We start from the raw sequence: 72,089 nt of genomic DNA, 5'->3' as shown, positions 1-72,089 counted from the left end.
AGAGGATCTGCACGCGGGTTTCTGTGCCTCACACATAGGCGGCAGGTCCTTGGCTAGAAAAACTAGACGGCAGGGTTACTTTTGGCCCACTCTTGAGGCAGACGCCATGGATTTGGTGAAACGGTGTGACAAATGCCAAAAGTTCGCCCAGTTGATACATCGACCAGCAACTGACCTGACAGCCATCCATAGTCCGGTTTCGTTCGCAAACTGGGGCATGGACATTCTGGGTCCTTATGCGCCTGCATCAGGCAGTCGCCGCTATATTTTGGTGGCAGTGGATTACTTCACCAAATGGGTTGAAGCAGAGGCGGTCAAAGGCATAAAAACAAAGGACGTGATCTCCTTCATTTGGAGAAACGTCATCACCCGGTTTGGGGTTCCGATGTCTATGGTTTTTTACAACGGACCGCAATTTGAAACGCCTGTCCTCAAGAGCTGGTTGGGAGACCAAGGAATCTCCCATTGTTTTGCATCTGTTGGCCGTCCTCAGGCAAACGGGCAAGTTGAGGCTTTTAATAAGCTGATCTCAGACGGTATAAAGAAGAAGGTGGAAAGAGCCGGTGGACTGTGGCCAGAGGAATTACCTCATGTCCTTTGGGCCATCAGGACCACTAAAAAAGGGCCAACCGGTGAAACCCCATTTCTTATGACATACGGCACTGAGGCGGTGCTCCCCATTGAACATTATGAGCCAATACTTCGCATCATGCTATATGATGAGGAGGCCAACTGGGAAGCCATGCGGCTTGCACTGGATGCTCTCCCAGAGCGAAGGGGCAACGCAGCCTTGCGTCATGAGATTTACTGCCTGAGAATGACAAGAGCCTACAACAAGCGGGTTCACAAACGGCCCTTGAAAGTAGGAGATTTTGTGCTTCGCAAAATGGAAGCAACCGGTAGGGCCAATGAACAAGGCAAATTAACCCCAAATTGGGAGGGACCCTACCGGATCTTTGAAGAAGTGCGAGATGGCACATACCTCCTGGAAACCCCAGACGGTAGAAAGTTGCCTAGAACCTGGAATGTAGACAATCTTAAAAAGTACTACTTCTAGAAATTGTATAGCTTTTGTAGACTTCTGTATAATTAATGAGAAAGATTTACTACATATTATGCTTACATGCGCCATGTCTTGTGCTTAACACAAGCGGCCCTTTTAACCGAATTTCCATGCGCCATGTCTTGTGTTCAACACAAGCGGCCCTGAAAACTAACGAATCATCTGGTGACACCCATTCGGGTGAATTCATCAAAGAGAACATCTCCCATTCGGGTGGAAAATTGTTCTAGTGGTAAAAAATCAGGCGTTCCTACCCGCCTGAATGATCCATTGCACCAAAGAATCGTGGGCTAGCATTCCCAAACATGCAGCCGTCCCACTCTTTGGGCTAAGTACCACCAAAGGCTGATCTCAAAACAGACAGCCGGTACTTAAAGCGCCGCCTAATTGTCTAAGAGAAGGCAGATCAAGCATTTAGTTTAGGCCATAATCTATGAAGGGGTGTTCTTGCAAAAGCCCAACCGGCAAATGGACACCCAAAAGCCTCAGCCGGCAAATCAGTAAAACCGGCTGCTTTTCATTCTAACGATTAGCACTTAGCACTTAGCTAAATTGTTAACATTTGTGCTATGGCATATGGATAGCCGCCTGGCACCATCTCACCTATGCCAGCCTCCTATCCAGGGGCAATTACCCTAGCTCTAACCAGTCATGCGGAAACACACTTGCAAAAAGTAAGCAGTAAAAAGAAAAATTCATAATCATTCCAAACCGGCTCAGCCGGTGGAAATGTAGCAGAATAAACCGGCACAGCCGGTGAAAATATGAACTGTTTACAGAATAAACCGGCACAACCGGCGAAAATGTATCAATATTCAAAATAAAAAATAACAGTAGAGTAAGCCGACCCTTCCGGCGCTATTACAAAATAATGCACGGCACGCAGGCCGGGAGGTCATTGCTACTCTAGCTGCACTGTCACCCGGTCAGCCTCCGCCTAGTTCCCCTCCGGATGAGCTGGGTCGGTGGTGGGAACGGAGCCGGGAGCAACCTCATCCTCGACTACCGCCTCATGACCAGACGCCTCTGCCTGCATTTGCCGGAAATCGGCGTCCACCCATTGCTCATAGGGTCCAGGCCCCGTCTTGCCCTCCTCCTCAGCCAGAATGGCAAGATCTGCTTATTTGTAGGCGAGCTCCCAGACGTTGTAGTCTGCATCCGGGTGGATGATGGAGAACGCCTTCTTCATCCGGTTCTCGCAGTCCTGCTCATTCTCCTCAATGAGCCGGCTCTGATCAGCTTCAAGAGTGGCCTTGAAGTTGCGCTGTGCATCAGCAGCCTCCTTGACCAGGCGATCATTCTCCAATTGCAGCCGTTTGTTGTTCTTCTCCGCCTGGTCAAGCCGCTTGAGGGGCTCCTCATGCTTCTTGAGCTCATCCTCCGCATTGTCCAGGGCCGCCTGGAGGTTATCTATTTTGGTCTTGGACTCTTTGAGGGCATGTTGGAGGGACTTGACCTGATCCGCCTGTTGCATGATTATAGATTTAGTTTCTAAGTCATGCACAATCATTGAATAGTGGGAAACGCTATGTGCGTCATCTGCAGAACGTTTGGCTCTTCTTACCTCCTCCTGCTTGCGGATGTAGGCCTTCTTGAGCCCCTCCACGCAGAGCAATGCCTGCAACAACACAGCCGGTATTAGTAGAAAAACCGAATGCCCACACTACAAATTAAATGCCGGGTGGGTACTCTTTTAACTTACATCGGCCAGGTCGACCATTACACGGTCGACATTGAAGGTATTGATTCCAGGAATCGCCTCTTTCTCGTCCCGGGGGCGTACTAAGCAGCGTCCGACCAGCATGGAGAATTATCTGCACCAAAAACAGACGGTGAGAAAGCTGCATACGCTCCGCCTACGGACAGCCGGCTGATCGGAGAATCGCCCGGTTGAGACTGAGAATATGACTTAACCCGCATGGGTAGGTCAAGCAGCGTGTGGTTGAAGGGGTTTGTACCTTGTTGGGAAGCCCTTTGGCCCCCGGCAGCAGATGGACCGGTTGCGGTCCTTATTGGGGTGACCTCTTTCGAGGTCGTTTCAGCGTTAGACCCGCCTGGGGTCTTTATTGTTTTACCGCCGGTAGTAGCCTGGGCGGTGGATGCGGTTTTTTGCACCTTATGTGCAGGTTCCTCAACAGACGGCCGTTGCCGGATCTGTTTTTGCAGAGAGCGGTGGATAACACCCCCATCCTAAGACAAGGTCACAAACGGTCAGGTGAAGAAATGGCCAAAATGGCATCAAGGCAAACAAATAATGAAGGTCAGGCGGGCTAACCTTTTTAGCCGCCTGAGCGGCAAGTTTCTTCTCCAGATTCTCCTTTCGGATATCTGAAGCTTTCTTGGCGGGTGTCTTGGCGGTGGGCAGCATGGTTTTAGCTTCTTCTGCAAAACGCAAATACATCCGGTCAGAATCATGATAATTTCGCACATCGCAATCAAAAGAAAAAGGTTAGCCGGCATAAAATTAACCGGCTAGGGTTCGTAACCTACGTCTTTCAAACATGCTGCTAAGCCCGCAGGCGGACAAGAAGCACTCATCCTTTAAGAATTCGTGTTTAGGCACCCAGTTTTTGGGCACTCTTATTATCTCTCCGGTTGAGAGAGTGGAAAAGGTTAGTTCAAAAAATCCGGAGTCCAATATGGCCTCCCTGTCATGATCCGGCACTGGGGGCAGCCGGCACTTCCGCCCCAAAAGCTCTGGTTTTTGGTTGTAGGTCCGGAGCTCCCTGTTCTCCTCCTCAGTCAGAGCTTTGACTAGGTAGAACCGGTTCTTCCAGTCCGACCATTTAGACGGCTTATCTAGTGTCATCATATATTGAGGATAAGTCGTCAAGGTGTACCAGGCTCTCCAGCCGCCTGGGCTCCTGCTCAAATGATGCATTTGGGTAAACGCCTCCCAGCCGGGGTTGAGATCCTGCATCTCGCAGGCGGCGATGTACCCTAGAATGTTCACCCAAGAATTAGGGGTGAGTTGCCAAATGCCTAGGCCATATCCCCTAAGTATTGCCTTTATCGTGTTGTGAAGGGGGACACCGGCTAGGAAAGCCGCCTCATAGCACCCAAACCAACTGTTAGCGTTGGGTTGGTCATCTACCCATACAACCGTCCCGAACTCCACCGGTACGGACAGCTTGTACCCTCGTCCAAGCGGTCGCTTGGTAATGAAGTCTGTTAGAGAAGACCGCATGAGGGCCCGGTCCTTGAGAGAAACGGCGATCATGAGAGGGTCGTTTCTACTTTGCCACGAAGGCCTCTCCGCCTCCTCGCTATCTTCTGACATTGTCAAGTAGCTAGAGCTACTGCTTTCGATGCGACCGTCATCAGAGCCAGATGGGGAGTTGGGACCCTCATTGACGGATCCTTGCAGCTCAGCCTCCTGAGCAGGAGAAGTCTCCTCTTTGTAGGAGCCTAAAATACTATCGCTTGGGGTGGCGGGAGTGCCGCCGGATGGTTCTCTAGCCGCCTCGTCCGGGGCTCGTCTCTCAGGCGACAACTCATTTGAGTCTCCGCCTCTGTAATTGGGATCCATAGTTGTTCCCCTAATTCTGGCCATCGTGTCCTGCACAGACACGGAGTCGGTCGATACAGCCGTTGAAAAGGGGAAATTCCAAAGATCAGAGGCGGCAGATCCGGCTCTAGACTCAGCCGTACTAATTGACCGGCTGAGTTCACAACTATGTTCCAGGTATGGGTATAAAGGGTCCATCTACCTATGGGACTGATAAATAAAAATGCAAGCAAAAGACGCAAACGGAAATACATGGAAAAGCGAGAAGGAATAGAGACGGTACCTAGAGTAACGATGAATTTGCTGAAACCTCAAGAAATTTCTTGGGGATGCTTGCAAAGACACAGACGGTTTGAAGACCGGCTGGGTTCTCTTGGGTACCCTCACGAAAAACCTTTGCTCGCTCGCTACCTTACAGGCGGTCTGAAAACCGGTTGCTTTAAATTATCAGATTTCCGTCTGCTCTGAATTCTCAAGTACCGGATGCTCTCAAATGCCGGATGCTCTCAAAATTCAAGAAAATTCACGAAAAGTTTGTAAATGAGCTCTCGTGGGCGTCTCCCCCTATTTATAGGGGTTGCCTCAGAAGGTGAAGGGTCGCGACCTTTCCCCTTCTGCTTTTCCCTCTTCTTTCAGTTAGAATCTGAAGAGGTTTCAAAAAAAAAAAAAATATTTTGCATACGTCAGCGTTCTTCTCAGACGCCACATGGCACCTGCCACGTCAGCACCTGAGAGGGGAAAATGTTTGGGGTAAAAAATACCCCAGCCACGTGGCCCTATGGCTAAGCGCCACGTGGCACCCAGCCATTGGTCAGCAGGGCTCCAATCCCCTGCTGACACGTGTCCCATGAACCCTAAATGGGGAACCAAGTCTCCCCACTATAAATAGTGGGGGGATCCTCATTAATGGGTATTCATAAATACTTATACAAAACCCGAGCAATATTAATTGCGAAATTCTCCCACTACGCGAGAAGTATTTTCACTATTTTACGCACTATCTTCCTCCTGTACGTAACTGACTTGATCGTCGGAGGCGGAGCTCCAACCAACCGGAGTCTTCGTGGTTTTGCAGGTACAGGCGGCGAAGGGCACTCTCGGAATTGTAACTCTCCCGCAGGACACATCAAAAAACCTCGAAACAGGTATCATAAAATTCCTTTAACGTACATTTCGCATGCTATTTTACTATGATATCTGAATAAATTTCTTATTGGTATCATCATTACTTTCTTACATCATTGGCCATCTATTGTAATAATTCAGATATCTATACCACTTTTAGGGTATTTCATACACTATGGTATTTATATACTATTATGCTATTAGTGTTAACTACACTATCTTGCCATATATCATATCTACTAGACATATCTTTAATTTGGAACCGATCATACAACCTACACTTCAGGTGTAGTGATTCAAGTATAATTGGCAAGATGTTATCTCAATGTATACACATAATATGACCAAAATGTATCTTCAACGCTATGTAACATAAGTCATAACTAAATACAAATCAAATCATAAATGTGCAACATATCTTGATAATATATAGACAAAAGTTGGCATATAACTTTTCAAACTACCTTTATAGGGATCATCAATTATATATTTTCCGATTTTTTCCAACTTTTGCTAATTCTTCTCCCCCTAAATTGGTAAAATATCTCATTTATAAGGGCGTCTAATTCTATACCAACTTAGTATACAAATTTGCATTAAAATTCTTTTCATCGGGAGGATCACAATCAAAATAATTATCTCAAAAGATTTGTATTAAACAAGTTTTATCTCTTCTAGAGAACAATTTCAAATGAAGAATCATTTCTTCATTAACTTTACATTGCATGGGTATGTATTGTTACACTTTCCATAATATGTTCTCTTCTGGAAATCAATGTCAATGGGGAGACATGTGTTGTGCAGCTGTACGTTTTTCCTTCTTTTCCAATTTCTTATGTGCTGACATATAATAGCCCCAATCAAAAGAATTATTATACAAGCATATATCACTTGCTTGAAATTCTACTAGGTAGTGATCTTCGAGATCTTTAAGGATTTAAGTAGTGTATTTGGTGAGATTCTGGTCACCTAATAGTTGACAATAACATATTTGTTATTCTGGTGAACTTCTGGTCACCCATTACTCTTTCGTGAAAAAATCAAAACCTGTATTAACTCTTGACATTTTCATCATTACGAATTATTATAAATCACCATTCAATAATAGCTCAATCTCAATGTTATGTCTTGCCATTTAATTCATTTCATATATGTAACATTGAGAGAGCGTCAGCACATTATCAAATGAACTTCAAGTTTTTATGACGGGTAATTATTAAACCCGGATGGCCTAATTTAATTATCACGTCCAGTCACTTCTCTAAATTTGAACTATGGTCAGTATTCCAACACTAGTGATCACTTTATTAAAATTACTTTATGCATGGCCATGAATATGATGTAATATTAGAACACCAACATGTGTTTCTTTATATAATTGGCAAGACAATCAACTAATACTTGATCCAAAATTTTATACTCTGCTGGAGCTTTGACTATAATCTTGATACATGCTAAGCTTGTTGGACATTCTACACTCTTCTAGAGTACTCTATATAATCATGGTACATATCCATTTTACTAAATATAATCTCTTATAAAGATCTATCAAAATGTATCACTTCCTCAAATTTGCTATTGTCAATAATTGCTCTTTTCCTGTTTGAAGATTCTTATCTTTGGAATCTATTGGGCTCGACTACGGCTACCACGCTTCAGGCGTGCTTTAGGTTCATTAGCAACTAATGTTGTCCTTTTGGGACATCAATTTTAATTAGAGCATTTACAATTGGTATATAGTTAATGACATCTATTCATATCCATCTTCAGAATGGTATCATTTTAAAATATATTAATTAACATGTGGCCACTTTTATTAAATAAGACGTTGATATTTAAGTTAATATATGTACCAAACTGACCATCAATATATTGTATTATTTATGTGCAAGGATTACATAAAATAATGAAATAACTAACCTTTAAATCTCTTTCACCTTTAAGGCATAAATTCTTTTAGCAATGCATGTATCAAGCATAATAAAATTATTCTTATAAACTCTTAAAAGTAACTCTTGCCCAATTATATAATCTCTATAAGTATGGGAATAATAAATATATTTTTACAAGTAAGTTTCCCACAATGTCATCTATCTCTTGCTCAAATAAATATTGTGCAATCATGTTTAATTTGCAGATCGTATACTTTTGCATGAATTATATTCATCACGAAAACATGCATAAGCATGTATCATCTTAATCAAGAATCTAGTAATCTATGAATCATTAATACTCACCCAAAGTGTGGTATCTAAAATAACCACCAAATTAAAAGACATTATGTCAACTTTTCTAAACTTTTGTATTATTCTTAAGGGTTTTGGGCTTTATAAGTTCAAGAAACTTTAAGTATATGTGTGTGAGTACTCTTTATAAATCTAGGGAACTTTAGGTCCGCACATCATGTTTTTCTAATTCTTATTTAATGAAGCATAATTAAGAAAACATCATGCAAACATGTTGTTATCCTTTCAATCCCAATTTCTCATTTACTTCAGGGAGTGAGTAATTTAGTAATTTATGATTTACCAACTCACATTCACCAAGGGTTCGGTGTCGTCTAGAATACTATTCAAAGTCTAGCTTTTTATATGTTCTTTCTCATGGCGTTAAGAAGATAATAAACTTATAATAGTAGTCTTGATCATATGTAACAAATATTAGTCATGCTCATATGTATAGACTCTAATCTCATTTATAAAATCAAACCAAATGAATGTATGAGCATCAAACAAGTTATGGCGATAGCATTTAAATAACAAGTATTAGTCACTCCAAATATATCGGTCCAAACGAAAAGGTTAAACAGGTTTCATGCATGTCCTATATTTTGCAAAATTGCAACAAATATCTTTATCTATAGTTGGATATAATTTGAATATTAAAAGATGAAGAAAATATAGAAATGTTCCAATCCAAGACTATTATCACATGTCAGCTTGTATATGCTAGTATATAAAAGCGTATACATAGATCACAAGAATATATGAGAAGTAGTAAACGAACCTTTAACTACAATAACTATGGATCGGTGGATCCCAACTCACAAGGAAGCATCATGTTATATGGTGAGGGTTATAGTAGAGTACATACTATATATACTACCACACATAATACAAGAAGTAGATGTAGAATATCCTAGCTCTTCATATTACAATCATAATAATTATAATTATGGCGGCTAATTAGAAACAAAACCTAATGCAAAAACAGTTCCAATATCTAAAATGTAACAAATGTTGGGATAACGATAATCATCAAATAAATATTTATATTATCAATGTGATAAAAATATTGTAATCCAAATAAGTATCGATAAGCAAACAATTACCTTAATGGCGGATTGGGGAAACATAGGGTATAAGAGGGACTGAGGGAGACATAAGGTATACTTGTATCCTATATTAATTAGATATCATATTATTGTAGTTCACGTTCTAGGATTTATAAAAAGCTACATCGTAGATAAATCAGAATGTGAATATAGCTATCACTACTCAAAACAAAACTAGAATATAAAGTTTCAACATTAAAATATAATTAGACCAAAGCATATAAAGTCCCCCTTGGTAGAGAGTAGTACTCTGTATAACATGTAATTATTTGAGATTGTTGCAAAACAAAATACCTTTAACAACATATCACCATATATATATATATATATATATATATATATATATATATATATATATATATATATATATATATATATATATATATATATATATATATATGAATCATATGGGATGCAAAAGAATACTTGGATCATAATTGTTCTTATTCGAAGCAAGACATATATATATATATATATATATATATATATATATATATATATATATATATATAAATTTATTTTAATATTGCTCATCACAAGAAACACAATCACATAAAATTGAAGTAATAGATGCAGCAGTATATAATATCAAGTTAATAGCAAACTGTTGACGAATTATCGTGGAAACATAATAAACAAACAAAATAAACATCTTCATGCCTGGATGGAATATTAAAGGAGCTAGATAAAATTACCACAACATGAACATTGACAGTACTAATACTAAAAGGGTGGACTAATTATTCTCATTTCCAATTCAGAGCATGGAAACTTTAATGACTTCAAAAGAAGAATCATGAACTTAACGAACAAAACTTGCCAAACGAGTTATAAAAGTACTCTCTAATATGTTAGAAATTAAATCACATATCCATAAACGAGTAAACATAACTTAGCTGAAATAAGCATAAAATAATTTAGAGTATTCGAAGTCTAAACAACAAAACCTCTATCACAATCCCCTTGTATAACAAATCATACAATGCATCAAATTAAAGAAATCAAAATACATGTGCTCTTGAATAACCCAAAGAAATAAAGGCCCGTGAAAAGAAAAACCACCAACAATATCAATTAGAATTGGTGAGTATCGGAAGAGTACAAAGAAGAAGAAAAAAAAAAAACACTAAACCTAACTTTCCAAAACTCATTATAGCTACGTGACAACCACAAATAAATTACATCACCAATTTTAACAACATCAATCATATAAACAAAATAAATTTGCTCCAAATATATAAAAAAAAACATGCTAAAATCAACATACCATGAATCAAATATTTGAAATCAATAAATCGTCTCAGATTGTTACTGAATAAGCAAATAAAACGATAAATACTTATCTCAATGTTGCGTAGACCAAACTTGCCGCGTCATGGTGAATCTGACCTGACCTAAAAGACGATTCCTAGCTAGAGGTAGAGTTTGGTGTTGATAACGTGTTAAATATGGAAGAGAAATAAAGAGAGATAGGAGAGAAATTGGGGAGAGAATAAATTAGTCTATCTTATTCCATAGAGTGGGGGATATATATACATACAATATAACAAGAGTTTGCTTGGATCATAATAAACCTTAGATATAAAATATTTCGGAATGATAAAAGGAGGATAATAAATATCCACCCAATATTTTATAACAAAGTTGAGATTATTTTTACAATTTTTCTTTTTGGTTTCACCATTAGTAATATAGATTTTCGTATACTAGTAACAGTTTCACACGACGTGTTGATAACAAACTATCAAACAAAATTTATTAAGCTACAATTAAAAATTACTACTTCATCTTAACCTTCCTGCTTCCATTTTCGAGCTAGTGATTAGATATTAACAAACTGCAATCTTCAATATTAAACAAGCTAAAATCAATAACTAATTGATTTCGAAGTTGACTCAAAAGTTAAAAAATTTCTCCATCAAATTCTCACCATGAATCGAGGGTTTCTGCCACAAATCATATCCCTATTTTCAATCGTGTTGCTGATCAATGGATCTCTTAGCACGGCCGTGAATTCAGCTCTTTTTAAAATTGATCCTTCCAAAGTCAGGCAAATTTCTTGGAAACCCAGGTCTGTAATTTAAGCTATTTGTTGGGAAATAATTATAATTAGTGTTGAATTTGATTGACTAAATTGTGGGTTTATCGTTTTTGTTTGAATTAAGGGCATTTGTATATGAGAAATTTTTGACTGATGAAGAATGTGATCATTTGATATCAATTGTAAGTCTTAATCTGATTTATTTTAAAATAAAAAAAATCTATGAAGTGTACTGCAGTTTTGATTTTTTTTTTTTTTTAATTTTTTGATTTCGAATAGGCGAAAAAGGAACTGAAGAGGTCAGCTGTGGCAGATAATGAGTCTGGGGATAGCCAGTTTAGTGAGGTCAGGACAAGCTCCGGCGCCTTTATCAGCAATGCAAAGGTCTGATTTTACTCTCATTTTTCGGCATTTTTGGGGTGGTGTATTTTGTTGATTGATTTCGTTGTAATCTTAAACTTTTAATGATGATTTGTTTAGCTGATTCTGAACCTCATATGAAACTAAGATTGATTGTGCAGTAGATTACGTGATTAGCATTGAAATTTCGAATCCCGGGCAATATTTTGTTTGAAAAAACAAGTGATGATGAACACTGTCGATTAGTGGAGCATTTGTTTATTGGGTGTGTTAAATGAAGAATTAGTGTTACTATGTAAGAGGATAGGAAAAAGTAGAAATTGAGGACAATAGCTGAAGAATAAGGAAATGAACTGAATACTGCGATGAAAGTTGTGGGCATAGCCAAAAATTAGTTTGTAGAAAGATGTATTATTATTTGCATTTAAAACGAAAGGCATACATGCGTTGCAAATTGGTATATAGAAAAGAAATCACTTTTTAATAGGAATTAATATTTAACTGGAGATAGTTTTGAATCTTCGAAAGGTTAGTCTTGCATTGTGGTGGTAATTTGCATATATCCTTACCTTAGTCTTTCCGTTATTCATCTGTATTTTGCTCTATTTCATTTCAGGATGATATTGTAGAACATATAGAGCAAAAACTTGCAGTCTGGACATTCTTACCACAAGGTTTTCTTTCTCACTCTCTCTTTTACTATGTGTCGAATTGCATCAGGTTTTGCAATTACTTGTATCTGTAAATGAACCTAATAATTATGCTATAATCATTGAAGAGGGATATTTTTCTACTGATGTAATACTTATGTCAGTCACCTTCTAGCATCATGTTGTACCTGCTTTGTGGTGCCATTAGAGGTGCTTCCATTGCTCTACCATTGCACATATACCGTTGAAACTATTGATTGTGTAATAAGAAATATCTGGAAATATTTGGTTGCATGACATTCATCGTTTGTTGATTAGTTATCATATGATGATACTCCGTATATTGTCTTTGCCCTAGTCATTCAAAACTTCCTTCATTGCATCAATTTCACTAAAAAATTAATTTCAGAAATAATTGTAATGATATTAATGAGGATGTCTAAGACTATGCCAGTAAGCTCATTTATGGTATTAAATGTTTAAAGCACATTCATCTCTCCAGTCTTATATATTTAAAGCAGTATCAATGCTATTTTATCATTATTATCAGCTGCACTTTAGTTGAATTTCAGAATTCGAAATATATTTCATGCAAGATATTTTTCTGAAGAAAAGCAGTGTCTTTGTTCTATGAGAAATATTAGTATAATCAGTTGATTGAATTATGTTTTATGTTTGGAACTTGTTCCCTTGAACCTTTCACATGTTATTTTCTTTGTCATAAAGCTTGAATTAGGGTGCTGCCACTGAAAAAAAATTCTTTTATTTTTTATTTTTATTTTTTTATTTTATTTCATTTTTTAAAATATTGGGCCAGGGGGGGGGGAGAGGAAGGTTGGGGGGTGAATTAGAAGTAATTATCAGTAATCCCCCTTGCATTGACTAAAGCTTCATTTGTTTTGATTGAAAACATGTTCCGGGAAAGTTTATTTTTGTTTCCTTACAAGGGAAGTTATAGAGGAAGAGGAAAGTGGCACTAGAAGGGGAGAAGATGGATGAAAGTGCAAACTTGCATGGTTGCTGCATTGTGAGTGTTGTTGGCGAGGTGGGAAGCAGGGAGTGCTGCATGGGAGATAACGCTGTTGGCGAGTGGTGGGCTGTTGCATACTTGCGTGGTGTGTGTGAATTGCTGTGTGAGTTGAGGGAGGCAGGTACTGTGTGATTTGGGTGTGAGACGTGTGGTGTTGTGTGTTGGTGCTGCACTGCTTTTGTGGTTGGTATGGCTGGCTAGTAGCAAGGGCTGGGGCGAGACGTGCAGTGCTACGGCTGCTGGGCTTCTGTTGTGTGTGTGGACAGCAAGGACAGAGTGCAGAGGGCCTGTGCATTTGAGGGAGAAGCATGGGTATTGTTGGTACAGCGTTTTGTGGGGTGCTTTGGCCTGACTGGCAGAGGGGGGGGGGGGGAGTTCAAGGGCTGTGAGGTAAGTGAGTAAATTGAATCAGGGCAGTGTTGTGGGTTAGTGCAACAATGAGGTGGGGCAGCGCTGAGTTTGCTTGCTAGCTGCTGTTTGTGTGGTGAGTGGCGGCGAGAGAGATAGAGACAGGGGCTGTTGGGACGTAGCCTAACAGCAAGGGTTGGGTGGTATGTTGCTGCAGAAGGTGGAATGTGGGTAAAGTCTAGAAGTCTAGAAGGTGGAATGTGGGTAAAACCACCACCGACGAACCCTGTATCACCAGCCACAAACCCACAGACGAACACACCCACCACCGTGAACCCACAAACCCATGAACCCAAACCACCAACCACAAACCCAGAACCCATAGGCGAACACACCCACCACCGTGAACCCACAAACCGAAACCACCTAACCCACGGACCCACCTAGACCTACGAACCCAGACCCAAGAAACTGAGACCCTTGCACCAAGACCCAAACGAGACGCACTAACCCAGAACCCACAAACGCACTAACCCAGTATCCACAAACTTGGAACCCACACCCACGAAACCGAGACCATTTCACCATGTGTGAAATTGAGGGTCTTTTTGCTTCAATTCATGAGAAGTGGTTGAAAGAGGAGAGAGAAAGTTGATGGGGAAGAGGATGAAGATGGAGAAATTAGATTATGGAGGAGAGAAAGATGATGGGGAAGAGGAAGTAGATGCTGAAGGAAGAGAGAGAAAGATAATGGGGAAGATGAAGAGATGAATATGGAGAAATTGATGATTATTGAAAGATAAAATAAGTTTAATTAGATTAGGTTAATTTTTAATCAATTATGCTTTAAGTATGTTATTGTTGTTATAAAGTTTTAAGTAAAGGTAATTTTGTAATTTCATTTAAAAAAAATTACTAAAAATGGAAAGATTTGGGAATGTTGCAAATAATAGTTAGCACCCTTTTTTGGTAAATGTTGCAAATAATAGTTAACAGAGGTAGTAATAAGATAAGACTGAAAATCACTTAAACAACTTAATTAAGAAATTAAATATAAAATGACCTAAGGGAAATAAAGGCCCAAAAATTTAGTGGATAATTTACACTATTTCCTAATCACTAGCTATGTTTGACATAAATGTCTCTTATTAGAGAGGAGAGGAAATTAGGTGTGGTTGACATTGCAGACAAACTAAGGGAAAATCGTCTGCGTTGGTTTGGACATGTAAGACGGAGACTCGAGGGTGCACCGGTGCGAAGAGTGGAAGAGTGGGATCATGGATGTTAGGGGTGGTTCTGAGCATGTGTAGGGTGGTCGATCGCACAGGGCCCCTAAGTGAAAATATTATAAAAGGGCCCTAATATTTGAAATTTATTTATACAAAGTAAAGGGAAAACTTGTTAATCAATAATCTATTCTTCAATTTTATCATAAAATTTATAATTTAGTAAAATATTTTTCCTTACAGAAATGATTTTAGGACCAATTAAACAAAATTGCACCGGGCCATTTTCAGTGTTAGCATTTATAGCCCCGCCTCTGATGGATGGGTTAAACGAGGGAGAGGGAGACCAAAAATGACTTGGTTGGAAGGAGTTAGGAAGGATATGAAGTATATGGATTTGTATGAGCATGAGACATTTGATCGTAAGGGATGGAGGAGGAATATTTTGTAGATGACTATACGGAATAATCATTTTTGGTTCATATAGCCTACCCCACTTATGGGATTAAGGCTTTGATTGATTGATTAGAGAGGAGAGGAAATGGTTGTTAAGAGTAGGGAGGAAAAAATGTGGTTTTGCCTCCTTTCAAAAGAAAAAAGTAGTATATGATTTTGAGAGAACTATTTTCCACCTTTGGGAAGATTGTTTTCCACCTTTTTTATATATTGAACAATTGATAATGGTAATTCATTTTCCAAGATATTGTTTTCTAGTCAAAACAAATGGAGCCTAATATCAGGATAAGAAGTCACATTGGAAACTATTAAGTGGTTGATATATCGTTTCAAAGAACAAATTTTCATGTAGATCAGATTTGTACAAAGGATGGCGTAAGTCATCTTGTATTCTTTTAACGTCAGTCCCCCATCCACTATAAGTTAATGTATACACCTTCACTAGGATCACTCATGATACATAAAAGTCACATCTTCAGTCTTCATATAAAATGTCACCCAAGTCTCAACATGTTTTGGTATTGCCAAGGCATGCTTATTGGAATTAGATCTTATATATGGCGTCAGCTGTCTAACCAATTCTCAATTGTGCTTCATATCTAGGTTTCATAAGTTGAATTTAGTTACCTACTGAGACTTGATGATACAAAAAAATGTGATTGCATGTTTGCTTGAGTTATAAATCTTTTTCCAATTAAGGCTTCGTGTTTATCTGTCTGTGTCTTTGCATTAGATATAATAAATAAAAGCAACTAAAGTGCCTTTTTTTCCCCTTTCAAATTCTCAGAGAATGGCGAGGACATACAAGTTCTTAGATATGAGGAAGGACAGAAGTATGAGGCTCACTATGATTACTTTGTTGATAAAGTTAACATTGCTCGTGGTGGCCATCGTTATGCAACCGTTCTTATGTATCTATCAGATGTTATGAAAGGCGGTGAGACAGTGTTTCCAAACGCAGAGGTTAGTTGATCTTTATTTACTGTAATAAATGCACTACAAGCATTCTTGCAGGTTTTTAATGTCACATGCAATGTTTGAAGCCTTCTATTTGTGCTTATTTCTTACTGTAAAGTTTGTGCGCAGCATTTTCTTGTCTTGAGCAGTGTAAATTGTAGACTTGTAATAAAATTGACAAGCTCTGTTCAATGAGCCAGGGTCTGATTTTAAGAGATTATCTTTGGGCTGTAAATTATTGACTTAATATGTATTTAATTATAACTTTTTACTACTATGGACAGTTGTCAGAACGTCAAAAGGCAGCTATTGCAGCAAATGATGATTTGTCCGAGTGTGGAAAGAAAGGCATTGCAGGTATGCTCCTAACCATCTTACCAAGAATGTTATTTCTGGGATTATTCTTGCCCTTACATCTTATGGATATTTTTAAATTCAATCAGTGAAACCAAAGAAAGGGGATGCTCTTTTGTTCTTCAGTCTGTCTCCAAATGCTGTTCCTGACCAGATGAGTCTCCACGGAGGCTGTCCTGTGATTGAGGGTGAGAAATGGTCTGCCACCAAGTGGATTCACGTTGACAATTTTGACAAAATCCTCACAGATGGTTGTAGTGATCGCAATCAAAATTGTGAGAGGTGGGCTGCGCTTGGTGAGTGCACTAGGAACCCGGAATATATGGTGGGAACTGCTCAGCTTCCAGGTTACTGTCGGAGAAGTTGCAATGTCTGTTAGTTTGGCTGTTCTATAATATTGCAGATGAGGCTGATGTAAAGTTGCTGTTACATTCTTTATCCTCACTGAGTTATTACCTTTGTTCCATATTTTCCACGAAAGTTTTGGACATGCAATGACATCTTTGTGGGAAAAAAGTTATAGGTTGTACTGTAATTTACCCCTGTAATTTCTTTTCTAATATTTACACTGTAATATCTTTTTAAAAAAAAAAAATTAGCTTTATACATCCATAGCAGTTTCTTGTTGCTATTTCTGTTATGGACCCGTTTATAACTTCCTCTGGTGAGCTTGTTACACTCCATTCCAAACACAGTTTTAAGGACTTGTAAACTATTAATAGATCTCACAAATAGGGGACAAACTGAAGGCAACAACAAAAAGGGACATTGCTTCATTAAGGTTTCAAACAAGCCATGAGATCGTTGACTTTCTTATTGTCTTGATCGAATAATTTAGGATTAAGGGATGATGTTATGAACTTAACCGAGTTAGTGTACAACTGTTTTGGTTTCTACTAAATCTTACTTCCTCCATTTTTATTTAGTTGACAACGTTTGACTTTTACACTATTCACACACTACACTTTGACTCGCTTTTGTGATTTATAGATACGATAAAATATAGTCACGTGAGATCTTGTTTGAATCGTATCGATGCATATTATATTAATTTCCACTTTTTATAATTTTACAATGTTGATAATTAGAGATATTAATTGCTAAAAACATGCATTGGCAAGCGTGATAATAAAAAGGTGTCAACTAAAAAACAGAAAAAGTATATTGAAATCTGTACCGTTTGATATTAGAATAGAGTATACATACAATATTAAGTCCTAGAAATTATACTATGTTGTCTAAATTAATCACATAAAAAGGCTAAATTTTGGTATTTACTTGAAAATAAAATTGATCGACAGTTACATAGTTGGTTATCCATAATTCTTCTTAAATTATATGATTTCATACTTTTTGAGTACCAATGAGTACAAACATTACATGTTTCTCTTACAAATTATACAAATTCATTCACTGAATCATGATGTACTCTAGTCCATTTTCTTCTTTGTTTCGAAAAGCTTCCCACCACAGCAGATTGTTTCATATTACCAATTCGATTTGCAAATGAATCATAGTATGTCGTTTCATCAAAACTTTCCAACATCTATTACCATTTGTCCATCTATATCTTCACTGCCTGTTGCAAGGACTTTGATCACCTTAACTTGGAAGCTCGAGTTTATAGATGGATAAAAATCAGTCAACAATACAGCACCAAGGATCTCTCCCAAAAACATGCCCTACACCAAGATTACACAGAGGTACAGATGTAACCCTCATTCTCCCAAAAACAAAAAAAAAAGGCCAGTTTCTAAAATAACCGGTCTCTTATGTATGAACTAAAATTTGCCTAACATGAGCGGCTGAAAACACTAAATCAAAGAGACCAGTTATTTGTAACAATAGGTCTCTTTTATTTACCAGGTTTTTTTGCCTCTTTTTTAGTACCCATTTTTTTTTATCTCTTTTGTTTACACCATATATCAAACTGAAATTGTACTTCCTCCGTCCCAGAATAACCGAGGCATTGAACTTTTTTCACTATTCATATATTAATTTTAATTATAGTTTTTTATTAACATAATAACAACGTTATATTATCAAAAAAATATGTTGTTAGATAGGTATTGATATAAAGTTTCAAAATATAATCTTTTTTGTAAAAAAAAATTCGTCAATATTTACTTACATAAAAAATAAGGTCAAACTAGTGCATCGGCATGTGTGCAAAGTTTGACTGTGTCAGTTATTCTGAGACAGAGGGAGTAAAATTTACATATTTGTAATTCGTATATTTTTATAATAGACTTGTGATAACAATACTATGAGGTATTCTTCACTTTTTTTTTTTCCTTAGATCTTAATTATAAGAATTTGGTTCTTAAAAATTTGACTTTCATAAACAAATTTTATATGCTATGATGTTCATCATCAGCATAATTTTTAATTTTTTTCCTTAAAAAAAAAAAAAAAACTATCAAGATTCAATACTACTGATTGTAAATAATTTTATTTACAGTATACTTCACATACATTATTAACCACAATGTACAACGTAAAAAAAAAAAAAAAAAAAAAGGTGTGATTAATTATATGGATTACTAAATTAAATTATTACAAGTATGTTTTGGCAATATATATGTCTACTCCTTAACTTAATATATGATTCGTCTAACCATCATAACTTTAAATTATATTATTGGTTTTTATTTTATTTGCCTCAGTATACATTGTTATTATTGGAAATAAAAATTCAAAGTTTATATGGCAAATAAATAATACTCCATATATTGAAAGTATATTTTAATGGGCTTAATTTCCGTACCCCAATTACCTAATTGCTAGATCCGCTACTGGTTGAACATTTCAGTTCTAAGTAAAAATGAACATTTAATGGTGTTGTTTCTTCATAATTATTTTTGTAGGCTTCAAATACTAGCTCTGTTTCTAAATTTCGACTCACTTATAATTCATGTGGTCAAAATAAAATAACTTTAACCAAATATGATCTATACATAAGAAAAATTACCATGGGAGATCTTATTATATTCATCTTAGTTTATACAAATATCAACTTTTTTATAATTTTCACTTACACAGTTACACATAGCCAAAGATATAAATGGTCAAAGACGCACATTGCAAATCGCGCAAATGCAAAGTGAGTCGAACTTTCGGAAATGGAGGGAATGCTCTCTCTTTTTTTTTTTTTTTTTTTTTTTTTTTTTTTTTTTTTTTATGCGTCAATTTGATTGTCATACTTGCCAAGACATAATTTTGACCATTAATACCTTTACTTGTCTATTAATAAAAATTGTAACAAGATTATATTATGAAAATAGACATTATGACGAATCTAATGATATATTACATGATAACATTTATTTATTTTATATTAGTAAAAGACTAAATCAAACATGGTATGCGAATAGTACAAAAGTCAAAATGATGCATTTAAAAACAAAGGAGAGAGTAATACTTATTCGACAATTTTTATTTTCATGTTCAGCTGCTTCTCGAAAACTTTTTGTTTTGCAACTGCTTCTTCACCAGCTTTTCTTTTAATTTGGACTCAAGTGCTTCCTTTTCATGAGTTGCTTCTTTGGTAGGTCCCTTTTCACCCTTTCTCTTGAAGCACAATTCGTTTTAAATCAGAAAATAAACCGAAAAAATGTAGATAAAATTTTCAAATTGAGCCTAAAAAACCATAATTCAACTTAAACCCAATCCAAATGTAATTCCAATCCTTATAATCACATTACTAGGCCCCAATCTATTTCTTATCTCATCTAATAGCCCTAATTTTGCTTAATTGACTTAATTAACTATATAAATTTTACCTTAATTATCATGACACGTATAAAAACTGACAAGCCCATATAAGATTATGAGTTTATGACAAGTCGACAACTAACTTAACGCAGAAATTAACATATGCGCCAGCTACTAGCCGACCTATTTCCTTTGTTTTTGTCCTATAAATACTCCCTTCGTACCCCAACATTCAACACACAACGAATACAATATACTAAGCCCTAAACACCAAGGTTATTAACCTCAAACCCTCCTTAAAACTTCTTTTCAAGTCAATCAACTAAAGCCCAAGGCTACCCAGTCCAGCCAACAGACTAGTTTCTTTCTCTCTTCCTTGCTTGTAAAAATAATAAATAAATAAATAAATAAAAAGATTAATCGCGGACGTCTATACTTGAATTAGAAAGGATTTAATTTAAGAAAGAAAAATTGCGTAGGATTTCCAATTCATAATTACTTGGATCGTATTGTGAAAGTAAAGATCAAGGTTTAAGCCAAATCCTTATGAGTCTTATTCCAGAGCCATTGTACTACCATCCTTAAACGTTTAAAGGTCCATTGAAGGTTCAAATCACGTATTATACACCGATAAAAGATTTTAATTAACATTATTTTATAATATGGTTATATGTTTCATATGTTCTACAAGACTACAAGTATATGACAATTTAATTGTCTCACCTGGCTAACTTACTCATATAACATACAATAATTAACACAAGGAAAAGGAGATCTACTTGAGGAAAACAATTACAAAAATCCCTCAAATAATTTAATTCCTAGACCACAGGGATATGAGGTGGAAAGCGATACTATTACTCCACCACCTCAACCTCTAGACTCTTTTCTAAGTACCTTAAAAGTTGGATTCCCTTAAGTTAACCATCCGATTCTCGAGTTCAATATTTCAGATATGCTTCGCTCTTTATCCTCATACAGAGTATATCATCATTATCAAAGAGGAATGCTCCATCAATCAAGAGAATGGTGTCCGCTGAACATCGTTGAGCATACAATAAACAAAATCAACTCTTAAAATCTTATACAGATGCCAATAAAAATTTAGTGATGATTATACATACAAGCCATATAACTAGTCAGCTAAGTTGGCATTGGACTTGCTTTGCACTCAACATGACATTAGTTTATGAAGAAGCGCACACAAAGTGATTATCAGTCACTATATTTCCCCATTGTACATACTTGTGAGAACTCTCTGCTTCCCATTTGCATAGGATTGAGTATTCATGAGTCTGTTCCGTCATTTCGAACCTCTGCACTGAAAATGTTATCATAGTGAGGCAAAAACAAGGGAATTGGCATTTTCAAGTATAGTTTGGACTTCATCTCTCATGATTATCAATAGAGATGAGAATTTTCCAAACTGTACCTGGATTGGTTGGATTTCTTCCACCTTCAAGAAATGTTTGATCTACACGTCTCCATCTCTAGACATTGATGTCACCTCTTTTTCTCTCCTTCAAATCATTCTGTTCATCAGACATTAAACATGTATTTCATTTATTTTAATTTTCTGAATGACTGAAGCATACAATTATCATCAAATGTATCTAATATTACTGTAAGATAACACTGCAGTCAAGCTAGATTGAGGGTTTAGTGTATTAACCAGAGCCAGCTACGATTCAGAACTTGTTGAAACAGGATTGCCAAGATGCTACCCATGGATATATTAATGATGTTGACAGCATCATTGTTAAGCTGCAAAAACGTAAGTTCACAGGTATGAGATATTCAGAGTTAATATAATCAACAGCTGACTTCATCCCCTCCTGGCACAGGGCCAAATCGAATTTGTAACCCGTTGCAAGGCACTATAAAATCCGGAAGCATAAGAACTCAAGGAATAGCATAAAAAAATAATACATAGCCTGAGTTGAAAGCTTACCCATTGAAATCCTTCCTTCTCTTGAAACAAAGCACCAATTATACTTTCACCGAAATTAGCAATCTGAGAGGCTAATATGCAGATAACAGCTCCAGTTGAATTTATCTGCCTCCAAGAAAACAAGAGCATCAATCAACCAATTGAAAAGCTCAATCAAAATTTAAGTGATACTGATACATCTTATATATTTGCTCCATCCAATAAAATTCTTCACTTTTAGGAATAGAGATATTCAATATTAAATAAATTGGTAGTAAACAGAGAGGGGAAAAGGAAAAAGAAGTGTTGGAATGGAGAGAGTGATCTTTATGGGATGGGGAAAGAAATAGGTAGAATGATATTTTAAAGTTTTGCCTCGGAACTTAAGCAGAAGTTTATTTTGGGACAATGTAAAATGGTACGAGTGAATTCATAGATGGATAGAGGAAATCTTAAGTTAATTAGTAGCCAACAATTAGTTAGATAAGTAATGAAGTCATCAGAAACAATGAAATTTCAGAAGTCTGCTTTTGCAATATTACAAAAGTCAATGCCAATCATATTCTACCCCATGGTAAACACAATTAGTTCTCAATAGCTCCTTTCAATTTCTAGACTACATCCAAAACCACAAAAAAAATTAGTAAACACATGAATTCTCAAAGATATTGTGAGCTGAAACAAGTAATTTAATAATTATATAATGTCAAATTAATCCCACCCTCCCCCCCCCCCCCCACTTCAGTTTATTTTCATGCATGTCAACACAACTTTGACAATTAGCATCAGTAATAAACTATTAAGTTTTTTAAACAAAGTTTACTTTGAAGAAATGTATCGAGACGAGTCTATCTTTCATTACGTATAAATCACAAACATAATCAAAAGAGTGTGTGTGAATAGTGTCAAAATGAACCTGAGTAAAGCAGAGGTAGTACGTAATAACAAAATCAGTAATGACTGATCAGTAATATAAAATAAAACAAAGCGCTTCTGGACAATTGTGAAACTTCTGACATTCAAAAAACAAGGAAACACTCTCCCTACTTATTTGCCATCACCTCCAATTTGAATAGTTTTAGTTCATAAGCAAGGGTTCCATTTTAATGCATACACTTCTCATTCATGAAGCCACACCCAATACGAGTGCTCAAATTTGAAGCTCCCCACACAGCCCCTCTTAATTTCTGCAGGTCTCCTTCAATATGTTTTGACTTAATTCGTATGCAAGATTTCTAATACATCACTCAAAATAGAACCAGTTTTTCAAAGGTTTCCACACCTCTCCCTCTCTCTTCTACTAATCGTGTAGCACATGTAATTCCTAAATGCACAACAATCTCCAAGTTTCCAACTGGCTAGCTTGCAAACATAATAAACCAATTTATCCTTTGGTTACCCAAGACATGATATACTGATATTGAAATCAAGGAAAATAATATCTCAATCCAAGCGCAAATTTCCGAAAAGAAACTCCAATTTTTGCAATGTTCCATAAGCCATTGCTCTTGCTCTTAATGTCCCTTAATGTAAGAATTCACAATGATCATAAGCACTAGAGTTTAATTATATAATACACGCAAAAACCTCGAAAAGGTTCATCCAATTATACAACTCAGGAACTTTAAAGAGCATTCATGAAGTTAAATGCCATATTATTTTAACCACACAAGCCACTAATGCACATCTATGGTGCCATCACATTGAACAGGGTTAAGATATCTAAATTCACACTATCTACTTGTTTTCAGATATCCTTTCATTTAATGGTAATGATATGATTATGATTTATGAATGGGAGCCAAATGTAGAGATATCTGCAAATGGAGGGCTGGCTATAGCTACAACTGTACACAGGGGGGTCAAAAGTAGACAGCTTGAAATCTTCATATGAACCGAGCTATGCCCCAAAAATCAAACAGTTCCTCTTTTTCCAGGTGCACAACCAAGATGCAAAGAGAACCAAATTCCTCACTATTTTTTCTCTCTTTTTTTTTTTTTTTTTTTAACAAAATCTTAGTCTTTGTTTCCAAATTACAAAACATCATTGACCTAGCCTAGTAGAGCCCAAAAGGCCCAATCTAGAGAGAAGAGCAAATGGCTTAAAGAGAACATCCAAGTCAGATAACAGACAAAAACATGAGTAGATGTCAAAGCGCCAAACTCAACTATTTCAAGTTTAGTTTTGTGTATTTTGGTCCATAATGAACTAAGAAGTGCAAGTGTGAAGTGTGTATACGTTGAAACATCAAGAACCCAACATGAGCACATGAGGAAATAGGGAAGAGTCTGAGTTGTTGGGGGGGGTGGGGGGTGGGGGGGGAATGCCGGTTTTCCTCTTGCTCACAAAGGTGGCATGCCAGCATCTAGTCCCTAAGCTGAAAATTCTTCCCTTTAAATATCATCTGTAGGGATACTTTTCATCATCAGCATCTAGATAAAAGGCAAGCTCTTCAAGAAGTTTTCAATATGTGCAAGGCAATCAGAATACTTTTGCAGTTTCAAGCAATTAACAATACCTTCTAAGTGGCAAAATCACCATTATCACCATTCAACCAGATCAAAGCATCATCACCTACTACAGTTCTACCTTGATTGTTGAGCTCAGTTGCAACAAACAAAGATTAGCTACCCCATCCAAATCATTTGGCAAACGCGAAAAGGATGATTTCCAATACATGTAATCTTCATTCTATGAGAAAATAACTTGCAACATTGAAACCCATCCACCACTTTGTTCCTAAGTTGTGAAGGCCATCTACTTCAAGCCACACATAGTTGAGCCTGATCATCCCAGTTAATAGTATAAAGTAAATTATGTTTGAAAGAGCTTTTGGTTATACACATAAAGCTGTGGCCATCAACCCAGAGAAACATTTGTGATGTGGCGACAGTGTCCAATTACATAGCCAAATTCTTAGCAGCCGTGAAGAGTTAAAAAAACTCATCATAATCCCCTCCCCACTGGAATTCGTTGAGCATGGTGCTATCATGAATTTGATTTACTTTAGTCAAAGTCCTATCTATAGGAGAGAAGTTAAGGATAAAATTTTCTAGATCTTATATGGTGCACACATAATAGATTAAAAGTTAATGGGAAAATCTTGCCCTTGTGGAAACTTGCTATCCAGTAATCAAACACTCTGCAAAGATAACAATCCTTATGTAGGCAAGCCTTGTAAAAGCAAATTATCGTGTCATACTTTAAACACAGTTATCCAGAGTAAGCGTCCAGCTTTAAGTAGAAAGGAGAACCTGGCCAGTAAGACAACCAACAATGGCCAGCAAATTTGAAGCTAGAAGCCCAGCAATGGTTCCCTCAACACTTACAGCACCTTCTGTACCTCTAGGAACAACTTTGAATGTAGTGACCAGATACCTGCTCATATACACTGGGTAAGTATTTGGAAAACTTTAAACTCACACATTATGATTACATCAAATTGTAAAGGTAAACTTGTAAACAATTATATCCAAATGATGATAATATTATCCGGTGACTGGTATTACAAATCACTTTCATTAAAACTCCACATACAATTAAAACAGCTTACTGATTTCTGTTGAAATTATTTTGCTATATTTAATACTTATTTTTGTTTGAACTCTAATTTGCTAACATAAACTTATTGTATACCAATTTTGCAAGAGCTTAATCATCTATGGAGCAAGTTGAAAAGAACACACCTGTAAAACACCTAATATCCTAAGAATCAATAGTTAATATAAAAAGGATTAAGAACCCAAACAGATTTTCTGGCTAAAAGAAAGGGGAGAGAGAGAATAACATAAATATTTGATTTGCAATTGAATCTAAAAACAGCTAACCTCTTAACTAGAGATCATCTATAATTAAGTCTCTCTCCTTTTCTCTTTATTCCCATCTCTGACTTATGGGTCAGGAGAGAGCTAAAAACTTTGTTGATTCAGGTAAAATTATACGGTTATATAGCTCTTGATACTAAATATTTTCTTAAAATATTGGTACGAACTTAATGTACCTATAATCTAAAATTATGAACTCCACTTGATGACTTTAGACATTCTTATTTTATAATAAAAAAAATAATATAGGTCAATCAACGACATGGAGGAGTAACTGTGATCTACATTCTCTTCCACGTTTGTAATTCAAATGGTCATGTCATAAACCATAATGTTTAGTCTATAGCAATCGGTGTCAAATCAGCTTAGTGACCCAATGTGATACTGTCAGCAGCTGAGCACATTACGCCATTAAAGTATTTGACATAATTCTAACTTCAGTTCAATAACATGTTGTCACTAGATGACCTATATTCTGAAAAAAAGGTATGTTTTCTAGTAGTGAGGCTCAATATAATTTTGTTTACATGAGGATGAAGCATTGGATCGTAAGGGATGGAGGAGGAAGATTTATGTTGATGACTACACGGAATAATCAAATTTGGTTCATGTTAGCCGACCCCACTTATGGGATTAAGGCTTTGATTGATTGATTGATCGATCTAGGAATGCTTTGATTGATTGTTTTGCCGATCTTTTTAACGGTCTTTTTCATTCTAAACATCATGTAGCAGACCCCATTCATGGGATTAAGGCTTTGATTGATTGATTGATCTGGAAATGCTTTATCTTTTAGGATGTTTAGGTGGATATTTACTCTTTTATGCCCGAATCCAACTTGAAATTTCAGTGTTTATTTGTCTATTTTTTACAGAAAATGGAAATCATGCATGCATGACCTGGAATATTGACTATTTTTCTGTTACTATAGCTTAAAAAGAATTCAGTGTGTTTATTATCTTCCTACAATTGTGAGTATACGTATTTCTTTATTGACAAAGCCATGGTATTACATTCTGGAAAAACCAGGGGCATTTTAGATGTAGAATGTGAATCTCAAGCCATCAGAAAACATCTTATAAAACAGCACCAGCTTTCTAAAGCCATCAGACAACATCTTATAAATAAATACCAGCCTTCCAGCTGAAGCAAACCAAGTCTACACATAAACTGGTGTACACTCATTGAGTCAAATTAAAAAAATAAATAAATAAAAATAGAGTATTGATGTATACAGAATAAAATACTTACGTTGTTTTGCCATATGCCTTCCCTATCTCACTAGAGACAGTATCACTCAGCTTAGTGCAGAAGCTGGCAACAAAGCCAAGTTTCCAAAGCTGAGAAAGTTCCTTCCCTCCTATTCCATATATCGAAAGAATAGCACATATACAACCGGCTGCACTAGAACCAATTACACTACCTGGCCCTCTTCTTCCTTTCCTCTTTTCTGCAACCCCTTCAGCTTCCTTCTGTGCCATCTTGACCTTGGTTGCTAAAGTTCCCTAATACAGGTTAAATTATAAATCTCAAAATATGTGGGAAGGAAAGAATATAAGAAAATATATCCTTTCAATCAGAAATTAAGATAGCGAACATGACGCAGCAAAGCTCTTCAATTTATATCTTTTTCATCCTCCCTAATCCACACCCCCAGACAAAACTGCCCATTTCTTCCAAAGAACATTAGTCCATGACTATCATAGGTCCCACTATTTTCCAAAAACCATGAAGAATGTAAAAGGAAATTCCCGAAGCAAAAAAAAAACACGAATGAGAAAGAAATATAAATTGTGAAATGTCCCCCCCCCCCCACTCTCCAGTCTCCAGGGGACCTTACTTCATCTGTTTTCTTATAAACTATCAAGTTTTAGTGGAATTATTGACTAAATTGAATGCCACTATAAAAATCCACCATACAGCTAAACGATGCTTTATATTATACATGAGTCAAGGCCCCAGAAACAATGAAAGAATGATGCTAAAGTGAGAGGGAGGAGGAAAATTGGGAAAAATTAGGTTAAGAAAGTCCACCAATTAGTGTAACCCTAGAATTTCCAATGAAATTTACTGAAAGAAATTGCAGAAGGAGACAAACATGTCGAATTTTCATTCTATCCCACAACAAAGCTAATGAAGCTAATTATATATAAACTACTTGTGCACAGTACCAATGACCTAACAGCAGGATATGAAATTTGAGATGCTAATATACCCATAATAACTTTGCATAAAAGGGCAGACAACAAGAATTTGTAAGATATTGTAGCGAAACTCTTTGCAAAAACGCCTAGTATGGTACCACTGGTACAGCCTACATATTTAAGCACAATAGACTTCACCCCATAAATATTGATAAGTCCATCACAGTCTTCCATTGAAGGGTAAACAAAAAAATATGAAAGATCTTTAGAGCTTGTTTTCGATAAGTATAGACATATAGTATAGTTTGTGCAACCTTCCATCTATTAAAGACAAAAGTTAGACTTAACCCGAGTGAAAAAAGCATGGCCTTGATTAAGAATATCTGCCAAAGTACCTCTGAACACATTAGTTCCTCCATGGCCAACCAAATTTTAAATTTTGAACTCATTTGCATTTGCCTATACCCAAAAATCAGTGTCCTGATCAGCAATTACTTGTCTTAAAGTTGCATGTTGTCTTATTGTAGCTGCTAAGTATTAAACAAAAAGTTACATTAGACGCAATGAGGTTGTCGTATGTAAGAAGGGTGTGATCCTGACTTCTGATGTAAAGCAGCCACGAGAAACACTGCCAAAAAGCTGCTTGGGGAAAAAAAACAATGAATTTTGATAGGGAAAATCCAATGAATCCATCTGCATCTTCATTCATCAATTTGTTCACATGAGGATTTTAATCCACCAAATGAATGTTAGCTGCTAAATATCCATAGGTCATGATAGAGAATTATACGAATCTATTGTGGTTTGTAATTCTCTCAGAACACGTTCAGTATGGTTCATGAATTGATAGCTTCAAATCCATTTATATATGCAGCATTAGAAGCTTAATTACGCTATCTATAATCCAGGACAGGGTGGGACTACAGGTATTGCACAAAATCAAAGATATATTTATTTGACAGACAGACATCTGGAGACTCCAAATCCCAAAATCGAGTACAAATGACAATCCATATCCTTGTATACTGAAATCCTATAATTCTTCTTTGCTTGTAAGCACAAGCAGGCCTATTTCATTGATTTGTTCAGGATCAACAGGTTAGCATGCAGAATAACAAATGTTACCCATCAAAACTATCTACCTAGATAAGTTTACCAAATTTGATAGTTTTCAACTCTAAAGCGCCACAATCGAGTCGATCACAAACAAATGCTGGTGAAACACTAGACAACCCGAGTTCAATCCACGCCTCGCCTTGATAATTATATACGCATTTCATCCTAAATCTAGCAGTAACAGACATGCTATTCACAAATTTTTGCAGTAAATCAACAACCATCAATGATATCATATTGAAAAACTAAGAAGGCAATCAATGCAGAGACAACAAGATCTTCACTATATAACCCAAACACATAAATTACAGCAACACCCAAAACCTGAAAATCAATCAAAATAACAATCTAAAAATTGAACCCATGATTACAAAATCCAAAATTCGACCAATTAATTCAAAATTTCGAAATGGGATGATTAAAATAAAACAGAAGAAAAATCAAAACTTACAAAAACAAAGTAAGTGGCAACAAGAAGAAAACCAGGAGGACCAAAAGAGCGCCATGTAAGAGTACCCAACAAGAAAGCAGCAGCAATGCCGGAGAGAGATAGTCCTGAGACCAAAATCGGAGAACCCAGAACAAAGATGACTACATTGGAGAGTACGGCAGATTGCCAAGTGGCGGGGTTAGATTGAACGAGGTTGATTGCACCTGAGAGTGGAGCAACTAGGTCAGTTGGAGATGATTTTGCAGTCAGAAATTCAGACATTTTTGTGGGTTGTGATAATTTATGGTAGATTTGATGATTTTTGTTGGGTTTTTGAGTGGGATTTGGATGGGTTTTTGAGTGGGATTTGGATTGAAGGTGGAAAAGAAAGTGGATTTGTTTGGGTTGTTTGGGAAGTTTTTGGAAATGGAATTCGATAAAGAGGAGGTTGTGATCAATGCTAGTGTTAAAGCCATGATTGCGGGAGTTGTAGTTGACTTGCGCTCGTGTAGAATAGAATATTTGCAGTCCACGATGACAAGGTTTAAAATATTGGAAAAATTCATCGGAATAACCCTATCTTAGGCAGTTCGTTTTTAATAATTCTACCTTTGAGAAATTTTTTAATAATCCGATCTTTGGTCCCTGATCTTTTTTATTGGTCCCAACCGGTCATGTAACCTGTTATAACAGGTTAACATGTTACATGACACGTGGCGGCCAATGATTGGTCAACAAATTTTTTTTAAAAAAAAAGTTAAATTTATTTAAAAGAAAAATAAATAAAAAAAATTAATTACAAAACCACCTACCAGCCCAAGCCACCACCCTTCCCAGCCGGAAACCACCATCTCCTTCCCCTACCCGACCGAAAACCACCGAACAACCACCACAGCCCCACACCCTTCATATGAAACCACCGCAACCCCACTCCCCCTTCACCTGAAACCACCGAACAACCACCACAGCCCCACACCCTTCATATGAAACCACCACAACCCCACTCCCCCTTCACCTGAAACCACCCCTTCCACTCCCAAATCCGACCACTCCACCCCCTTCCTCTCCCAAATCCAACCACCCCACCCCCTTTCCCTCTCAAATCCGACCACCCCACCTTCTTCCCCTCTGAAATCCGACCACCCGCCCCCTTCCCCTCCAAAATCAAACAACCCCACCCCCTTTCCCTCTGAAATCCGACCACCCCACCCCTTTCCCTCTGAAATCCGAGCAATCCACCCCCTCCATGCCGTCGTTGTCCACCGCAACCCTAAACCTTTGAAAAAAAATCCGGCAACCCCCTTCTCTTTCTCTCTCCTCGAGAAGAAGAGATCGAAAATGGTTTCGACCTTCGATTTCCCCTTCAACCAGACCTTCGACCTTCGATTTCCCCTTCGATCTTCGACCTTCGAGCTTCGTCCTTGATGGTTTCATCGGAAATGGCTGGGTTTCGGATGGGGGTTTGCGGTGGTGGTAATGATAGGGGTGGCTGGGTTCTGGGTATGGTTTTTTTTTTTTTTTGTTTTTTTTTACCAATTATGTAATGACACGTGTAAATTAATCTTTTAAAAAAATAATTTACCTACTTAACCGGTTTCAAGTAAAATGGGACCAATAAAAAAGATCGGGGCCCAAAGGTTGGATTATTAAAAAATTTCTCAAAGGTGGGATTATTAAAAACGAACGGCCCAAAGGTGGGATTATTCCCATGAATTTTTCCTAAAGTATGAACTACTCCTTTGTTTTTTAGGGGTTTGTTAAACAACGCTCCCATTTTATTAGGCATCGCTCGCTTTTTTAATATGAATTTCCATACTTACCCCTCGTAAATATATACCCACGACACTCACTCACGACACTCACAACACTCATTTCTGAAATCACATTTTACTCTCATACTTCACTCTCATTTTATCTCTCTAAAATTTTTAAAATAAAATTAAGTAAAATCTGAAAAACAAAAAAACAAAAAAAAAAAAAAAAAAAAAAGCATCCACAACCCACCACTGACAGCCACCAATCTAACAAGGCGAGCAGAAATCCGGCAATGGCGAACCAGCGGCGAATCCGGGTAACGTACGGTGGTCGAGGCGACGGCACCGGAGGCAATCAGGTATGGCTTTAAATCGAAAAAAAAAATCGCAATAGGTAGGATCCGCCTGAAGATTCCAGAAGAACCAAGATAGATCCAAAATTTTTAGGCGGATCTACCCATCCACTTGAAATTTCCGGATGTCTGAGGAGAATCCGCCTGAAATTTCCGGATCCTCCTTGGTTCATCTAGATATTTTAGGCGGATCTACCCATCCGCCTAAAAATTCCGGATGTCCGAGGTGGATCCGTCTGAAATTTCCGGATACTCCTTGGTTCATCCGGAAATCTTAGGCGGAAGTCCTTTTTTCGTGATTAATTTAAAAAAAAACTGATTAATATTATTATTATTAGTAATGTTATTATTATTAATATTGTTGTTGTTGTTGTTGTTGTTGTTGTTGTGTGTATTATTGTTATTAATATGTTGCGATATATGTGGTTTATAATAATTATTATAGTTATTAATATTGTTATTATTGTTATTGTTATTATTGTATTATTATTATTATTATTATTATTGTTATTATTATTATTAATGTTGTTGGTGATGGTGTTGTTCTGAATTTTTTTTTTTTTTAACATTAATATTTGTTGTTCAACTTTAATAAAATAGTTATATTTGTAATTATTACTGATATTTGATTTTGTACTTGTTTAATGTCAATTGAGGGTTCGGGTGCTTGTCTTGCAATATCACGACATTTGAATACGTCTGTTAGGAGGGAGTCATCTCGTTCAATAATTACGGGGGCACTGCATCATCATGAGCAGCAATATGGGTCTCCTAGTAGTTGGTCGGGAGAGCATTAGTCACAAGGGAGCCGCCCCATGTACTCGTCGGGTGGACTGCCTACATCTGACGATGAGGACGAAGATTCGGCAAGTCATGTTGATCGAGACGAAGAGTTGGACCCTCAGGATTATCATACGGTAGGGTCAGCATGGGAGATTTGTTAGTAGTCAAGCGAGTCAACCTACTACCAACTCATCATAGACATGGTTAGTGCAGCAGCCCATGCCAAGTGGTCCTGAGGATGGGATTGTTATCCCTGGTTTTGGTGGTCATGTGGCGTCATATATATGGGGCGGGAAGGAGCGAAATGTTTTGTGCTGTTTGAGTAGGACACAGTTGTGTTCTAAATTGGTTAATTGGCAAGGTCGTCTTGCACAGGAGCACTTCGAATTGATTGATGGCAGTGGTCTGTCACACTTACCCAGGATTATGTTTAAGCGTTTCGACTGGCCGTTGATTTCTGCTTTTGTTGAGAGATGGCAGCCAGATACGAACACATTTCATATGCCATTTGTGGAGATCACGATCATGATTCACGATGTGTACCATATTCTTGGGCTTCGTGTTGATGGTTCCATGGTTTCCACTGCGTGCTCCTAGCACGGACGCCATACGGGACGCGTGCTCGGTTACCATGGATGTGACTGCGGATGAGTTGAATGAGAAGTGCGGTACTAAAACCATTTGGCAGGGTAGTGGGGTGCTGACTAAGAGGATTTTTGGTACGACTTTGGAGGCGCAGAGGCCCTTTAGTGTCCATTATACTGCATACATGTGGTTAGTACTAGGAGGATCACTGTTTTTAGACAAGAGTGGTAACCGCACTCATCCTTCCTTCCTCCAAGGGCTTGTTGTTGAAGGTGTTCCGATTAATGAGTACTCTTGGGGCTTAGCTACTCTAGCCTACCTGTATTGGCAGTTGGGTACGGCATCACGAAAAGATGCTGAGAGTTCAACTACTCTCACCCTCGTGTATCTCCTGGGGTTCATCAGTTGGGAGTAGTAGTCTACCTGAGAGGACTAACATGGATTATGTAAGTAGTTGTGTTTTATTATACTATTAATCCGACTTCCAGTAATTGTAATTTCTATAATATGTTGTTTTCTTATTTGCAGTGGATGAGTCGTTCCATGGAGATTCACCAAAGAGCACTAGATGAGTATCCTAACATGTCGCGTGAATTAAGGGCAATGACTGAGCAGCTAATGTTGACTGGAAGGCGATGATGGGGTTGTAGACTACTCTATTCGTATTAGTGGTTGCATTTTTATTACTTGTCTTCATTATTTTATATTACTTTTTATTCGGCATGTAATGTAAGAACAGGACACTTTTATATTTGGTTTTGTTGGAACTTAGTTTAATTACATAGCTACAACTGTTCAACCTTAGTGAAAGTACATGAATAAGTTCACTACCTAATTAATGCAAACCACATGTTCCTTCTAACTTCATATTGCTGATCCCATCCATCAACACTTGGCTAGTGGTGCTCGGTCCACCAACCTTCAATTGGGGGAATAGGTGAATCTTGTGCAAGATCAAGACAAATGAAATGTGATCCACCAACTGTAGCTATCATGAACTCTCGAGTGAGTGCCCTAACCGTGCTTCGTGCCTGCAACGGTAACATCGCGATGCATGGGTAGTAGCAGGTTGGTACGCTGCCTATACCGAGACAAATCACCCTTGCGTTGAACCAAGTAGCAATAGGAAATAAATCTTGAATTGCTACCATCCAATGCCGCATATCAACCGCCCCACCATCCCATCGAATATGTTCTACATTCATCCAAACCCTTCCAATCCCGTAAATCCTTTCGTACAACATTAGATGAGCGGCGACCTCGTTTGCTATTGTTTCCCGAGCGGTAAACCATTGCGCTTGATCACCAAAGAAGAAGACAGCCACACAACGAAAGCCACAGTTTCCATCACCAATGACATCCTTCCATGTCGTGATGTAAGGCAACATCGGTCCTGGAAGCAAGTGCAAATACCTGCATTGACTGATGTCACATTGATCTTTTGCACAAAATTAATGGTCATTTATTAGTATGCTACAAGATGAAATATGTGTAATTCACAATAGGCGTGTGATTCACAAGTGCAAATACGTGTAATTTCATGAATTACCTGAGGTCGTACATGTTTGTTGTGTACCACGTTGAGTGTTTCGACGGTTTACATGTACGAAGTAACAAGGATCATGCCTGGTATCATTGTTCCTTCGTCGACCTTGAACATTGTGGTTTACATGTGGTTCTTCAAGGTTTGTATGATCCGGATGCAGCTCCTCTTCAATGATGCGAGATACATTTCGAAGTATAGCAGGATCACTACCAATGACCTCATCAACCAGGGAACGAAAATGTGCAGCTTCCTTGGTTGAATCGTTAACGAACACAGGTATGTCAACATCATCACCAATAACCAAGGTCTTCCAGAATGGATGAATTTGCCTGATATACAAGCCTGACTGTGCAACTAGTGAATCATGTATTCGGCAAACACATGGTAAACCATGGGTCACACGTATTGCACATCCACAACGCTCATATATCTGGTAACTCAACTCCCTCATCCTTCTCGTCTCATCATCGAGAATTTTCAAACAATGTTGAGACACTTTGCCATTTATACGTGACAGTGGCAATTGTCTGTACTTCTCACCAATTTTCGATCTTGATGCCTCCAAATTAAACCACTACGAATTGCAATGATCTGATTACCAATATGACAATGTACTCGGGCCCATACGGTATCCAAAGAACCTGCCGTTGATTCGAATTATAAAAAAAACATTATGATTTTTAATTAAAATTACTAAAACGAAGTAAAGACAACAACTATAACATTATAACAACGAACCTGTCGATGATTCAAACCACGACTTCACTGCCGAATGTTGGCTCTCAACTCTACAATTACTCGTGTTACCAAAGTGAAGAACTTGGTTCGTCCAAAATGACACTAATTTGATTTTATGACAAAGCCATGTCCTCTCAATGTAAGTAATCATTGCTGGATAACTTGCCCACCTAGCTTTCATTGTATCTACAACAACATTATAATCCGCCTCGGTTGTAGCATCCATGATACGTTTCCATTTTCCATTTTTAAAACTCGCACCGATCTTCTTATTTTTGAACATATCAGTCACCCTAGCCTCCACATCTTTGTTAATATGCCACCGACAAAGTAAATGCGACGTCCCTGGAAACACTTCTCTCAATGCCGCATAGAGGCCAAGTTCACGGTCTGACAAAGATACCGATGCTTCTTTATCATACCCAATCATCTCCCTTAATCTTTGCAACACCCACCGATAGCTTGCCGTGCACTCGTTGCGCATGAACACATAACCAACGAGGAAATTCTGATTTGTCAGTGTTACACCTACTATCTCAAATAATGGCATCCCGTATTGGTTGGTCTTGTATGTCGAATCCATACCGATTACATGTGGGTATGTGCGTTGTATGTTTACCGTGATTGGGTGCACCATAAATGCATGTTGTAGAACGCCGAGGTCATCGGCCATGACCCAGTAAATATACTGACTTTGTCTCGCCAAATGAAGAAATTGCTGAACAACTCCTCTACCTTCAGACATCTCCGTTCTCAAGTCATTCCGGCAATTGTAAATGTGTCTGATGTTTGGATGGTCATTAGGAAATTGCTCTGCAATAGTTGCCATGATGTTACGCGGTGCAACCTTGGACTTTGTCATGTCACGCACAACCTTTTTTGCACCCGGGCTCAAGCCACTAATTTTACGATGACCCTCTTGATACACAATCATTGGATGATTATGGGTCCCAGTTTCATTATTTTTTTGCACGGATCTTCCAACTGTCTGTGATGAATTCATAATATATCTTGATGTAGAAAGGACAAGCATTAGCTTTGGTTTTTGTGTCCTTTCGTATTGCGTTCTCCAAATCTCTCGGCTTGCTCTTCTGTCCCTGATCACATTTCAAATATCGATATAGTCGACCATCTCTGGTTTTGTAGACAATTTAACCAAAATAAATCCCAGATTGATGGAAACAACATCCGCCCATTTAACTGCATCATTAGGCGTTGGAAATAACGTGTCCATGACAAAATTCACACTATAATTCACACGATCACCGCCGTCTTCAGACTCCAAATCCTATCAAAATAAAAGAAAACACACAAAATTCTCCAATATATTTTTTTTATTATAATATTATAAAACAATAATAATACTATAATATCACTAATCACAAGTTAAATAGTAAGATTGATCACAATAATATATTTAAACACTAATAATAATAAGCAAATAATAAATAAACCAATATTAAATAATATCACAACATTAACTAAATGGACCATTATATAGTCCAACTTACACAAAGGGCAATATCGTCCTTCCATGTCAAAAGGGAACGATGCCTTGTAAAATGGGAGCGTTGTTTAGCAGTCACTTTTTGTATTAAGTGTCCCATACGGGAGGTGATACACATAGACTTAGTCTATGTGTAGCCCCACATAGACATCTAATGGTATGGCGACACATCAGCGTTGTAAAGCTTGCGAGATTCCCGCCTAAGAAGAGAGCAGCGGTAAAGGGGTTGTGGATGAAATTATGGCACCATTTTGTAAAAAAACATTACTTCTTCTAGCAAGGTATTGTTCTGTAGTTTTAGAAACAATTTATATGGTAATGGCAAACGAAGTTCAAGAAATTCGTTGAATTGAAACTGAAGTAAGAAGGTCGAAACTTTTTTGGGCAACATTGGAGATAAGTTTTAAAGCAATTGATCAGGTTTAAATTGTATAATTGAAAAATTTTCTCTTGATTTAACATAGCTATACCGAGTAAATTAGGAATATGTTGTATTTGATGAAAAGGTTTTTTTACAAAGAAATATAATTGATTTGAAGGTTTTTTTTTTGACGAAAATTGATTTGAAGATGTAAGGGTTGAAGAAGATATGTTTTTAGTTTTGAAATGAATTTGCAATCCATGGTTTTAGTTTTAATGTAGTATGTCGATGCACTTGTGTGGGAAGTTAATGGTTTATAGTTAATAATGTACAAGTATAATGTAGTTATTTCTTGAGTTTTGAAAATTATTAGCAATATTAGTGAGATAAGAATTTTTTTAGTATCAATATAATTTACTGTGGTATAATTAAGTTTTAAGTGTTTTGTGATAATTGCAAAGCATTTTTACCTTAATGAAAAATCTGTTTAAAGCCAATTTCTATTGAAAAGGACCGTGCATTATTATTATATTGATCTAAATGAAGTTGTAATGGAGAGTGAGGAGGGAAAGGATGAGGGAGATCTTCAAATAGCATATGCCTCATAAGTTGTAATGGGGTGTGAGGAGGAGAGAGAGAGAGGGGTCAGTTGTTGATGGAGATGGGTCACTAGGTGGGGGGTATTGAGCGGCGACTCAAGTGGGGGAGAAGGGATGCCACATGAAGGGGGTGGTTGAATTTCCTGGTGGAGGTGGTGGTGGTTTTTTATTATAATTTTTTTATTTATAAATAAATTTAATTGTTAAATAATTAATTGAGTTAGAGGGTAATTAAGAAATGGGGGAAATTATATGGTAATTAAATGAATTAATAAAGGTGCTTGGCTTCGACAAAAAAAATTTACAATCAAGTTTTAACTTGCCAAAAATAATTTATAAGGTTTATTTGACAAAAACGTTGTTATAAAAGGTTTTATTTGACAAATTTTCCTAATAAAAAACAATGATGTAATTATAAAATAAACTAATGATATCAATATCATATTTGACTTGAGTGGAACTTTTTAGACATGACTAAAACTTTAATAAAACTTTACTACACATTATTTGATTGGACTAAAACTTATTAGAAGTTATTAAACCCAATAAATATGATAAAATCCTATCTGAATATATTAGTCCTAAAACTTATTTAATAAAGGTGAACAAAACACAACGTAAATTGGTAAATCTATATTTTATATATTAAAAAGCGTTCCTAAAAATATTTATGTGCCACGTGGCACCCTCGCCACATCATCTTTCAATTATGAGCATATTCTAATGAAAAGTGTTTATCATGAGATTTGAACTCCCAACCACTAAAATATATTGTAGAAGTTTTACCATCTCATCTATTGAATAATGATGATTTTATACTCGACTCATAAATAGATATATGGATTGGAGATATGAACATTTAATAACTGCAATTTTTTTTATTTTTTTTATATAAAAAAAATCGATTCTATTATTTTCAAATAATACTCATCAAGGTAATGAATGCACGAAAGAATTGATGATAGTTATGTCTTTGTTTTAATTATATTTTATTATATATATGAAGGACATGTTTGTATAATTAGTCAATAGATGTTCTAAAGGCTTTATAAAAAAACTATTATAATTAAACAAATAATGAATAAATAAATAGTAGTAATAAAAAATGAACCAATCTATTTAGTTATAAGGCCCTGTTTAGTTCACCTAATTTTTACTTATTTCAGAAAAAATAAGTTCAGATCAGATCAGATCAGAAAAAATAAGTTCAGATCAGATCAGATCAGGAAAAATAAGTTCAGATCAGATCAGATCAGAAAAAATAAGTTCAGATCAGATCAGATCAGAAAAAATAAGTTCATATCAGACCAGATCAGAAAAAATAAGTTCAGATCAGATCAGAAAAAATAAGTTCAGATCAAGTTATTATTATTATTATTATTATTATTATTATTATTATTATTATTATTATTATTATTATTATTATTATTATTATTGATTTATGATGTATCGGATTTGATTTTATCGTTTGTTTGAACTAGCAACATTGTCTATGTTATTAAATAGCACAAACAATAAACGATAATAATTAAAATTTCATTATAAGCTCCAAATCATAAACGTTTACAAATATAATTTTCATTACAAGAAGTTCCAAATTTCCTTCTCTATATTAAGTTGTACTTCTTTCATTACAGCTTTACGATTCTCGTTAAACAAATCATAATCTGCTCTTGGTTCGATTTCTATACCACTATCAATGGGTATATCCAACTCATGTAATCGAATAAAATTGGTGAAGTGTGAATGTAGCAACCATAATTGCCAATTGATGTTTAGTGTCCATTTGTGGCATCATTGTCAATATTTTCCATCGACCTTTTAATTGTCCAAAACATCTCTCGATCGTTGTTCGAAGTGAAGAATGAAGATAATTAAAAAGTTCAAGCATGCCTTGTGGTGGTGGACCATTTCGAAATTCAGGCAAATGGGTTCTAATATCTTTTTCTTTTATTGGACTCAAATATCCAACGGTATTCGGATATCCAGAATCTACTAGATAATATTTTCCTGTTACAAAATAAAGTTATACAGCATATTAGTATGGTGTCATGTATTGAGTAAAAACATACACTATTTTAAATTATACCTGGAGGTGGATGGGGAAATCGAAATTCTGGAACAGTTAAGCAATGGTTCCATACAGTGATATCATGAGCACTACCTTCAAATCCAACGTTGATAAACGTGAAAAGCCTATCAAAGGAACAGGCAGCCAAAACATTCCATGTTTTTTTTCCTTTACGCCCTAGATGTGCCACACCATCATCATCGCTTACAACTGCATTTATATGAGTCCCACCCAATGCTCCAACACAATCCTAATAGTTCATTAACATTTAGGATAAATTTTATAAGTGATTTTATATTGCATATGCATAAAATAATATAATGACAATGCAAGATAATAATGTTTCTTAATACCTTGAAATATGGCCAATATTTTGTGTTGTCACCTATTTTTTTTGGCACCACGGTCAAACTTTGGTATGGTCTTATGATCTCGGTAGACAAATGAACCATTGCTTCCAGTACTTGTTTAAAGTACAACCCAATTGTTGCAATAGAGTGCTGAAATCGACCGGCAGCATCACGATAAGAACTGCCTTTAGCCATGATATATAAAAATATTCCTAATTGCTCAGCCACAGATATGTAACGACCATCCGATAATAAATTTTTATCTTTCATGCAAGTAACAAGATCCACAAATATGTTTCTATCTAATCTCAATTGTTCTTTGCATAAATCAGGATGAGCATGTAGTAGTCTGTTTATGTATTCGCTACCAGATTCTCCACCTAACCTTAGAGGCAATCTCTCAATTGGTGTAAGAAGTCTCTTTAGCTCTTCCAATGCGATAATTGTCAAGCACATTGGAAGTGTGTTATCCATTCTACAACATAAACCAACAAAATACCAACATTATTCAATTTGTAAAATAAAATAAACAATGACTTTTAAAATAAAGGCTAAAGCTTCTTAATTAGATCACCTGAAAAGCAATAGCATCATATGAAGCTACTTAAACCTAAAGGTCAGAAAAAATAGTAGCTTCATATGTGGAACCTTAATTAAAACTAGAACAACATCAAACAACTAACAAAGAACGTATGAAAGTGCAAAACAAGTCATAGAAAAACATAAGACAAAGTTAACTTCAAATACTCATCACCCCAAAAAACCTAGTTAAGGACCACCCAATGATGGATCTTGAAATGCTGTCTTCAAATACATTATCTTCTGATCATCACTTCGAAGACCTAAGAAGAAATCTGCATTATTGCCATGATGAAGAAAATTCATACATTGGTAAATAAATCCTTCTCCTTGTTGAACAATAACCTCAATATTTTATAGAGCATCTGAGACATCTTTATACTTATTACCACTCCCTTGATTACAATTAGTTTCAATAGACATTTTCAACAACTCTATACAAGAGTCAATGTTACTACTCTTGTTGTTTTTAAGTTTACTAGTACACCCATCACTCTTACGTTTCCCCAACGAGGTACTTTTAGGAGGTGAAATGCTCTGTTCATCATCCGAATTATTTATTCCCCTACTTATTTCTATATCTCCTATATTTTCATCACTGTCCCCAGACCTTTCCTCATTTTCTTTACCAATTTGTTCCCCACCTAATCCTGGAGAAAAACTCCATTTGCTAGTAGCAAAAGACCATGAAAAAAGTGCCCGTAACTTCTCTAGATGAGGCAATGGTCTCCTTAGGAATCTCGCTGGAATACCTTTATGTTTCTGCATAAATGCACAAAATTTCGATTAAATAAATTTTAAAATAAATTAGCATTGTAGAGGTCATAATGCAACAAAATGGTTAAAAAAAATGTCGTACCTTCACAAATATATTCAACCTATCATCTTGTTCAACTAGAGGACAACTAGTAATAGGATCAAATGTAAGACCGGTCCAATTGAGTTCCATTTCATTCCAAATTTTGAACCTTTTCCTTAAATCATCCCAATGATTTCTTTCTTGTTTAATATTGAAATTCTTCCCACTTTTAACGTTCAAAGTACTCACTATTCTATCCCAATTAACCTTTGATAGTCCACCCGCTTTCATCTCTAAGCATATGTCCAAAAAAAATTTTGTGCTGTCATCAGATAATGCTACCCTACCAGCCATTACACTATGATCAAGAGCACTTTAAAATTATTAGTTTCATGCATGAAAGATATAAATAATCAAAATAAGTACATAAATATATACGCTACGTTTCTTATGTATATAGTATTTATCCTCAAAGCAACGCAACCAAACTCCACCATTTAAATTATTTTCCTTATTTACTTTTATAAAAGACATGCAACCTCGATATCCTCCTTTTTCCTTGGTGTGTGTGTGAGGCCGTGTGGGGAGAGGAGGGGGGTTTGTAAATCACTAATGTCTACATACTAGAGGTAGCTTGAATTTGGCTAAAGTAGTGGTAATAATTGAATCTCAAATAGATAAGTTCTTTACTTGATGCTATTATAAGTGGACAAGCTCTTTACTAATTCATCTCTTCTTTTACTGTATTAACACTATACGTATTACCAAAATAAAGTATTATCAATCATTATAGCAATGGTCACCCAAAAAAAAAAAAAGACACTATACGTATTACCAAAATAATTTAAGTGTTATCAAAATAATTATAGCATGGACCACTTATAACAAGTATAGTAAAAGATTTCCAATATTAGATTAATTCTATTCTTTTCCTCCTTTGCCAGTTTTCCCCATGAGCACCCCCTTCACCGCCACCGGCCCCACCCCCATAACCATCAGCATAATACATGACCCAACTCTAAACAATTAAACCCATAAAGTAAACAATTCACAAATCACAAGTATTGTAAAAGTTAAATAACAAGGTGACAATCGATAGATAATTTTCAAAAAAAAAAAATGATATATCATCTTATCACCTACTATACAATCATCAATTTGACTAATAATTTGACTACACAACATAATAATTGAAAATTAAATAATTCCTCCTTAGATAAAAATTCAATTGAAACAATAATATACTCCGTAACTAGTAAATTACCCGATGAAGTGATGATTGTAGACGAAATTATGAAAATATAATAAAAAAAAAACAATAAAGAGTTAAGGTATTTACCTATCGACGAGATTGTATACGAGCAAGCTACTACAATGACCAACAGAAGGACAAAATTTGGGAGAGATTGATGTGTTGTAGGTAAGAAATATTGCAATACGAAAAAATATATATACACAAAAAAACTGTAGTACCAAACTACCAACACTCCCAATTAATATTTTTGTCAGTCAACTATGCAGATTTCTATGATAAAGTCATAAAACAATACTTTTTCAGGAATAAAACAATACTTGATATGTAAAGAAAAAACAGCCAACCATGCACCATGCAAATACATGTCTGGTATTCATTTCCTAGGATAAAGTCAATGCGCCATTAATTGTCGGTTATTAGATTAGATTAATTATTGTAAAATGAGATAATTAGAGAAAACCCAGTTCAGTTTTCTAGAATTGACAGGCAGTAAAAATACAGTACCGAGAAAACCCAGTTCAGATTACAGAATAATTAATTTAAAATAAATAAATTAAACAAAATAAAAATGTGAGTTCAGATAAAAATCAAAATCTTAGGATAATAAAATCAACACATCTGAAAAACTGATGTTGGTGGATAGATCGTGGAAGCTTTAAAAGAGGAAGATTCAAATTAAGAAATTACATACCGTACGGTTGGTCTTCAAGAAGAACATCATCATCCTTTTCATTGTCGTCTCTTTCAATTTATCTCATTAAAATATTGTTTGCCTCTCAATGTAGCTCAAACATTCAGTAGAACACTGAAAATCGGCGTGAACAAATTATCGGCGCACGGGATTTCATAATAACAGGTAGATCCGGTTGACGATATTGGGTAAGGATTGATTTTTTTTTTCACTTTGAAAACCCTCATTCTGGAAATGGGAATGGTTTTACAGAACATGAAGATGGTAAGAACATGGGGAATATCGCCACTTTTGGTATTTATTTTTCTGTTTTTTACTTTTTTTAATTTTTTTAATTTTTTAAGGGATAATTTTTTAAGGGAACATGTAGTTTTGAGAATATAAAGTTGTAGTTATATTGTGTTGATTGATTTAAGTTATGATTATAAATAAAATGTGGGCTCATTATGTTATAGTAATATGGATAAAATAGTCATTGTACAAGGAAAAAATTGTCAAAAAAGGAAAATTTTATTTTTTTGGCACTTTTAATTTACTTACGGAGTATAATTCGTGCGTGACCCAAATCATGTCTTCCAAGTTTCAATAGAGGGGCCTAACGCTAACATGGGTCGGAAGAACCTATGAGAGGTTCGGACTCGGTAGAGTCTTTTTCTTTATTTAAAAAAAAAAGGTTCAATAGAGGAACAAATGAATAAAAAAAACACTTAAACACACACACGAAACAAGTTAAATATAAAAGCTTAAATAAAAAAAAGGAAAATGAAATCTAATAATCCCACCTTTGCTCCATCTTCCAGAAACAATCTCACCTTTTGAAATTTTAGAAACAATTCCATTTACAATAATGATATTATTATTATTATTTTTAATAATATAATATAATATAATATAATATAATATAATATAATATAATATAATATAATATAATATAATATAATATAATATAATATAATATAATATAATATAATATAATATAATATAATATAATATAATATAATATAATATAATATAATATAATATAATATAATATAATATAATATAATAATATAATAGTAATATAATAATAATAATATAATATAATATAAATAACATAATATAATAATAATAGTAATAATAATAATAATAATAATAATAATAATAATTAAACATTAATATTAATTAACATTAAAAGTAGAATATTGAAATAATTAAAATAAGGTCAAATCAGAAAAAATAAGTTCAGATCAGATTAGAAAAAATAAGTTCAGATCAGAAAAAATAAGTTCAGATCAGATCAGATCAGATCAGAAAAAATAAGTTCAGATCAGAAAAAATAAGTTCAGATCAGATCAGATCAGCTAAAATCAGGTGAACTAAACAGCCTCTAAGTATTCAAAGTAACAACCCGGTGCATAGCCCTGGCCAAACACTAGTACTTTAATAAATCATAGTTATCCAATAATCAATTCTTCTTTAAATTGTAATTATTGCCTCGATTTTCGTGCTCAAAATCTTCTTAATTTGCGTGCCAAGAAAAGTGCTCAGATTTTTGGGGTCATTTTAGGTCTCAAGATTCAAAGTTAGAGCAATAACTAGCTTAAATCCCGTGCAATGCATAGTTTTACCAAAGTTTATACTCCTTCTATGTTTAAGCGGTATCCCTATATAATTTATCTTTCATTTGCTAATCTAATTTGATAAGAACTTAATTTTTTAGATCTGATTGTCTGGTTTGACCGAACATTGACCTTATATGTACACTAATGACTAATCTAGGTAATTTCATTATCTTTAATATAGTGAGATTTAAGTGGGGGTATACGCCCTTCATTTTTTAAAGTATTACACTTTAACCGGCGCATACATTTAGGTAAATTAAGTGAATTGAATGTAATATAAAAATATGTAAGTAGGATAGGGAGTATTAAATAATTATAAGATAGGTATAATAGGATATAATTTATATGATAGGTATCATAGGATGAATTTTATAAAGTATAGTTAGTGGAGATATATTTAATTGTTATGAGGAAAGAGAAAATAATAATAAAAGCTCACATTTCTTTTTTGGCTCCCCCTTTTGCTCATAAAAAAAGAAATATAAGTGAGAAAAAACTTGTGTGGACCTATTTCACAATAATATTATTGTGGACCAAAGTCCATACATGCGCTACTAACGTATTGTTGAACATAGTGACCCTAATTTTAACATGGTAACCTTTATTAAAACTTATGTGACTTTATATTATCGTGAACATAAAATATGCACGTGTAAGCTAACGTTATGTTGGACATAGCTTTTCTATTTTAACATGGTAACCTTTATTATTCATAATGACTTATATATATATTAAAACTTTCATTAAAAAACATTAACCTCTTATGACCTTTGTAATAACACAATGAAATTAAATTTATTCTAATAAAATAACTTTAATTATAACATAGTAACCTTTTTTTCTATTTATAAAATGGTTATAGTGTCTTTAATATTAGTGGTTCATAATAAACTAATGCGAACTAGATGCTTTTAATAATTTGTAGTATAAGTGAAGATAGTAAGCTAAGGGACAAAAATTATAAAATATTTATTTAAGTGGGGATAGTGAGAGAGTAAAACAATAAAATAATAGTGATCTGAGTCTTTATCTTTACTAAAATAGGAAGTGTTGCGATTATTATGAAACAGATGTAAAAACAAAGTGTTGTGATCATTACTACGAAATGCAGGGAATATTTCATAGTAAGGCCCATGTTTAGTTCATTTTATTTTTACTTATTTCAAATAAGATTAGAAAAATTAAGGCCAAATTAGATCAGATACAGAAAAATAATTAAGGTCATATTTAGTTAAATTTGAGGTCACAAATAAATTGGGAAAAAATTATTTCAAAAACACATCGATTTGCTAGATAGTAAACAAACATGCTTGTACCTAAACATATTTTGTCACACAAAATGAGGCGTTTAAGATATAACTTTACAAATTTCACCTCAAATTGGATTATTAAGGGCCAAAATATTCACCGTCTTAATCGAGCAATATTATCGACATACAAATACAGACATTAATCATTTTTTTTTTGAATTTTTTCAAATAATGTTTAACTTATATTTCTCCATTAAAGTTTAAGACAACACCTAAAAAACTTAACTAACCTAATCAATTTTCCTGCTAGATAATAGAGTCACGCAAAATGATATTTTTTTCATAATATATTAATGTGCAACTGCAGTCTTCTTAGTAATTAATTTTGGAAATACTTTCAGCAATAAGCTAAATTTTGGAAATACTTTTATTTAAATAAATCAGATGACTTACAATTTACAACATACTTAATTGGACTTATTATTAATTAATTGTATTTAAATATTATTATAAACTTAAAATAACCACCCACCCCCACTACATGAAAGCCCCCACCCTCATCCACCGCCAATCACCAAGCAGACCACCTCTCTCACCCTTAACCCTTTTATATTCCTCCCTGTCAGCGATCGGCCACATTTTTGCCCACAACCCTTTTATCAACCCCTCCATAAACGCCATCCGAGACCCGTCCAAACCGACCTCAACAACCTATTTGCAAATTCTTATTTACCTTATAATATTCATATCATACTAATTTGCTATCCAACATCAATAATACAAGTTTTGAAACCATCATAACAGTAACACTTCCTCCATTTGTATGTTCTACCATCAACTCACTTCACCAATTCACCAACAATCACATACCGTACTATTTCTTCTCAAATGTTTTCAATTACTATAGTTATATAGAACTCATCTTCTAAAAAGATCTACAACAACTAACTTATCGAAATTCACAAACTCTTTTCAAGTTGAAAATCACATATTATGCAACCACGACTAAGACTTTCAGGGAAAATATTCACCAACAAATATTTTTCATATTTATAACATTTTGTGATATTTATGTCCATACTATACCACAACTAAGAATTTGACATGAATTTTGTTAATAAAACATTCATTTTAAATACAAATATAATACAAATAATACTAAAACAATCATTTTTGATACTTAAATAATACGGATGATGAATTAAAAAATATTTTAATAACAATTTCAATACTACAACAATACATCTGGTCTCTGTCGTCTCTTTCGCTAGCTCACCTGACATAGTTTGCCCTTGATTTTAGCCTCCATTGTTTTCGACCATCGTATGGACCACATCACTCCCCAATTTCGCCAACCGTTGTTTCATAATCTAAACCACATCACTCTCTGAATACGCTGACCATCGACCCTTCCTTTCTTCTCAACCACCTTACTCACCTTAAAGCCACTGTCGTCGACCCTCACTTTATGGCCACTGTCGTCGGCCCTCACCTTAAAGCCACCGTCCTCGGCCTTGCATGGTGTCTTCTCGCAAATCGTCCAACATCATTCACCGCCAAAAGTACAATTAAATTCAAATTTACAATTCAAAATTTTTCATTCACAAAATTTTCAAAGGGAAATTTCAAAACTATTCACGTGAGACCAAGTGGACCAACTTCTTTCAGCCAATAGAAATATTATTAATAACTAGGTTAGATCCCGTGCCATGGACGGTTTTTCACTCTATGTTACGGGAGTATCAATTTTAAACTATATTTAAATATAAATAATAATTTGGTCCAAAATTTGTTTCTTATTTCACCCAAATCAAGCAACTTAAAATATTATTTTTTTTATCTTTGATAACTACATATTATAATTTTTATTCAAGCTTTCTTCTATTTTGAACCTTGATGGCATATTTATTTTTATTTTTCTTATTTCACATTTGATAGTTTTTCATTCACCAATTATGTTAGGTTGAAAGGTATATATTCATGATATATTCACTATAAGTAAATGAATTACTTATATAGGAATTTATGTAAAGATATGGTTAGCTATTTAAGTTGGTAAATCTATTGTTTTACGATTTTTTTCCTAAATTTTGGAAGAAAATATTTATATTCTCTTATAATCATATAACTAATATATAAAGCTAAACTTTTAGCCAGGCTACGAGATAGCGACACTTGGCGTTTCAACTTTTTGCCAAGTGTCGCGCCACGTAAACAACAATTAAATGTTAGTATGACACATAGGATTTATTTTGATATTTTTAGTGTCGTGCCACGTATGCAACAATTAAATATTAGTATGACACGTAGGATTTATTTGGGTACTTTTTTTTGAATAAAAAAGTTTTATTTTTAATAGGATAAAAACTAGCTAGGATAGATTTTATAGGGTAAAAAAAATTTGTTTAGAGTTTTATTTTCAATAAAATTTTGATAGATTTATATAGTATAAAATTGTTGGTTTAGAATTTTGTTTCCGATAAAATACCTATAGTGCATAGGTACAAAATAAATTATAAGTTTAGTCAAGTCACAAGACAGTGAAACTTGACGTTTCAACTTTTCACCAAATGTCGCACTACGTTGACAATAATTAAATAACTTACCGTACACATTTATTTTTATATCATAATTTTTTTTGGAGCAAAGGAAAAGTAATTCAAAACGTACAATATTCATTTATAATATATCCTATTTGATTGAAATAAAATACTTCACAATCTAAAATGATTTTATTACTTTGTAGAACTGTCAATTGCGTCGGGTCACGAGTCAATTCGGGTCGAGTCACTTCAAGTTACGGGTCACGAAATTTCACGCTAGTCCAAAGTTTCGGGTTTGGGTCAACCCAACGGGTTTATAACAAATGTTTTGTTTACTTTATTTTTGGCTAAAATTTTTAGAAGTTTCTAATATTTCAAGCTTACTTTTGCTATTTTTTTTTATAAGTTTTTAAATCAAAAAATTTCACCAATATTATTATTAGTCATTATTTGCCTACTACATAATTTAAATTACCACAAAATCACATCAATTCTTAACTAATTTTGTATCAATGATATATTTTAAAACTTGGTTGTACATAGATAAAAAGTTTATCTTAAAATTCAATAATCAACCCGGGTATCGCACGGGGCATCAAACTAGTTTTTTTAAAAAATATATACTAAGGACACACCACAATATGACACGTGTCATTGTTGGTGTGTCTTTTAGCATATAGTTATTGATTGATATGTGTAATTATCAATAACTATAAATATAACAATTGAATATTAATAATTTAGTTACTGAAAGGATTCCAACAAGTATCCACAAGACTATATTTTTTCTTACTTGTAATTAACAAATAATGATCAAAAGTAGGTCTAATGAATAGTGTTAAAACTCTCAATGGAGCAATTAAAAAAACGGAGGGAGTAGTATTTTGGCCTGGACAATGCCCGTATCATTTATACAATTATACATGTAATTACGAAAGAGAACCTAAAATAGCACATAAGTTATTGGTAAGACATCTTGTTTCCCAATCTCTCTTATGAATTATGTGTTCTTCTCTACTGGCCTTCTTAGTTCATAAGTTATCTCTCTTGATCCACAACCATCTACTTCCTCGCAAAGTGGAAAATTTCCTTCTGATCATTATCAACTTCTTTTCTTATAGCATGAAAATTCATTAAAATCTCCACAAAATAATTGGCTTGTAAAATTCTAACATAAATATTTCATCAAATCCCGATTGTGGCATGTTAAGATGTATGCCAAGGAAACTATGTTTGCCCTTCTCATTGTGTATGTCTGTTGGACCATTTTTTATTTTCATTGATTTTAAAGGCTCAAGCCTAATTCACGTTGGACTTTAGAGTCAATAAAGCCCAAATTTTAGATTACATAGCCCAAACTGAAGATGATAGTAGGAGTGAAGCTCGGCTAACAAGATAAGGTATGAAAACTAGATTTTCAAAATTCTTTAATCGCCAAAAGAAGGAAATAAACGATAACCGTCACTAGAGAGTGGGAAATAACTGCAAAATCCACAATGCATAAGTGCCATCTAAAATCTTTATATAAGAAACAAGAGGCATAAAAATCAAGGACATCTAATCAAACAATCAACTTCACACTTCAAATTTTCTTTAGGCTTTATAGTTCTTAATTCTGTAGCATCCTTGGCTTAGTAACCTAGATTAGTTTAGTGATAGCGATAACATTATTATACTCTAATCAGATCATTTGAAGTAGTTATTTAATTCTAATTGTGATTAATCATGGAGGTAACTCTCCCCCCCCCCCCCCCGCGATCTAATTCGATGGTAAGCCTTTTGTTTCTCTACAACTTCCTACTTATATAAATATTCTCATATTAATGATCAGTTATCTTTATCTTTAATCTTTGTTGATTTGATAATCATATAATTCGTGTACACTAATAAGACTTCTAACTCAAAGGTCAATAGTTTTTAAGGGCATACTCTTGAGGTAGTTTTGTCCTTTACAGGAGAATCATTGACTTGTTTGCATTTTTACACCAACAAGTTTTTTGGTGACCTCAATGGGAAGAAAGCCTAAACACAAAGATATCCTGACCAAAATCACCTTTTGAATATCGCTCCCAAACATTCTGCTGCACAAAAAGGAAACCAAGGTGAAGAGTATTTAATAGAAAATCCTTACTATAACTGTAATACCCGGATTTATGAAAAATACTTTATTAATTATTTTAATAATTTCTTTAATTATTTGAATTTGTTTTAAATTTGGCGCCAAAATATAAGTATATAATTATTTGAGGAATTAATTATTTTTGGACTTCTAAATTAATAATATTATTTAATCTTGTTTAATTATCTTTTATTAGACGTTCCATATTTTGTACGTATTACTTTCCGAATTTTTAACTTAATTAATAATATTTAACAATTTTAATAGTTTTAAGATTACACCTACAAAAAATTATTTTATGATTTACAACTAATTTTGGTTTTTCTATTATCTAAGGTATTTTATTTAATGTATTTTACAATGATAAACTTGATTTAATTACCATAATTAATTTTTTTCTTAATTACATTATGATTTTCGTAGGAATTAATTATTAAAAAAATAATTTTGTAGCTGTCCAAAAACTTGGCTTAATGAATATGATTTTTATGATTTTTTTACTAATTATCATTTTTTAACTTAATCATCAAACTTCTAACCTAGACATAATTTGATTCAAGTTCATTAACAAACCCCAAATTTATCATATTTTCTAATAACCATATCATACTTTAAACTCTATCATTTCCACTCCCAAAACACTATAAATAGACCCTCAATTCTTCACAATTTCCTCGCACAAAAATCATAAAACTGTCTTCCTTATTTTTTAAACTCACGACCTTCTCCTTCCTAGCTATCTTTCTTGCCTAAAACAAACACCGCAATCGCCACCAAGTTTTTTCCACCGCCACCACTGCCACCTTACAGCTTCCACCTCGCTGCCCTAATGCCGCCTTGGTGCTGCCGCCTTCCTACCCCCTTTCTTTGACTCTTTCTGCTGCCGCAAGGTGCTACGCACCATCCTCAACTTTCACTTCCCATTTGCATGGGCTTCTGTTGTAATATTGGCTATGATTTTCTTCCTTTCTCCTTTTCTTCATTGGGGGAATTAGAGAAGGATGTTGTTGCATTGCTGTTCAGGCATTCGCTAGGACTCAGGATATTGGTGCTCGTGCAGCTGCTCACATCTTCAATGGGATCGAGTTCGCTATAGCTAGAGGGGTGGGGGCCTAGATTGTATCTCGGGTCTCCACTAATTTCTTGTAATGGATTGACTTTGTAGGTTTTTGTTACAATAATAATAATAATAATAATAATAATACTAATAATAATAATAATAATAACTCTTTTACTCCTTTTGATACTATTATTAATATTATGATTACTGTTATTAAGTTTTGATACTAAATATATTATTACGCTACCTAATTTTGGTACTAAAATAATTATTTTGATACTTACATAAATTGTTCTTTAACAATAATAATTAAAGTTTGATTTTATAAGGTTAATATTTTGGTAGTTCATGCACATGTAGACTATAGAGTAGTGTTTATAGTGTTAGGATTATTTGTTAACCTTAAATTAATTAAGGTATTTTAAATTGTAGGAGAATTCTTTGATCGTGACCAAGTGTAGCCGTACTTTTATTTCTTGTGATTAACATACGTATGGGTGGCTAGGTCCTTGATACAAGTTTTGAATGCGTATTTTTTTGAATGTTTATTTTAATGATTGTTTACCTGTTGCGTATGACGAGTTAATGATTTTCTAAATGAGTTTAAAATATAATTTCATGAATTAAAGGTTTGATCTTTAAAAGTGTGATTAATTTAATTAAAGTTGTTTATAAATCACTTGATTACAAGTTATTAAGTTAAAGGAATTAATTTAAAATTTACAGCTCATTATAGGCCTAAGTATTTAATATTTACTGTCCCTCTATCCGGGATTGGTTAAGTAAGACCATAAACTTTGTGATCCCAGTCCCGTCTTAAGAATTCGCACGAACGACTCCACACCTGAAATCAAAACTGCTTACCAATAATGGTAAACAAGGCGAACCAGGCCAAAAAAAAAGGAAGACAGATTAGCAAAAACGCCAAGTACATAAAAGTGCAAGGCATGTAAATTCTTTTATTAGGCAAACATGCTTTCGAAATAATTACTTCAGTTTAAACTTGCCAAAAGTCACTTTCCAAAACTAAACTTTCCAAATTTAGAATTTCAAAATTAAACCTTGTAAAAGTAGTAATGTCCATTAATAGAAACTTTCCAAACCAATAGATTTCCAATTTATAAATTTTCCAATTTTAGACAAATTTCCAAAAACCAATTTTCCTCACCTAAGTGTGCACACCCCCAAGCTAGTCAAACTATACTTGAGAAAGAGAAGATAATACAAAGTTTATAGTCTTACTTAACCAGTCCCAGGTACAGGGACAATTAAAAAATAAATACTCAGGCCCATATAAGCTGCAAATTTTAAATTAATTCTTTTAATTTAATAACTTGTAATGAAATGATTTATAAACAATTTTTATTAAATTAATCAACACTTTTAAAGATCAAACCTTTAAGCCGTATAATTATATTTTTTTTACTCATCACGAAAATTAATAACTCAAATCTTTCGTACGCAACATTTATTTAACACAATCATAAACATTCAAAACACGCATTCAAAAATTGTATCAAGGACCCAGCTACCTATACGTACCTTGGTCACGAGAAAAAATTAAGGTACGACTACTAAATTTGACCATGATTGGGGAACTCCTCTACACAATTAAAATAATCTTAATTAATACTTCCTCCGTTTCTTTTTAGTTGACACGTTTTATTAGTCACGTTTGCTAATGCACAACTTCAACTATTTATATCTTTAATTATCGATAAGCAAAAATTATAAAAATTTGATATTTTGAAAATATATATCGTGACAAATCTAACAAGATCACACATGAATATTTTTTCATTACGTATAAAGCACAAAACATGGTCAAAGGGGGAGTTTGTGAATAGAGTTAAAGTCAAAACGTGTCAACTAAAAAAAAATGGAGGTAGTATAAGGTTAACAATAAAACATAAAACTATAAATAATACTCTACTTGTGCATGAACTACCAAAACTTTATTTATTTTTAACAATAAGTATTACTAATTAGTATCAAAATTGATATAAAAGTTAAGTAGCTTAATAATATTATTAGTATAAAAAATTAATAATAGTAATCATGATAATAATAATAGAAGAAAGAAGAGTTTTATATATGTATGTATAAAACAAGTGCATGCATGGCAGGAAAAGTGAGGGAAGGAGGGAAAAGTGTGCATGATACCTGATCACAGCAACAACAGCAGTATAGGGAGGCAGTGGGGTGCCGGTAATATGGTGGTAATAGGGTAATAGGGTATTTGTGAAGAATTGAGGGTCTATTTATAGTGTTTTGAGAGTGGAAAAGATTGAGTTTAAGGTATGATATGATTACTAGAAAATATGATAAGTTTTGGGGTTTGTTATCGTACTTGAATCAAATTAAGTCTAGGTTAATAGTTTGGTAAAAAAGATGAGTAGAAAAATTGGATAGAAGTTCATTTAATTAGAGGATTGGAAGGAAGAAGATAGGAATAAGAATAAGCTAATGAAGAAAGTTTAATGGTTAAGTTAAAATGAGATGAAAATCACAAAATAATAATAATAATTAATTTTTTTTTCCATGTTTTTTCGGCCAGCTACTGATTTCCAAGTGAAAAGGAATGACGATACAGATAAAACACTAAATAACACTTTTGCGTGTGCTTACTTGCTTGGTAAAATCTAAGTGGTTTCCAAGATTTAAAGTCAAATTTCCTTTGTATATAAATCAATTTATATCCCACATAAAACATAAAAGAGTAGTGGTGTATTTTCACAAAAATGAAATAATCTTACATTCTTTTTTATGCAATGCATGTCTCAATGGTCAATATGATATTGACCCCAAAAATTAGCACAATGACCTTCAAGGAAGGCCGGAAGGAGGTAAACAATCAAGTTTTTTTTTTTTTTTTTTTTTTGTTGTTTTTTTGTTTTTGTTTCTTTCAAACCAAATAAAAAAAAGGAAAAAAATTAGCTCATATCTTTGCATTTGAACCATGCTTAAAATGAAAATTCCCACTTTAATCTCCATAGTTTGACCTAAATTCATCAATGAACACCATAAAGAAGATCACTAGATCTCTATCTATACTTTGGTAACACTAAAGAAAATCAATCAATCTCACGATTGCTAAAACCATACACGTAGGTGCAAATGCTTCCATCCGGACCACCTTTCATCAACAGTTGTACTTCTACCATGTTGCATTGTTATCATTAATCGTAACACTACAACATTCTTCCACCAACCTTTAGTTTGGCTAATTCTAGCTAATAAAATTCGTATGTATTCTCAATTACTACACTTTACATTGCAATACTTCAATTATTCTACCTAATGTTTTCTCATCTTTCTCTTATCACTAAGTAAATACCCTACCATAATACAACAACAAAGTCGTAGTCCCAAAAGATTTGAGATTGGCTAAAAAGAATCCCCACAAGAAACCACTCACAAATAGTTTGAAAACATTTCCAAGCTATTAGTAAGCTTTTTCTATGTGTTCATAACTTGAAAAGGATTTGTTGTTCTAATGTCAGCAGAGGACAACGATGATTTCAAGCTTACTCTACTATCATGTGTGTGTATTTTTAGTTTTTTCTGCCAGTTAAAGTCAAAATTTTCCTGTAAGCATTGAAAAGAAAACAAGTGGAGCGTACCTTTTTAAAACATAAAAGATTTCAGTTATGCTTCCCTGATGTTGTATGATCAGCACATAATCAAATTACCACTATATTTTACAACATTGCCTGATATCCATTCAAATTTCATCATCACAATTCACAATATATATAACTTCAAAACAAATTGCACTTCTTTTTTAATAAAATATTATAAGTCAAACTAGTGCCATGATTTCATTAACATATTACTCGTAGCTTAAGCTTTCACCAACCCTTATTGTAAGCTAAGGTTGTGGATATCAGGAAATTTGTATCATGATACCACACAATTGGTGCTTAATCACTTCCAAATAGCCCTAGATACACCTTCTTCAACAAAGCTCCAACATGCTAAAAATGGTAAATTTTAGGGTTTTTTGGAGAGAGAAAGTATGAAATTTGAGGAATTAGATTGAAAATATGATGGATTTGGTGAGAAATCAAAGGAAAATGATGGATTATGGTTTTGAGAAATTTGGGAAGTTAGGGTTTGAGTTCTTAAGGAGAGAGAGAGAGGAGGAGGAAATTCGGTGAAAGCAAGAAAATGAAGGAGAATCGGGGAAAAGAGAGATTTAATCCCCGATTTTCCCAGCTGCGCGCCAGCGCATGGGAACTTTGCGCCCGTACATAGGCATTGCACGCCCGCGCATAGACCGCGCACTCCCCCGAGCAAACTTCCTGCCTCGATGCTGGAATTAGGTCCTCGAAGCTACACGCCCGCATATAGTGCTGCGCGCCCGCGCACTTCAACTGCGTGCCCACGTATTGTCCGTGCACAGGGCGCGCAAGCATTCTACCTCGTTTCTGTTTTTGAACATCTTCTATGTGCGCCCGCACACAGAAGGTGCATGCCACGCACTGCTGGGGTTAAGTTTTGTCCAATTTTTGAGCTACTTTTCACCTATCTCCACACTTGATCACTCATTCTCTTTTAGATTCTCCTCATATCATCAAAAAATTTCGAACCAAACAATCAATCTAACACCTACAAAAAGGGAAAACAAAAAGCAGTAGATCAAAGCATGGTAAAAAAAATGAAAAGTCCTCCCGGAAGCGCTAGCTCAACGCTCCTTGAGTGAGATCAAGGAGGATCATACACATGGTGCACATCAATGAGGGGATAGGAAACCGGCTTGTCAATGGAATGCCCTTCATAATAAGGCTTGAGGCGATACCCATTCACTTTGAAGGGGGGATGCTTATCACTCTTAATTTCAACGACGTCATGGGGATAAACTTTATCAACCACAAACGGACCACTCCATCGGGATCTCAATTTTCCGGGAAATAGCTTTGAACGAGAATTATAGAGGAGGACTTTTTTACCTTGCACAAAGTCCTTCTTCACGATTGTGTGCATCATGCCAAGCCTAAGTCCTAGCTTTGTATAAGCTAGCACTATCATAGGCATTCATTCTCAATTCCTTTAACTCATGAAGCTCTAGCAATCGTTGCTCACCGACGCTATGGAGATGAAAGTTGATTTATTTGATGGCCCAAAAAGCTCTATACTCCATTTCAACCGGAACGTGGCAACTCTTCCCACAAACCAACTTATATGGAGTAGTCCCAATCGGAGTCTTGAAAGCGGTATGGTAAGCCCACAACGCATCAACGAGCTTGTTGGACCAATCCTTCCGAGTTCAGGCTATCGTTTTCTCCTAGATGAGCATTGATTTCTCGGTTTGTGATCTCCGCTTGACCACTCGATTGGGGGTGATGATAAGAAAGTCCCCGCTTGTCAGAAACACCATATTTGGCAAGGAGCTTGTTGAAGGTGTGATGCTTGAAGTGAGATCCTCCATCGCTAATGATGGCCTTAGGAAGACCGAATCTAGAAAAGATCACCTTCTTGAAAAAATTAGCACCACCTTAGAGTCATTGGTGGGGGATGCAACGGCTTCCGCCCACTTTGACACATAGTCAATCGCCACCAAGATATAGCGATTCTTAGTAGAAGAAGCAAATGGCCCCATGAAATCAATGGCCCAAACATCGAAAATCTCAAGCTCAAGAATAGGGTTTGAGGCATCTCATCACGTTTCAAAATATTCCCTGTTCGTTGGCACCTATCACAACTCTTGACAAAGAACCAAGTATCCTTGAATAAGATAGGCCAAAAGAATATACATTGAAGAACCTTCAAGGCGGTCTTTTGAGCACTCATATGCCCACCACATGGAGTAGAGTGGCACATCGAAAGAATACCTTGAACTTCATGATTGGGGACACACTTCCTTAGAAGACCATCAACCCTCCTTTTTAACAATATGGGATCATCCCATATATACCTCTTTGCTTCATGCTTGACCTTCCGACGTTGTCGAGGTGTGAAATCCAGAGGAATGGCACTACAAGCCAAATAATTCACAATGTCGGCGTACCAAGACTCTAGTATTTCTCCTCAAGAACATATAAAACATCATCCATTAGAGCATCCTCAATAGGCAAGTCATCCTCATGCATTCTACCACCACCCAATCTAGAAAGGTGGTCCATAACCATATTTTTGGCTCCCTTCTTGTCTTTCATTTTTATAATCAAAGTCTTGAAGGACTAACACCCATCTCAACAACTTTGGCTTAGCTTCTTTCCGCTTACCAAATATTTTAGAGCCGAATGATCGGTGGACACTATTGTCCTAGAGCTAATGAGATAAGCCCTAAACTTCTCAAATGAGTGGATAACCGCCAAGAACTCTTTCTCGGTGGTAGTGTAATTCCGTTGAGCATCATTGAGAGTTTATATATATATATATATATATATATATATATATATATATATATATATATATATATATATATATATATATATATATATATATATATATATATATATATATATAGAAATGGGATCATGTGAGAACACATCCCTTATGTGAGAAGTATAATCTATATGAGAACAAATCTAGACCATTGATCAAATTAAATCTAATGGTCCAAAAAAAATATAGTAATGGCATTTCCGTAATTTTTGAATTACACCTCCTTCTATCTTTCCTATTCTTCTTGGCTTTCACGTTCAACATCTCTTTATCTCTCTAACCTTTTTGCTTCTCTATATCTTTCCTATTCTTCTTCACTTCCATTTCAAACTCAGAAATCAATCATCAAATTTTCCTCAGAAAATCGAAAATCCCAACAAATTTGAAAGATTTTAGAGAGAGAAGCAATACCATGCCAATAGAAGAGCTTGAGAAATCAATGGCGGCAACTGAGATTGAAGACCAGAGAAAAGACGATGATTTGGAGGAAGGCGAGATTATCGACGACAACTCAAACGCCAAAAAACCCAGCAAATCAATCGCAACAACTCATCCTCTTGAGAATGCTTGGACTTTTTGATTCGATAATCTTACTGCTAAATCAAAACAAGCTGCTTGGGGTAGCTTTAGGTTTGAATTTCTGAATTACACCTCCTTCTATATTTCCTATTCTACTGTTGAAGAATTCTAAAGGTTTCTCTTTTTATCTTTGTTTTTCAATTTTACTAATTTTATTGTGAATTTATTGAATTTGGTTGTTTGAATCTTTTTGTGATGTGGGTGATTGAATTAGGGTTTTGATTTTGTTTTCTTGGAGAAATGTTATGTGGGTGACTAAGGTTTTCTTGTGTGATTTTGTTTAGTTTGATTTCTTGTGTTAGTTTCTTGATTAGCGTAGCTAATTGTTGATCATTATGCTTGGATTAAGAAAACAAGAGTGTTAAATTTGTGAATCAGGGTTAATGGAATCTGTGAACAACTTGATTTAAGATGAAAACAATTGAGTCTGCAACTACGTACTACAATGCTTTATATAGGGGACTTTTCTCCAAATGCTGTTGGGGGTGTTAGCGTACTTGTCCGTAGGTTCCACTTTTACCGCCCTTGAGTCTGTGTAGTAAAATTGACTGTTGATGCTCATTTTACCAATGACCTCAGAGCAGCCTCAACATCAGCAAGTGGATGACTAGCACAAAGCTTTAATTCTCCCTTCCTTAAAACAATTACTTTGTTGTCAAGAGCTTCCTAAAATAGGTAGTTTCTTCACGTGCTTCTAGTTGATACATACTCTCCTAAGCTCTTCTTCTGCCATTCGAAACATCTCTTTAAACACCTCGTTCTTCAGATATGACCAAGGGATCATAAACCGTTTTCCATCTATAGTATACACAACAAAATGACCTTTTTGTTCATTTGAACAATTCAATGCTCATTTGTCAAATGAGCAAATAGTTGTTTCCTCATTTGAACAATTCAATGCTCATTTGTCAAGTGAGTAAATAATTGTTTGCTCATTTGTCAAATGAGCAAATAATTCATTGTTCAAATGAGTAAAGAAATATTTGCTCATTTGTCAAGTGAGAAAATAATTAATTGAAATGAGCAAAGAAATACTTGTTGATTTAATGAATGATTAAAGAAATGTTTGCTCATTTGACAAATGAGCAACTAATTATTTGCTCATTTGACAAATGAGCAACTAACTATTTGCTCATTTGCTAAATGAGTAAAAAATTGATTGCTCATTTCCCAAATGATTAAAAATTTGATTGCTCATTTCCCAAATGATCAAAGAAATGTTTGCTTATTTTACAAATGAGTAACTAATTATTTGCTTATTTTACAAATGAGTAACTAATTATTTGCTTATTTGATAAATGAGCAAACTAATGGTTGCTCATTTCACAAATGAGCTAGGAAATGCTTGTTGATTTAATGAATGATTAAAGAAATATTTGCTCATTTGACAAATGAGCAACTAATCATTTGCTCATTTGACAAATGAGCAACTAAGTTTTTGCTCATTAGTTGATTTAATGAATGATTTATTGAAGATATTTATTCTCCTTACACTTTTGATTTGTTTGCAGGTCATAATCATTGAAAAATTTCGTTCGAAGTATATAACCTCTCAATTATTTCAAGTGAAGTAAATACTATTGAACCTGTTAAACAAATTGGTCAAAAGAAAAAAAAGGTTGAAGAAAGCTAGTGTTGCAACTTAAGAAAGCTAGTTGTCAATGATATGATCTTAGTAGCATCCCCAAGGGGAAGCAACCCAAGAGCATTCACGGTAGAGAAGACTGAAGTTGATATGCTTTTTATTGGTTACTATTTTGATGTTAGTTACTATTTGTGTCCTTGTCTGCATAAGACAAGTTGACTTTAGGAAGAATCACATTTTGGCAATTGTATATTGGGGAAGGAGGGCATATTAGGAGGCTAGGCAATTGTTATGATGTTCTTAGGATTTGCATAGAACGATATTAGTATTAGTTTTTATGATGTTCTTAATGGCACAAATATGTTTGTGTTAATCTTGTTCTTATAACCTTTGGTATGTTAATGTAATGGTAAAATTTTTCTAAAAGTTGATCTTTCTTCATTGATATTTACAAAAAAATATAGGTTATAGAATTGCAAAACAATTCTTTGCTCATTTATCAAATGAGCAAACTATTTAATGGTCATTTGTCAAATGAGCAGATAGATAATTCTTGCTCATTTTGTTAAAAATTAATATTTATTCTTTACTAATTTGTCAAAAATGAGCAAATAATTTGTTAAAATGAGCAATTATTTTTTGCTCATTTGCCAAATGAGCAATTATTTTTTGCTCATTTGTCAAATGAGCAAAAAAGAATCAATACTCCTTTGTCAAATGAGCAAACTATTTAATGCTCATTTGTCAAATGAGCAAATGATTCTTACTCATTTTGTCAAATTAATGCTCATTTGTGAGTGTGTTTGAATGTTTTAAATACGTTAGCCTACTAGCTCAAGGGTAGAGCATTGTGCAAATGCACAAAAGATGTGGGTTCGAATCCCACATAGGTTAATTTATGTAATGTGGAGACACAAGTTTGTATGAGAGTTTAATTGTAGCAAAGTTTATATAGTTATAAATCATTTATTTCAAACCATTTTTTAGCTCATATAATTTAGTACGAATTTGATTTTTTTTTTATAATTAATTTTGTTTATAGAGATAACCTATGTAGGAATTGAACCTACATCACCTATGCATTTGCATATTGCTCTACCAATTGAGCTAATAGGTTTATCATATGTTTTAAATCATTTTCTATGTTATAAATTTTTAATCAGCTCATTAGATAAATCAACAAAGAATTGTTTGCTCATTTGATAAAATGAACAAAGAACTGTTGCTTATTTTGATAGCATAAAATAAAAGACTGCTTAAAGGGAAATATAACTAGTAAAATCAAGAATATTCGATGTATCAGACAATACCAAGCAAAAATAAGCAGTATATTGCTGCAGAAAATATAGGAGTTCAAACATTGTGACTTGTGAGATCATGCAGTAACACCACATTAAATCTCTTCAGAGACCACATCAAAATCCAACCACAAAGTTGATAAGCAAGATGTCCAAGAACCAAGCCATTCCTAAACAGTTTCACCTTCGCTCATCTCATATATTTTATAACTACGTATGATGTTCTGCTTGAAATCCATGTGCTCACCTATATAAAGGTTTTGTGTTTGAATGAATGACTATGAAATGTTATTGTTTCGGGGTTTTCTGATGTCCTGCGGGAGAGTTACAATTCCGAGACTGGAACCGGACGCCTGTACCTGCAAAACAAACGGATGCTCCGGATGATTGGAGATCCGCCTCCGACGGTCAAGTTAGTACTTGATTAAGGAGTAATTAATGCGGAAATTAAAGTGATTGAGTCTCTCTAGGTGAGAGTGTTTAATGTGTGTAATCTGCGTAATCTCCCTTAATGAGGATTAAGGGAGGTATTTATAACCTCGAGAAACGTGACAATCTAGGTTTAGGTTAACCTTGGGCTGATTGGGCTTCCCTCGGAAGTTGGGCCTAGGTGACCGGCTTCTCCATTAGGCATGGAGTATGCCACGTGTCATGACATAATAAGTCCAGGGTGGACGAATAAGCGGGTGCCACGTGGCAAGCCCTGAGAGGTCCAACTGGGGGACACTTGGCAGGACCTGATTGGCCCACGTGGCGCATTCCGATTGGTGGGAGCAAAATCCCCTAATCAGTTATGATTTAAGGGATCCTTATATTGGGAAAAGGCTTAAATTCAAGCTCAAATTGTTTTGGACAAAACTTCATAACTAATCTCAAATTCTTTCAATACGTAAAGCCGTAATAGCAAGAAATAACTTGAGGAGAGAGAAAATATCTACAACATTAATGAAGTTCTCAAGAGCAAGACATGATAAGGTGAAACCGCAAAATTATCAATAACTTCAAGGCCTTAAGGCTAACTACCTCATCATACAGAAGAAATAAAATGCAACTCTCAAAATGCACCATGGTCCAGCTCCCCAAAAAAATTAAAATTCATTCTTTCCAGCATAATCTAGCATGATTAAGTTAATACACTAGACAATGCACACATCAAGAATGAAACTGAGAGGCAAATAATTTCATTCTTACCCTTTAGAAGATATAGTTAAAGAAGAAATAACCCGAGCTTTGAGTTTGATAAGTAAATTATCAATAACTGAGTTAGTGTATGATGTAAGCAAAATAGATGCTCCTCTCATCAACAAAGCCTTGACAGCATATACCATAGTGGATGTTTTTCCAGTCCCCGGCATTCCCAAAATAAGAGCATAATCTTTCACTGTAAGAATCTGCATAAAGAACTAGGTTAACTACTGTTATCATAAAATACCAACCAGAACATTAAATAGGCCAGTGTGTCTGAAAACAAATTCGGGGGGGGGGGGGGGGAGGGCTGAATGGATTCATAAAAAATACTTTCACCTTGATGATTGCTCTGCGCTGATCAGCATTTAAATTTTTCTCAGACCAAATGTAGGATATAGCAGGATCTTGGCTAAGTACAGATCCACTATCGAATCTAGGAGCCTAGAGAACAACATTGTAGAATTAAAACACAGGTTAATTAGTACCAAAAAAGAGAAGCCGAAAATGGAAGTAAGACCTACCTCAAGATCCACAATTAGCTTCCTCAAACGGTCACTTTATGAACTTAGCAGAAAGAGTTGTACCAGATTGAACCTCAGGGGGGAAAAACACTCAGATAAGTGTAATTGTACAATCTAACCAGTTTTTTTACACAACTTTAAAATGTAAGCCATAATTACTCAAAAGTAATGATAATAATCGTTCATTAGAATGCTAAAATATATGTTTATCTCTAGTTTAAAACTCTACTAGACTACACAATTATTTCAATGCTACTTTAAATTATCAACAAACCTATGGATGCTCTGAAATTTTTTTACATCAATAATATAGCTTGTTGTCAATCAAGTGCAAAGAATGAATACAAAATAATACATTAATAAAAACTAAAAAATGTGAAACCCAAATTTTTGTAATCAAAATCGCACAATCTTGATTTAAAATTTGAATTAAATCATAGACAACAATGAAAATCAAAATCTAATTAACTTACAGTGCCTTAAGTATACAAGATTAGCAAATGATGATGAAAATTTTGTGATGTTTCGAATTTTCCCAATCAAAAATCGCATAACCAGGTTTTGGCAAAAAACCTAATTTTCGAAATCAAAATCGCAAAAACATGTTTCAAAATCGATCAAATTCAAAATTAAACTGAAATTTACATACCTTAACAGATTATCGCGAGAAATTGAAGAGCGAAGAAATGGAAGAGTGTAGAAAAATAAGAACTTGGAGGGAGAGAGAGAAAATCTAAAGAGGACAGAGAAAATCTCAGCTGTTTGATTTGATCTAATCTAGCGGCTGAGATTTGTCCTCACATAAGGTGTGAGTTCTCACATAAAGGGTGGTTCTCACCGGATCCCGACCCTATGTGTGTGTGTGTGTATGTGTGTGTGTGTATATATATATATCTATATTGTTTTATTAATTTTTAATTTTAAATGAAAAGTAATTGTTTTTATGTATATGTCCTAACATAAGTTTTACAAGTATTATAAATAAAAGAGATAGAGTAAGAGAGAGAGTGAGGCATATGTAACTAAATTAACATGCAGCATAACATGAAATACTTTAGTTAAATTCATGTAAAGTTTCAATTACCTACCTTTTTGGTGTAGAAGTCTTCATTTCTCCATGAGTTTTAATTGCAAAAAGTATGAGAATCTAGCAACAACAACAAAAAATCAATGAGTTTCATAAGCATACAACAACTACTTTGAATTTGGGCAGATCATGCTACGACAAGCATGTCCTCCATTGTAGTTGCAACAACCCTACTCACCATAATAATTTATCCTTTCATTTGGAATTGGGTTAGGCCAAAAATAAAAGTTAAAAGGTTGCATTGCAAAATTATGATGTTCCACACAATCGGTGCTTAATTCATTCCTCCCTCACGTAAAAGCAATCTTCTCTATTGATCGATGTTTTGAGAAAACATAGAAAAGCTTTGGGCTACTCTCTTAATGACATCAAGGGCATTAGCCCCACTATTTGCATGCATAGAATCGATCTAGAGGAGGGTGCTAAGCCGTGTAGGCAAAGGCAAAGGAAACTTAACCTTTCCATACAAGAGGTGGTGAGGAAGGAAGTTAATTTCCAAACTATTTGATGCATGGATCATTTACCCAATAGCTCATAGTGATTGGGTGTCCCCGGTTCAAGTAGTGACAAATAAAGGAGTAATGACGGTAGTGGAAAATCATAAGAATCAATTGATCCTAACTCGGCTTGTCATGGGTTGTGTATTGACTATCCTCAAATGAACACACACTTCTAAGAATCATTTTCCACTACCTTATATTGATCAAATGCTTGAGCGGCTTACAAGACATGGTTTCTTTTCTTTTCTTTTCTTGATGGTTATTCGGGAGTTTCCAAATTCCAATTGACCCAAGAGACCAAGAGAAGACGACCTTTACTTGCCCCTACGATACTTTTGCTTATCGTTGGATGCCATTCGATTTTTGTAACGCTTCCGCTACATTTCAAAGATGTATGATGTCTATATTTGATGATATGATTGAGGATGAGATGGAGGTTTCATGGATGACTTCTTCGTGGGAGGAATCACTTATGAAGATTGTCTTTTTAACTTATCTCATTGTTTGGAAAGATGTGAAAAGGCTAACCTTGTGTTAGATTGGTAAAAGTGTCACTTCATGGTGGATAGTGGCATAGTTCTTGGCTACAAAATTTCCCAAACTGGCATTGAGGTAGATAGATCCAAGGTGGAGGTCATAGAGAAACTCCCTCCTCCCACTAATGTGAAGGAGGTGAGGTTGATAGGTAAGAAAATCTATCAACATACATAATTATACTTGTCAACTATTATAATGTGATATAGACGTAGTTTCACGTAATTTATTAATTAATTGATAATTTTAATATAAATTATTTCATATTTTACGAACTGATTTATTTCAGAAAATATATACATTTTCATAATGACTTGTATATAACAGTGAATGTATGATGACTTATATATATATATATATATATATATATATATATATATATATATATATATATATATATATAATCCCCATTGCAATTTTCACTCAACTCACCTATTTAAATAATACGTCAATACATAAATACAACAAAAAGCTTTTGAAAAAATCTAGTTATTAAAGTCATATCCCATCAACGAAGAAAGAGACATTCAAGACGTGACAACGCACCGAATGTGGTCAATTATTTGCTGGAGCTCAGGCGCGACATAGATTTCACCCATGGCTCCAAGAAAGACAAACGTCCCGAATGTCGTCACTACTAGTCTACTATGTTCAAATGATGTTTCAATTTTTGTTTTGCTTTTTAGGTTGGTGTTTCACGAGATGTTTCCTTTGTATTTCTTTTTAAATTTTAATGCAAGTATGGTAAAAGATGTTGATATGAGTAAACTTAGATTGACTTGATGAATAAACTAAAATACTTGTATTATTTTGCTTATATATATGACAAGCTTATATTTGTTTATTCCTACTTTATCATTTACACTTTAATACGTACGAGCAAGTAAGAAAAGTTGGACGATTACAAGATTTATAAAAAAAAATAAAAAAAAAAAACCTTTAGGGAAGTTAAGCTAAAAGAGGGGTAGTGGGCACTGATTTTGCATAAGGAAGTTGAGAACATAAAAGATCATAATTGAAAATCAGAAAGGAAAGTTTGATTTTTTGTTAAAAATAATTTAGGAGTGCGCTACAATACACATTTGTTAATTTGACTCAATCCTTTTACACTTCAAATTGGGCTAGTAATGTACTACATAGTTTATTTTCTGAACCGTTGAGTATGTTAAAGTATGATATGATGTACCACACAATTGGTGCTTAATCACTCCCAAAATTTGGCGTCAAAATATGAGTATCTAATTATTTGAAGAATTAATTATTTTTGGACTTCTAAATTAATAATATTTATTAATCTTGTTTTATTATCTTTTATTAGACGTTCCATATTTTATACGTATTATTTTCTGGATTTTTTAACTTAATTAATAATATTTAACAATTTAAATAATTTTAAGATAACAGTTAAAATACATTATTTTATGATTTACAACTAATTTTGGTTTTGATATTATCTAAGGTATCTTATTTAATGTATTTTACAGTGATAAAATTAAATTGATTACCAAAATTAATTATTTTCTTAATTACATTATGATTTTTGTAGGAATTAATTATTAAAAAAAAACAGTTTTGTAGCTGTCCAAAAATCTAGTTTAATAAATACGATTTTTATGATTTTTTTTTTTACTAATTATCATATTTTTAACTTAATCATCAAACTTCTCTATTACCCTAATTTTTTTCCTATATTCATTCTCCAATCAAATGAAACTCTATCTAAAATGTTTTATAATATTTTTCATCCAACTACTGACCTAGACTTTATTTGATTTAAGTTCATTAACAAACCCCAAACTTATCATATTTTCTACTAACCATATCATACTTTAAACTCTATCATTTCCACTTCCAAAACACTATGAATAGACCCTCAATTCTTCACAATTTCCTAACACAAAAATCAGAAAACTCTCTTCCCTATTTCTTAAACTCACGACCCTCTCCTTACTAGCTATCTCTCTTGCCTAAAACAAAGACCGCACTCGCCACCAAGTTGTTGTTTCCACCTTACTGCTACCACCTCGCTGCCTAACTTCACCTTGGTGCTGCCGCCTTCCGGCCCCTTTCTCTGCCTCTTATTGCTGCCACAAGGTGCTACGCACCATCCTCAACTTTCACTTCCCATTTGCGTCGGCTTTTATTAAAATTTTAATAATAATAATAATAATAATAATAATTTTCCTACTCTATTACTCCTTATGATACTATTATTACTATTATGATTACTATTATTAAGTTTTGATACTAAAAATATTATTATGCTACCTAATTTGATATTAAAATAAATATTTTGATACTTACGTAAATTGTTCTTTAACAAAAGTTAAAGTTTAATTTTATAAGGTTAATATTTTGGTAGTTCATGCACAAGTAGAGTACTATTTATAGTTTTGGGATTATTTGTAATTTAAAATAATTCTTTTGAGTGGATGTTGAAGTTTTAACGGAATATTAATTCCCAGGTGGAAGTTACATATTTGTTAATTTCAATAGAGCGTTGAAATTGTATGTTCAAATCATGAAATTATATGTATACGTCATTGGTGGAATCATAAGAATATTTGATAAGCAATTTCCAATGTTGGATTTGGTTGGAAAATTGATGAACAAATTCCTTAAGTAGCAATAAATGAATTTGTTGAAATTGAAGTTTATGTGAAGGATTTAACGAAGTTAGTTTGTTTTGGAGACTAAGGATTATAATCTTAGCGTTTGACACTAAGTTATTTGGAGCCGTTATTTAGAAGTATCAAAGATTGAGGTTTTGTTTTATTGAACAACAGTGTATTGTAAGACTATTGGTTTTCTTTACTTAGTTTGATGCTTGTTGGTAAATAAAGCCAAGGTGAATGGTTGAGTTACGTGGACGTAACGCCTTTTACGGGGGGTAGAATGTAGGGCGGAGCAAAACTATCTAAAAATCCCGATCTGCAACCATTCCGAAAATTATGGATAACCGATCCGAAAAAATCGGATCTCGGATCGGATATTAGATACCAAAATCTTGGATTTTGAATATCCGATATCCGAAAAAAAAACTTACTTTATTATAAAGATTCAAGTCATCCAATAACTCCCAGGCCTAAACCAAAACCCAAACCCTTATTCATGCCCTAAAAACGCAAAATCCCCCCCCCCCACACACACCGCCTCTCTTTCTCTTTCCTCTCCCCCAACCGTCACTATTTCTCTTTCCTCTCTCCTCTCACTCTCTCTATCATATCAAATCCTACTCTAGAAATCATCGAATCCCACACTGAAATTTCGTACAACAGTTATCATCTCTTCCACCGGCAGCGGTGACTTCCCTCCCTCTCACGGATGCTCCACCAACTGCAACTTTTAAGAGGCGGCGGTGGATCTCAAACTTTTTCTGATTTACTTAGGGTCTAAATGATATGTTTTGTATATAAGTGTTAAAATTTTCTGGGTTTTTAGATTTTAGATTATGATATTTGTGGGTTTATTAGATTCAAAATATATGAATATATGATTATGAGTTCGGTTTTGCAGATGAAATGTATACAAGCTTTGTTTTACTTGACAATTTTTTAATCAGTTTTGCCATAAAGCTTATCTTGAATTCTTTCAGTTTTGCCATAAAGCTTATCTTGAATTCTTGATAGAGAATTCAAATACGCCTACAATTGACTCTATAGAATTTAATATAGTATGTAGTATCAATTTGCCTTTAAAATCATGAAATTTGCCATTAAAATAGTACTATACTAGCAAAGTACCCGTGCGATGCACAGTTTATAAATCAAATTATTAATTCAATAGGAGAAAAACAAAGATAATTCAATTAGTAATAAAGGGCTAATTTACTAATGGTCGATACAAAAATAATGGATTGTAATTTAAATAGTATTTTATATTATTTGCCTTTCTTTTAATTTTTATAATGTTATTTTATTAATTGAAAAATAAATAAATAATGCTCCACATAACTATACAAGAGAAGTAGACTAACTTATTTTCTAACTCCGCATAACTTTTTCTTGGCATATAATTTGTTTTACACTTTTACCAACTACAATCTAATACATGTTTTACCCATCGCATTCACCAAATCTATAGACACAATAAATAACCATATATTTGACCCACCAATATTGTATATGATATATGGAGTAATATTTATAGTTAGGAATTAATAGATATGGAGAATATTTTAATTTAGATTTGGAAAATATGTGAATAAAAAAAATATTAAAATTTTATATGATTTGGTGAATATTGTATATAATTTATAATAGGTAGTTCATGGCATTGACAAAAATAAAAAAAAATATATTAAAAAAAAGTGAGGTGGAGTTTTGGAGGGAAAATACAGCACCAAGAAGTGACATGTGTCATTCCTGGTGTCTGTTTTAGTATTATGTTATTATTGATATTGTATATAATTTATATTAGGCAGTTGATGGCATTGACAAAAATACAAAAAAAATATTAAAAAAGGGAGGGGGGGTTTAGGAGGGAAAATACAGCACCAGGAAGTGACATGTGTCATTCCTGGTGTCTGTTTTAATATTGTGTTATTGATTTTTACAAAATATTATTAAAAAATATAAAGGGTCGGGTATTGAATATCCGAACTATCCGATTCGAAATTTTCGTATATCCAAAAATCGGATATTCGAAACATTTTGGATTGGATAAGGATATTAACATTCAAGATTTTCGGATTCAGATATCCGATCCGAAATCCAATTATGGATTGGATATCTAATCCGTGCTCAACCCTAATAGGATACGATAAAGGTTCGTGTTTTTGACCTTTTATGTCTTTAAACGTGTCTTTTGATTTGATTGCTTAGGTTGTGCACGAACTTACAAAATTTTAACTAATTCAGGATGATTTTGAGTATTAATTTGAGGTATTAAATGTTTCTAAATTTCGGGACGAAACTTCTTTTAAGGGGGTAGACTGTAATAATACCTAGATTTTCGGAAAATACTTTATTAATTATTTTAATAATTTCTTTGATTATTTGAATTTGGAGCCAAAATAAATTTTAAATTTTGCACCAAAATATAAGTATCTAATTATTTGAAGAAATAATTATTTTTGGACTTCTAAATTCATAATATTTATTAATCTTGTTTAATTATCTTTTTATTAGACGTTCCATATTTTGTACAAATTATTTTCCGGATTTTAATCTTATTAATAATATTTAACAGTTTTAATAGTTGTAAGATCACACCTAAAATACATTATTTTATTATTTACAACTAATTTTGGTTTTGGTAGGAATTAATTATTAAAAAAAACAGTTTTGTAGCAGTCCGAAAATCTGGTTTAATAAATACGATTTTTATGATTATTTTACTAATTATCATATTTTTAACTTAATCATCAAACTTCTTTATTATCCTACGTTGTTTCCTATGTTCATTCTCCAATCAAATGAAACTCTATCTAAAATGTTTCATAATATTTTTCAGCCAACTACTAACCTAGACTTAATTTGATTCAAGTTCATTAACAAACCCCAAACTTATCATATTTTCTACTAACCATATCATATTTTAAACTCTATCATTCCACTTCCAAAACACTATGAATAGACCCTCAATTCTTCACAATTTCCAAACAAAAAAATCAGAAACTCTCTTCCCTATTTCTTAAACTCACCGCCCTCTCCTTCCTAGCTGTCTTTCTTGCCTAAAACAAACACCGCAATCACACCAAGTTGTTGTTTCCACCGCCACCACTTCCACCTTACTACTTCCATCTCGCTGCCCTAACGCCACCTTGGTGCTGCCGCCTTCCTGCCCCCTTTCTCTGCCTCTTAATGTTGCCGTAAGGTGCTACGCACCATCCTCAGCTTTCACTTCCGATTTGTGTGGCCTTCTGTTATAACAATAATAATAACTTTCCTATTCTTTTACTCCTTATGATACTATTATTAATATTATGATTACTATTATTAAGTTTTGATACTAAAAATATTATTATGCTACCTAATTTTTGGTACTAAAATAATTAATTTGATACTTACGTAAATTGTTGTTTAACAATAATTAAAGTTTGATTTTATAAGGTTAATATTTTGGTAGTTCATGCACATGTAGAGGAGTGCTTATAGTTTTGGGATTATTTGTTAACCTTATATTAATTAAGGTTATTTAAAATTGTAGGAGGATTCTTTTGATCGTGACCAAGTGTATCCGTACTTTTATTTCTTGTGATGAAGATACGTATAGGTGGCTAGGTCCTTTAAACAAGATTTAAATGCGTGT

The 72,089-nt window shown here is 34.4% G+C and overlaps 4 protein-coding genes across 4 annotated transcripts; 1 reads left to right on the top strand and 3 right to left on the bottom strand.

Moving 5' to 3' along the window:
- Nucleotides 1-10,767: 10,767 nt before the first annotated feature.
- Nucleotides 10,768-17,083, top strand: LOC110737851 (probable prolyl 4-hydroxylase 4). The gene is made up of 7 exons (XM_021918196.1): nt 10,768-11,101; nt 11,196-11,253; nt 11,351-11,455; nt 12,048-12,105; nt 15,929-16,104; nt 16,383-16,455; nt 16,542-17,083. Exons 1-7 carry the CDS (start codon nt 10,962-10,964, stop codon nt 16,829-16,831), a joined length of 900 nt encoding a protein of 299 aa, XP_021773888.1. The 5' UTR covers nt 10,768-10,961; the 3' UTR covers nt 16,832-17,083.
- A 3,838-nt stretch (nt 17,084-20,921) lies between these two features.
- Nucleotides 20,922-30,016, bottom strand: LOC110737850 (protein VTE6, chloroplastic-like). The gene is made up of 7 exons (XM_021918195.1): nt 29,633-30,016; nt 27,173-27,426; nt 25,352-25,475; nt 22,118-22,222; nt 21,839-21,930; nt 21,599-21,698; nt 20,922-21,482 (listed from the first exon to the last, which is right to left on the bottom strand). Coding segments are annotated over exons 1-6 (837 nt in total). The 5' UTR covers nt 29,894-30,016; the 3' UTR covers nt 20,922-21,482; nt 21,599-21,697.
- A 3,966-nt stretch (nt 30,017-33,982) lies between these two features.
- LOC110737590 lies at nt 33,983-36,373 on the bottom strand. The gene is made up of 4 exons (XM_021917926.1): nt 35,371-36,373; nt 35,260-35,273; nt 34,636-35,206; nt 33,983-34,479 (listed from the first exon to the last, which is right to left on the bottom strand). Exons 1-4 carry the CDS (start codon nt 36,371-36,373, stop codon nt 33,983-33,985), a joined length of 2,085 nt encoding a protein of 694 aa, XP_021773618.1.
- Nucleotides 36,374-36,478: 105 nt separating this feature from the next.
- On the bottom strand, nt 36,479-40,732 carry LOC110737589. The gene is made up of 4 exons (XM_021917925.1): nt 40,262-40,732; nt 39,927-40,158; nt 39,603-39,847; nt 36,479-36,658 (listed from the first exon to the last, which is right to left on the bottom strand). Exons 1-4 carry the CDS (start codon nt 40,730-40,732, stop codon nt 36,479-36,481), a joined length of 1,128 nt encoding a protein of 375 aa, XP_021773617.1.
- Nucleotides 40,733-72,089: the final 31,357 nt, after the last annotated feature.

Source organism: Chenopodium quinoa, unplaced genomic scaffold (genome assembly GCF_001683475.1).
Source record: "Chenopodium quinoa cultivar QQ74 unplaced genomic scaffold, ASM168347v1, whole genome shotgun sequence".
NCBI classification, from domain to species: Eukaryota; Viridiplantae; Streptophyta; class Magnoliopsida; order Caryophyllales; family Amaranthaceae; genus Chenopodium; species Chenopodium quinoa.
The sequence above is the reverse complement of the archived record's forward strand: the minus strand, read 5'-3'. Positions and strand labels throughout refer to the sequence as shown.

Coding starts and splice junctions, on each gene's coding strand:
- LOC110737590 (XM_021917926.1), bottom strand. CDS start 36,373: ATGAATTCATCACAGACAGTTGGAAGATCCGTGCAAAAAAATAATGAA. Junction 34,480..34,635: donor ACAAACATGTACGACCTCAG/GTAATTCATGAA, acceptor ACTTGCTTCCAG/GACCGATGTTGCCTTACATC.
- LOC110737589 (XM_021917925.1), bottom strand. CDS start 40,732: ATGGATAACACACTTCCAATGTGCTTGACAATTATCGCATTGGAAGAG. Junction 39,848..39,926: donor ATTTCCCCATCCACCTCCAG/GTATAATTTAAA, acceptor ATTTTGTAACAG/GAAAATATTATCTAGTAGAT. Junction 36,659..39,602: donor TGGACACTAAACATCAATTG/GCAATTATGGTT, acceptor TTATTTTGATAG/GATTTGGAGTCTGAAGACGG.
- LOC110737850 (XM_021918195.1), bottom strand. CDS start 29,893: ATGTCTGAATTTCTGACTGCAAAATCATCTCCAACTGACCTAGTTGCT. Junction 27,427..29,632: donor TTGCCACTTACTTTGTTTTT/GTAAGTTTTGAT, acceptor AACCTGTATTAG/GGAACTTTAGCAACCAAGGT. Junction 22,223..25,351: donor TTGGTTGTCTTACTGGCCAG/GTTCTCCTTTCT, acceptor TCTTGGAGGCAG/ATAAATTCAACTGGAGCTGT.
- LOC110737851 (XM_021918196.1), top strand. CDS start 10,962: ATGAATCGAGGGTTTCTGCCACAAATCATATCCCTATTTTCAATCGTG. Junction 11,456..12,047: donor CCTTTATCAGCAATGCAAAG/GTCTGATTTTAC, acceptor ATTTCATTTCAG/GATGATATTGTAGAACATAT. Junction 12,106..15,928: donor CTGGACATTCTTACCACAAG/GTTTTCTTTCTC, acceptor TCAAATTCTCAG/AGAATGGCGAGGACATACAA.